The sequence below is a fragment of the Hevea brasiliensis genome, chromosome 1 (genome assembly GCF_030052815.1).
Source record: "Hevea brasiliensis isolate MT/VB/25A 57/8 chromosome 1, ASM3005281v1, whole genome shotgun sequence".
NCBI lineage: Eukaryota > Viridiplantae > Streptophyta > Magnoliopsida > Malpighiales > Euphorbiaceae > Hevea > Hevea brasiliensis.
In genome coordinates, this window is record NC_079493.1 from 104,075,526 (window position 1) to 104,136,774 (window position 61,249).

Consider the following 61,249-nt stretch of genomic DNA (forward strand, 5'->3'; position numbering starts at 1 on the left):
TCCTTCTTCATACCATGCCACCAATACTGAAGCTTCAGATCATGATACATTTTTGTACTTCCTGGATGCATAGCATAAACACTAGTATGTGCCTCTTTCAGAATATTGGCTTTCAATTCCCCATTATTTAGTACACACACTCTTCCTTTATAGTACAGACACCCATCTGTTTTTACCCCATAGTCAGTTGTCTTCCCTTCTGAGATTTTATTCAAAATAACCTTTAGCTTCTCATCTGCCTTTTGCCCATCTAAAATCTGCTGTAGCAAGTTTGGCCTCACTTGCAACTCAGCCAAAATAGCTCTATCTCGAGCCAAAGATAGACGAGCATTCAATGATCTCAAAGCTGTGATGGATTTTTTGCTCAAAGCATCAGCAACTACATTTGCCTTACCAGGATGGTAGTCAATCACACAATCATAGTCCTTCAGGAACTCAATCCATCTCCTCTGTCTGAGGTTGAACACCTTCTGGGTTGGCAAGTATTTCAGACTTTTGTGGTTTGTGTAAATGTAGCACTTTACACCATACAAGTAGTACCTCCATATCTTCAATGCGAAGATAATTGCTGCAAGTTCTAGATCATGGGTGGGGTAATTCTGTTCATGTGGCCTTAGCTGCCTGGAAGCATAAGCGACCACCTTCCCCTCTTGCATCAATACACACCCTAACCCATTATGAGAGGCATCACTGTAGACCACAAAGTCCTTTCCCGATACTGGCTGTGTTAACATTGGTGCCTCAGTCAACATAGCCTTCAACTTCTCAAAACTGGTCTGACACTGGTCATTCCAGTCAAATCTGCATTCTTGTGTAACAACTTGGTCATTGGAGCAGCTATTAAAGAAAATGCCTTCACAAATCTTCTGTAATACCGAGCTAGCCCCAAGAAACTTCTGACCTCAGTTGTATTTCTAGGAGGCTTCCATTCCATCACTACTTCTATTTTCTTGGGATCCACTCTAATCCCATCATCTGACACTATGTGTCCAAGGAATGCAATCTCATTCAACCAGAAGTCACACTTGGACAACTTAGCATACAGCTTTTTTTCTCTCAGGGTTTGCAGAACAATCCTTAAATGCTCATCATGTTCTTCCCTGGTCTTGGAATACACCAAAATATCATCAATAAAGACCACTACGAACCGATCTAAGTATGGATGAAAGATACAGTTCATAAGGTCCATAAATATCGCTGGTGCATTTGTTAGGCCAAAGGGCATCACCAGGAACTCATAATGCCCATACCGGCTCCTGAATGCAGTCTTTGGCACATCTTCATCCTTCACCCTCAATTGATGATACCCTGATCTGAGATCAATTTTTGAAAATACTCCAGCTCCCTTCAACTGATCAAACAGATCATCAATTCTAGGCAACGGATATTTGTTCTTCACTGTCACTTTATTCAACTGCCGGTAATCGATGCACAACCTCTAAATCCCATCCTTCTTTTTCACAAATAGCACTGGAGCTCCCCATGGTGACACACTGGGGTGTATGAACCCCTTATCCAGTAACTCCTGTAACTAGATTTTCAGTTCCTTCAAGTCTATGGGTGCCATCCTATAAGGAGCAATAGAGATTGGTGCTGTACCCGGCAGTATCTCAATAGCTTCGACTTCCCTTTCTGGTGGCAAGCCAAGCAATTCTTCAGGAAACACATCAGGGAAGTCTCTTACTGTGGGTATGTCACACAGATTTAGCTTAGCCTGCCTAGTATCCACCACATGTGCTAGGTAGGCTTCACAGCCTTTTCTCATCAGTTTTCTTGCAACTGTGGCTAAGATGACATTAGACAAGAAATTTGTCCTTTCCCCCACAACTGTAATCTCATTAACCTCAGGAGTTTTTAAAGAAATCCTCTTCAGTTTACAATCAACCATTGCTTGATGACATGACAACCAGTCCATTCCCAAAATCACGTCAAACTCATGGAAAAGCAACTCAATCAGGTCTGCCAATAATTCATACCCCTGAATCCTTAACGGGCAACCCTTGTACACTTTGTTGACCACTACACTGTGGCCCAATGGATTAGTGACAGAATGTCTTAGTCACTCTCTCCTACTAGTATCCCCCTTTCTATGGGTAGGTTGATGCAGATGTATGAATGAGTAGATCTTGGATCTACCAATACATGCACAGATATATTATAGAGGGAGAACGTACCCCTGATAACGTCTGGGGCATCTTGCTCCTCTTGAGCTCTCATGGCATAGGCTCTGGCAGGTGGTCTGCCCTAAGGCCTCTCTACTGGCTCAGATGCAGGCCTCTGTGATGGTCCCACTACCTCAGATTTACCAGATTTCCTACCCCTTTGTGGTACAGGAGTAGGTCTGTCTGCTTGTGTTGGAGCAGTTGTAGCAGTTTTGCGTGGATAGTTCCTCAATTGATGCTCTGTCGACCCACACCTTAAATAGGCACCCGTCACTCTCCAACACTCCCCCTTATGCCACTTCAGGCAATGTGGACATGCAAAAGATGCTGGGGCTGGTCCCCTGAACCCCGTTCCTGGAGAGCTGCCCACTGATGGTGTGGACTGACCTCTCCTAGGGGTGAACTGTGGCCTGGGCCCCTAGGACTGACCCTGACCTTGAGGTTGACCTGAAATCTATGCAGGTAGACCTTTGAACTTCTTTCCTGGTGCAGGAGATGAGCTAGACTGACCCGGGCCCCTCTTCTACTGTCTCTCTCTTCTGGTCTGCTCACTTATTCTAACCTTTTCAACTTTTATAGTAGCTTCCACTAACTTGGTGAAGTCTGTGATTTCCAAGGCAGTGATCATGATCTTTATATTATCATTTAATCCCTCTTCAAATCTCTTACACCTTTCAGCCTCATTAGGGACTAGCTCCCTTCCGTAGTGGTTCAGTCTGACAAATTCCTTTTCATACTTTGCCACTGTCAGCTGTCTCTACCTCAGGTTAATAAACCCTCTTCTTCTCTCTTCCAGGTATACATTACCCACATATTTCTTCTTGAATTCTGAGAGGAAGAAGTCCCATTTTATTACTTCTGGCTGGAATTCACTAGACACTGTATCCCGCCATTGATAGGCATCATTTTGCAATAGAGATACAGCAGCTTCTAGATTTTGTTCTGGAGTGCAGTGGAGTTGTTTTAGAACTCTCCCTGTTCTGTTCAACCAATTTTCGACTGCAATAGAATCATCTTCTCTCTTGCCAAAGAAATCCACTACTCCAAATTTTCTCAGTCTTTCCAGGTGTGATTTCTGCTGTGGAGGTGGTGGTGGTGGTGGCATTACCCCAGCCATTTGTCTGAAGAATTTGGCCATTTGTTAGAACATGGCTTACGGAGGCTGAGCAGGCTCTGCTAGAGCAGGTTCTCCCCTACCCCCAGTCTCAACTGCTGCAGGTGGAGCATGACTCTCCACTTCCTCCTCAACTGCCCTCTAAGATGTGGGGTCCATATCCTATTCAAAATAACAAAGACAAACATATCTGCATTAGTGTCACCTCGACTCTTACAAATGCAATGCATGGTATAGACTCGATCTAGGCCCAGAAATGCCTAAACCGTGCTTTGATACCATTAAATATGACACCCCTTACCCGTCTACAGTATAGCCGAGTAAGATATGTCACACAGTGTACCGGAACACCCTATTTTATCTCAATCATTTTATTCTTCCTTAATTTATTTTTATCATAGTTATGAAGTATAATTTGTGAAATATAATTCATTTAAGTCATTTATTGAAATTATAACTTATTTGAGGTTCCGCAAATTTTATAGAAAATTCGGCAGAGTGCCGGCTAAAAATGGAGAAAACAGTTCTTCGGAACCTGAGAAAAACACTTCCAAAAATTCTCACTCAATCCCAAACTCCATTTCATCATCAAAATCTCAATTTTTCTCAAATATACTCCATTTTCTCATTCATTCATTTCATATGAAATTCATATAAAAGTCATAAATAAAAATTCACTTGTTCATTCATAAACACAATTTCCATTATTTACATCAATACCAAAATACATTACATAAGTCTTGATTACACATGAGAAAATAAAAGTTAATTACAAAATACTAAAATAAAACCTAGTGTCCTACCAATGCACTGATGACGGTGAGGTGACACGGATACTATGCAGAGCTGCAGATGATTTCACCCAGTCTGTGGTCTACTGGACTCTCTATCGGTCTCTCCAGAACCTACGTGTGGCAAAAGCAACGCGCTAAGCAATAATGCTTAGTGGTGCCAATAATAGAATAAAAAGAAATAACAGAAAATAAATATGCAGTGCATGTTCTGATGTCTTATGCAAACAATTTTTTGATCATTATTGATAATCTTATTTATTATGTACTTATTATATTCATAATTTCATTAAATTTATTCACCTTCATTTTTTGGTTGCCCAAGTAACCTATACTGGACGACTGGACTGGATAAACGGGTAAACTGGCACTGGGCATCTAGTACCTCGGGCCGTCACACCATTGGTCACATATGCATCTCTCGGTGTGCAACAGTACAGCTAATAAGCTGTAATAACATTAGGCATAAGGCCAAGTATCAACACAATGTCAGAATGGCTAAAAACTATGAAATCACAAAATGACATAATGCCATGTGCAGTACTGCTAACTAAACCCTATTGGCATGCCAACCTATCCAAACCAATCTTGCTAGGTATACTAGGGCATGTTACACTTTTAAATTATACAATTCTTGAAATTTAAGTTTAAGTGTTACTATTTATTTCATTAGTCAACTAAAATGTTGACTTTTGCATAGACAATAGGTACATTGGTTTTAATACTCCCAACATACCACATTTTTCATTCTAAAATTATTGGTATTGGTTGCCAATACCATTTCTAAGCTTAGTGTTAATTATTCAAAATTTTCAGATTTCAAGCCTTATATTTACTGTTCCATTGGTCATTTGTATAATAGGAATTTGGCAAAATTATCTTCATGAAAGTTGTTCCTTATTTTGTCTAGTTATATTTCCTTTTTTGAATTACTCTATTTGGAGTTTTGTAACTCAAGTTATGGCCTAAACACTATAACTGGCCGGATTGGACAGAATCCAAAATTCTAGGCAAAACTGATTCTGCCAGATTTGGTAACCTAAGTTTGGTTGGCAATTTGACTAGGTTATGGTCAGAATTTGGATTTGTGTTCTTCATGAAAGTTGTAGGTATATGTCTCAGCTTTCTGCTGGTAACATTTCAGATCAATTGGACCTTTATACACTAATTTATGACCAAATGAATAAATACTGTTCATTTGTTCATTTTGCCCAGGCAGAATACAAGTCACCCGGATTAGGGCAATTTTAAGGCCAATTTGGTTTGGTTTTCTGGGCAGAGTTTTTCACCAAAGTGGTGCCATTATGTGTCTAGTTTCATGTCCAATTGGCCTTGCACCAATTGACCTCTACAATTCCATTTATAACTGCCCAAACTTGCTGGACTCATGCTCAGTCCTGCAGGTCAGCCAAGGCAGCTCACCCATACACAAATGCCAAGCCTCAACTCACTTCATTTCCTCATCATACACATTCAAATGGTCACAAATTGACCATTACAAGGTTAATGAACCATCACATGAGCAAACCCTAGAATTGTTCAAGTGTCCAATTTTTTTTCATTTCATACATGCACAATTCTTGCATTTCACTTACTTAATTATGTTCAATACCCCATCCACTACCAAAGGCTACTCATAACCATTTTTCTACCAAGAAAAATCATCAAACCCTAGCTAACCCTAGCTGCCAAAAATTGTAAGTTGCACACACACACTTGTTTGCTTTATTTCCTTATATTTCCTACACAATTCATGCCATTGAACATGAATTAAAGCAAAAGGAGTAAGAGTTGGACACTAACCTTGATTTAGCTAATTCCCAAAGCTTGAGAACTCTTCTTTTTCTCTTTCTTTTTGCTGCCCAAGACTTGCTCTAGGTGTAAGGGTAAATATTTGTGAAGGAAAGCTAGGGTTTTGGGGTGATTTGGGTGGTAAACTCAAGCTTGGTGAAGCTTTAATAGTGGAAGGGAGAAGGGAGGGCTACGGATGGAAGAAGAAAGGAAAAAGAAATCTGATTTTTTTTTTCTTTTATTTCTGCCCATTTAACTCATTTTAAGTGAGTTATAGCCATGTGTCACCATGTGATTGGGTGGAGGCACACTAATGACATCATGTGATGTCATAATATCTTATTTAATTCATTTTCTTTTTTTCTACTCAATTTTAATTTAATTTGTAGCGATATTTATTCATATTTTATGTCACATTAATTATTTACTTAACTGGACAAGTTGGCAAAAAATCATCTCTGAAGACAAAATGACCAAAATGCCCTCCGTTTAGCTTATTGAGCCAAAATCATCTGTACCGATTGAAAAATTTTTCTAAGTATTTTCTTGGCATTCTAATACCATAGGAACCTCAATGACCCTTCTCTTGTCACACCCCTGCTTAGGGGGCCCCAGCTCAAGCCCCTCTAGTGAGCCTTCTTGCCAGCGTACCCTTCTAGAGGCCGGACCTGCGACTCACAAGATACTGTCCGCTTTGTGGAATTAAATCCCTTCGCTTCTGCAGAGCTAGGATTCGAACCCTTATCACTCACGGGTTTGCTTCGCCTCTCACCAATTGAGCTACAACTCAATTGGTGAGAGGCGAAGCAAACCCGTGAGTGATAAGGGTTCGAATCCTAGCTCTGCAGAAGCGAAGGGATTTAATTCCACAAAGCGGACAGAGGATTCGAACCCTTATCACTCACGGGTTTGCTTCGCCTCTCACCAATTGAGCTACAGCTCAATTGGTGAGAGGCAGAACTCAAGTGATAAGGGTTCAATCTAACTCGCAGAGCGAAGGGATTTAATTCCACAGCGGAATGCCTTGTGAGTCGCAGTCCGGCCTCTGAAGTACGCTGGCAAGAAGGCTCACTAGAGGCTTGAGTCGCCCTGCCGGGTGTGACAATAAAAGGCGCCTTTATTGTCACACCCGGCAGGGCCCCACTCAAGCCCTCTATGGGTGGCCTTCTTGCGCGCATTCTTCAGAGGCCTGACTGCGACACACAAGGTCCTGTCCGCTTTGTGGAATTAAATCCCTTCGCTTCTGCAGAGCTAGGATTCGAACCCTTATCACTCACGGTTTTGCTTCGCCTCTCACCAATTGAGGACTGACTCACAATTGTCGCTTTGTGGAATTAATCCTGCAGCTAGGATTCGAACCCTTATCACTCACGGTTTTGCTGCTCTCACCAATTGAGGCACCTCAATTGGTGAGAGGCTACAAAACCGTGAGTGATAAGGGTTCGAATCCTAGCTCGCAGGCAAGGGATTTAATTCCACAAAGCGGACAGTACCTTGTGAGTCGCAGGTCCGGCCTCTAGAAGGGTACGCTGGCAAGAAGGCCACCCATAGAGGGGCTTGAGCTGAGGCCCCCTAAGCCGGGGTGTGACATGAGTTCTTTCTTAGCTTCTTACTGCTCAACACAAGAGTATGCTCTAAGCATAGGAAAGGGTAAGGGCATTAGGTCAACAAAGATAAATCATAGGATATTAGTAGATAGAAAAAGTGTAAAAAGGAAGGTTAAAATAGTGGGTCCAAAAGTAACAAGAGAGATAGCCTGAATGTTAGTGGAAGCACTAGTTAGAGTGGTATAAAAACCAATTCTAAGTAACATCGAGGTGTAGATGACTTGGTAGAGACAATAAAAAGATACATTTCCGATATTACAATCAGGTCAAGAAAGAGAATAGAGTTAAAAAGTAAAATGGTCAAAGTTCAAATTTGGGTAAGATAAAAAGGAGTTAGCTCAAAAACAAACTGAAAGGTTCAAATTATAATAAGATTAGGAAGAGTAGAGTCAAGATACAGAGAAGGCAAAATGCAGTTCTAGGAAAGTTAAACAAGGTAAATAAAAAAGTAAGGATAGAGAGCTTAGAAAAGGACAACATTAGGGAAAACCTTTGTCAAGGTATGGAACTCAGAAGTGCATAACTCCTAGCAGGTTATAATTGATGCAATGTTAGGAGCTTGAACCTAGAGCTCAGAGTTGTAGGATTTGGATTAGACTTCATCTGTTTTCTGTCCCTAAAGTAGAATAAGGGGCAATGGGATAAGAACCCTTTAGATTATTGACAATATGAGGAAAGTTAAGTAAAGTATGCAACCAAAGCAAGTAGTAGTTATAGGGTGTGCAATGGTAGCTTGAACTATCCTATTAGGCAGAGAAGTAAAGTCAGTAGGTAGTAAATTGAATAAAAGTCAACCTAATGGATTCAATTATGCCTGATGAGAAAAGAATAAGGGATAATGACACATAGGCTTTAGGTGGACTATTGAGATAATGAGAAGGTTGTTAAAGATTTGTTATGAATGTTAGGGGAATGTCTTTAGTGTGATCAACAGGGTCACTTTTCAATAAAGCAATAATGACAGAACAACAGTAGGGTTAGAAAGGGAAGTGACGGGTATAGGTGGTTGTAAGTCATTAGGAAGTTCAATGATCAAAATAATGATTATAGGTAAGGGTGGAGTTTGTGTTGGAAGGATCTAGTAGTGAGAGATATCTTTCAGAATATAGTAAAAGTTAGGGGCACAATATGAATGATGATAGGTATAAAATATAGATCGAGTATAAGCAAAGTTAATAAATTATAAAATGTTTTTTTAGGTAGGAGGGTGGTACAATAGAGGGCTGGTGCAACTGATACCTTATGGGTAGAGCACAATTTTTGCAATGAGATGATAAAATTTGAAGAAAAAGACCAAGAGACATGGGTTAAACATTATTATATGAAATCATATGTAGTTCACTGTAGGAGGATATTTCTCCTTCTCTTCAAGTTTAGTAAGTGCTTTTGGCTTTAGAGGGTTGTGTAAGGAACAGAGGCTGGGTCGAGGTGACCCAGTTATTTGAGAGTTTGGTAAGCACCAGTTCATACATGATCTCTTGATATAAGAATGACGGTAAGTGCATACCTAATGTTAAGGATGGATGGACGATTAGGGTAATTATCGGAGTTAGACGAAATTAGTTATCAGGGCTTGTAGCCCTTTTGAACTATAAGCTGGAGGGAGTGCTATCTATGGATGAGATTCAATGGATGAAACTTTCACTGATGGATAAATTTAAGGCTAAAATTTGAAAAGTTGTGGGCAATAAATGTGGCTATATCAAGGAGAGTGAACACATGAAATATCTTGTATAGGATTGTAGTACAACACATATTTCCCACTGTCATGTTAGTTTTGATGGAACTTATAGGTTAAGGAGCCCCTAACTAACAATAATGAGTAATTTTCTACAAAGGATAGTAGGGAATAATAATGTTCAAATGGTCAAGTAGGGGAAGGAGGAACAATTGGAACTTTTCATGGTGAATTGCATGTGTTGTAGAGCACAAGTAATAGGTCAACACTACAGTGTTATATAACATGAATGATGTATTTGTAGGAACAAATCGTAGTGCTAAATTTTTAAAAGTAGTGAAGCTAGTAATCATGTTAGACTAAGATATAAATAAAGGCTCAAATTTGATAATGGGACGGACATCTTCAAAGGAAGAGGCACAAAGGTGAAAAAGGAGAACTTATGGAAAATGATAGGTTGAGAGAGTAGTGGAGCCTTAATCTAAGTGCCAATGTGTTGCAAAGTATGTAAAATAGTAAGGAGATTTCAGGTTGAAGTTAAAAAAAAGAAAACTCATTCTAGAGGAATAGAAAATGATAAAGTCATGCTAACTAAGTTATTCTGGAATACATAGACTTTTGTTAGGTTAGAGAAAAGACCCAGTCCACTTTCCAATATTGATAGATTGCATATGGATGTTCGGCATTTGGATGGAGTTCTATGCAGCTGATTACATAAGACAGGCAGGAGTTGGTACATTGACCTCTTTGTAAAAAGTAGACTAGAAGCTCATAATATCACAGAACTAAGAAGTACAGGTGCTTTTATCATGGAGAAAAGTCTTGCTAATACTTCAATGGCCAAATAGGATCAACAATGACTTTCGATAAGGTGCATGTAATGGTAGTTATTTCAGAAGGGCACTTTATGAGGCATTATATAGTAGGAAGTGTAGATCCCCTCTATGTTAGATAAAAGTTGGAGATGTGAGAGTATATGATTTAGATTTGGTGCAGTATACTTCAGATATGGTTCCTTTGATTGGGGAACGTTTAAAGACAGTTTTCAGTAGGCAAAAGAGTTATGCAGATCTAAGGTGGAAAGATGTAGAATTTGCAATGGGTGACTATGTGTTCCTAAAGGTCTCCCTTATGAAGGGAGTCATGAGGTTTCGAAAGAAAGGCAAACTGGCACCCCAATACATAGGGCCTTTTGAGATCACAGACAGAGTAGGAGCAGTTGCCTACTGGCTAGAGTTACCACCGAGCCTTTCTCATGTCCACTCAATGTTCCACATCTCCATGCTTAGAAAGTACATTCCTGATCCTTCTCATGTGCTGTAGCCAAATACGGTGGAGTTGGATGAGGACTTGATGTTCGAGGAGCAACATATTGCCATAGTGGATTATCAGATAAGACAACTTCGATCATAGCAGATCCCTATGGTTAAGGTTCTGTGAAGGAGTCAGTTAGTGGAAGAATGTGAAAGAACGGAAGCGTGAAAAATACAAGTTTATACCATTGAATTCAAAAAATTTTCACCTAGGGTCACATGCATCATGCAAGATTTATTTTTAATTTCAAAATCAAGTAATTTAGTCCTTGAGATTTGACAAATCTACAATTTAGTCCCTGCCATTAGAATTTCAATTAAGTTACTGTTAATTCTAGAAAAAATGATCAAAATACCTGTAACTCTATTTTCAATCTGAAAAAAATTTAGTCCTTAAGATTTTATTTTATTGAAAATTTAATCCCTAAAATTTGGTTAAACGTACAAATTAGTCCCAATAGACCAATCAATTTAGTCCTTGACATTTTAATAAATCTATAAGTTAGTCCCTACCATTACAATTATGGTTAATTCCCCATTAAATTTTGCAAAAATATCAAGATGCTTTTAACACTATTTTTAATCTAAAAACAATTTAGTACTTGAAGATTTATTTTAATAATTGCATCCATATTCATTTTTTTCTTTTATATATATATATATATATATATATATATATATATATATATATATATATATATATATATATATATATAAATTATTAAAATAATAATGACAAATAGAATTTTACAAATTTAATAGGTCTAATTTATAAATAGTTATAATATTTAAGGATAAATTTGTAAGTTATGTGGATGATTTTTCAATTAACCAAAATTTTTAAGAATCTTAAAGTAATTAATTCATATTTTAATAATTTAAGTTTAAAATTTTTTAATTTAATGGGACCCATATTTTAAAAATATAAGGACTAAATTGTTAATAAATTAAAACCTCAAGGACTAAATTATTAAGAAAATAAAACCTTAGAGAATAAATTATTTTCGAATTAAAAATAAAGATAAATGTATTTTGGTTATTTTTGCTAAAACCAAGGGTAACTTTACAGAATTCTATTAGCAAGGATTAAATTATAAGTTTTGTCAAATCTCAAATGCTAAATTGATTAGTTTTTAAAATATAGAGACTAAGTTGTAAGTTTTATCAAATCTCAAAAATTAAATTATTGTTTACTCTATAAAATTTTGTTAATGATAAAATTTTTAATTAATTATATTTTTATTTCAAATGTTAATAAATAGATAGGTTGAATAATATATTATTTTTTAAATGATGAAAAATAAAATAGAAAAAATGTCACGTGATGATATTTGAATTACCGTTATTAAAATTCTTTTATATATATATATATTAAAAAATAATTCACTCTTTTATAATATGACAAAAATTTGGTTGAAAAAATTATTATTAGTAATGTTTTATAATTTTTAAAATTGTAAAAGAATTGTATCTATATCATGAGGTGTGACGAAATTTTTACGCTGGTTGCTTAAACTATAGGGGAATTAAACTCATGAGCCATACTATGAAGTTGTGGGAGAGAGTTGTGGAACATCGACTACGTCATGACACTTCTATCTCTCTCAATCAATTTGGTTTCATGCCAGGTCGTTCAACTATGGAAGCGATCTTTCTCATTAGAAGCTTAATGGAGATATATAAAGATGTGAAAAAAGATCTACACATGGTTTTTATCGATTTGGAGAAGGTTTATGATAGTGTTTCAAGAGATGTCTTATGGTGTAACACCCCAAAATTTTATTATTTATGAGTATTTTTGGTATTTTAATTTTATTTGAATTTTAGGAATTTTTCTTGAGATTTTTCGGATTTTAAAAATCGGGTTCGATTTTCCGAAAATATAAACTTTGATGATTTTTAAAAATCAATTTAAAGACCACGTGGCAAAACTAAAAATATATTTGGAGTCTACGTATTTTTCTGAGTTTTACGGAATTTTTTCAGAATTTTTGGACCTCGTTTTCGGTCCCGAGGCAAAGTAAAAATTCAAAATTTTATATTTGAATCGAACCGGCCGAATCGAACCGGACCGGATCGGACCGGTCGAATCGGACCGGTCTCTTCTCTTTTTCTTCCTCCCGCGCGCGACGCCTCTCTCTCTCTCTCGCTTTCTCTCTCTCCGCCCTAGTCATTCACCAACCAGACAGCGCCGCCTACCAGCCCAAATGGCCGGCCACGCTAAACGGCCGGAACGCCGCGAACGTCCCTCGCTGCGCCGCTTCGACTTCCTCGGCCAAATCCGGCCGATCCGGCCACCAATTGGACCGGGTCTTGTGTCCAAAATCATCTACTCGGCGAGAGCTTTCCATAGACACCAAGAACGCCGAAATCCATCGAGCGGATTGTCCGATTTTTGCTCGGGAAGATTTTAGCCCATTTCGACTTTTGGGCTAGATTTCTCGAAAACCGTGAATCCCACGAGGAAACCGAGGCCACCAGCACGCTCCATTCGTCGAGAGCTTCGCAACGACATAAATTTCAAATTTTTTCGACACCGTTTTTCGGTGGGTCCCACGGAACTTCGCAGTGTATTTTCGAGCATTAAATGAGCTTAGAAAATTCTGAAAAATTTATGTACTAACCCCCGTGTTATGGGCTTCGTGTAGGTATCCTCGATTCGCGGAAATTCGACAGTTGATCGGGTCTGCAAAATTCCGGCCAGACAGACCCGTTACCGGAAAAGTCTCCGAATTGGGCCGAGGTTTTGGCTAGCCCCCCATTGTCAGACGTCCCGAGCGCGTCCCCGAAGTCGGAATCGGCAAAGGTAAACCCGAACCTAGTTTTTACGTAATTTTCTAGTGCTTAAATAGGATTAAAAATCCATAAAATATTTGTGGTAGCTTAGAAAATTACGATTCTTTTTGCAATAGTTTAATAATATTGCTAAGGACCGCAGGGCAAAGTTTTAGAATTTTTAGAGCTTGTTTGGTCGGGCTTTTGCAAAATGATCAATAATAAGGACTAAATTGAAATTTTGCGTATTGTGATGGATGATTGATTTGATGGGCCCAGGAGGGGCTGTGTGATATGATTGAACTGTTGATATATGGATTGTGAATATAGAAGTGCGTTTTTAGCCCTTTTGCAGGTTGGGTAGGTCCTAGGTATAGGGAGACTCACGATTTTCTGCACGACTTAGGACGACTTGATATTTTTCTTTGTTTGTATTGAGTCAAATTTATTAAATAGATGTAATGTAATTGTCGTGAGCCTGACCTTTCTTCCTCCGCCACCACACAGAATTTGTCGTCAAGTTTGTGAGTAGAATATTAATTTTAATTGTAATTTAGATATGTTTATATGTTCAGGATGCCCATGAATCACTTATATGCATTTAATTATGTAGTTATACTCTAGGAACGATTTATGATGAATTGATAAATGTTAAAGTGCCATGTATGTTTTTGTGGTAATTTGGAGCAGTGTACGTGCGTTGGCGTGCGTGTGATGTGGTGTGGACTATGGATAGGACGGGTAGACACGGCTTGAGTTCTTCGCTGGGACCCGGTCCTTCGGGGTAGACACGGCTTGAGTTCTTCACTGGGACCCCGATTTGGTATTTAAGTGGAAGTCCGAAATGAGTTCTTCACGCACAAAGTTGGATTTAAGAGAGTTGTATAGGGATCACCCCATATATTATGATTGATGTTACAGGGTGCGTGAGTGCTCCAAATTACCTTTTTGATGTTATGATGTGAAAATGATGTGGATGTTGCATTTCACTCTACAGGGTGCATTAGTTTTAGATAGTTATAGAGATTATGGTTAAAATTGATATTTTACTCTCTGAGTCGAACGCTCACTCCTGTTCAAAAATTTTTACAGGCCACAGGAGGATATTTTGTTCTGGGTTAACCTGCTTTTCTACTTCGCAGGTTGTTTATTAATATTTGTGTAATTTTAATTACTCCTAGAATTTCCGCATGTGTTAGCAGTAATTATTTGAATTTGGTCTGTAATATTATTATCATGATGGACCTGTAAACTTAATATTCTATGTCTGTTTTGATGGATTGGATGAGGGAGCTGAGCTCCCGTTTATTATTATGTTGATGAGTATGTGGAGGGTGAGCTGAGCTCCCCAATTGACTATATATTGTGTTTACAGGTCGGGTGAGTCGAAAACTCCCCGTTGGAAAGTCCATTTTATGGCCTGACTGGCCCATTTGTTTTCTTGATATTGGGCCCAAATGGGCCTTAGAGTTGGGTTAATGAACAGTTAGGCTTACTACGGGCCTCGGGGGCTTTAAGCTGGCCCAGGTCCTAGTGCCGGTCCGGCCCATAGGTTGGGTCGTGACAAATGTGGTATCAGAGCTTAGGCTCCAGATTCCTAGGGAAAAGTTGTCTAAGTGTTGGGAAGAGTCTACTAGGAGTCACATGCGGAAAAATAGGGTTCACCTTCGTCTTGCATTGTCGTCTTTGCTTCTAGTTTCTGCTTCATATATTGTGTGTAAATATGAGTCTATAGAGCTGTGTAATGTACAGTTTTGAATTTTGTGGGCTAATGTCATGAATTTCGTGAAAATGCGTAGAAGGTGAGAGCCGCCATCGCACTGTAACTGCATGTGCCCGACGAGGTGTCGGCACAGATGAGGCGCCGCCCAGGAGGCGGGTAGGAGGCCTAGAGTCGCTCAAGTAGAGGAGCACCAACCCCAAAGACAGAATGGGCCTTTATGGCACAGGGTCCCATGGACCCAATGGCAGCTACTCTAGCTGGTCTGCAGAGAACCATCGACATGATGGCTCAGTATATGGTCCATCCTCCACAGCAGCAGCAGTCCACCGCACCAAGAGAGGAATCTTACAAACAGATCATAAATTTCAAGAAGTTGGTGCCTGGTACCTATGATGTGTCAGACGATGCATATCGGTTTTTGGATTCCTGCAGACAGGCAGGAACAGAATTACAGTTGACTGATAGAAGATTGATAGAGTGTATGCAGCACGTCATGGGGCCCATGCCTAGACAATGGATGAATGACTACGTGTTACCCCGGATGGAGGGTTTGACATGGGCTCAGTTTGTGGAACTGTTCATCAATCGGTTTGTGCCAGAAAGCTTCAGAGATCAGAAACAGTGGGCCTTTGAGGCCCTAAGACAGAATGGCAGGTCTGTAGATGAATATGCTACAGAATTTCTGGAATTGAGCAGATATGCCCCTACAGCAGTAGCTACAGAAACTATGAAGGTGAAGAGGTTCCTAAAGGGGCTTGACAGGAGATATGCAAACCTGGCCATGATGTCTGATCAGTCTTTTGATGTGGTGGTTGATCGAGCCAGACAGATTGAGATTAGCTATGCTGTGGATGACAGCGGGAGAGCAAAGAAAAACAGAGCAGAGGGTTCTTCAGGTGTTCCCCACATGGGTACTACGGATAGTGGTGGCCAAACTACTTACAGAGGAAGAAGCAGGAATAAGAGGAGTGGTTTTAGACACAAATCCCGAGGGTTCAGACCAGGGTACGGATCCAGCAGTGGTAACAGTTCAGGGTACGGCAGTTCTGGCTCTGGTTCAGGATCCTCTTTAGCACCGTGTGCACAGTGTGGAAGAGCACATTCAGGACCTTGTTTGATGGGGTCAGGAGTATGCTTCAGGTGTGGCCAACCAGGTCACTTTGCTAGAGAATGCCCCGTTTTCAGTGAGCCACAGATGGGGTCACAGGGTTCTGTTGCTAATGTTCCTCGCCAGTTGTATCCGGGTACTTCCAACATGGCAGGCAGTCAGTTCAGTGGCCAACAGGGCCGAGGATAAGGGGGACGTGGATTTGGAGGCAGATCAGGAGGTAGAAGTCAGTATCAAGGTTCTGCCACTCAGGGTAGGGGTCAAGCTCGGGTTTTCACCCTGACCCACCAGGATGCTCAGGCTTCCAATGCAGTTGTGGCAGGTATTCTTCTGGTCTGTTCTTATGAGGCTCGTGTTTTGATAGATCCGGGTGCTACGCACTCATTTGTCTCCCCTGTGTTTGCCATGAGGTTGGGTAGAAACCCTACAACTTTAGTGCCCTTTGTCAGTAGCTACCCCACTTAGTGACAACATAGATGTAGACATGGTATTTCCGGGTAGCCCAGTGGTAGTGGATGGAAAGATCCTCCCAGCAGACTTGGTTCCTCTACCAGTAATGGATTTCGATGTAATCTTGGGGATGGATTGGTTGGCAACTCATTATGCCACCTTAGACTGCAGGAACAAAAAGGTATACTTCCACATACCTGGTGTGGAAGAGTTTAGCTTTGATGGTGACAGGAGCGTGGCTCCATATAATTTGGTGTCAGCAATTAGTGCCAGAAAAATGTTGAGGCGTGGATGCCAAGGGTATTTGGCATTGGTGAGAGATACATCTGTAGAAGGTGTCAGCATGGAAAACGTTCCTGTTGTCAGAGAATTCATGGATGTCTTCTCGAGGAGCTTCGGGGTTGCCACCAGGAAGGGAAATAGAGTTTTGCATTGATGTTGTGCCGGGTACAAACCCCATATCGATGCCACCTTACAGGATGGCACCAGCAGAATTGAAAGAGCTGAAGGAGCAACTACAGGAGCTTTTGGACAAGGGTTTCGTACGTCCGAGCACTTCACCCTGGGGTTTTCCTGTTCTATTTGTGAGAAAGAAGGATGGGTCATTGAGGTTGTGTATCGACTACAGACAGCTGAACAAGGTGACTGTGAAGAACAAGTATCCACTTCCTCGGATCGATGATCTGTTTGATCAGCTCCAAGGAGCTAGATTCTTTTCCAAGATAGACCTGCGGTCAGGCTACCATCAATTGAGAATCAGGAATGAGGACGTGTCCAAAACGGCTTTCAGAACAAGATATGGTCATTATGAGTTCTTGGTGATGTCTTTTGGACTCACTAATGCACCAGCAGCCTTCATGGACTTGATGAACAGGGTGTTCAAGCCATTTTTGGACCGTTTTGTCATCGTATTCATAGATGACATTCTGGTATACTCTCGGACCGAGGAAGAACACGTGTGGCACTTGAGGATGGTGTTGCAGACCTTGAGGGAGCACCAGCTATACGCCAAATTTTCGAAATGTGAATTTTGGCTAGAAAGCATCTCATTCTTGGGACACGTGGTTTCTAGTGACGGTATTCAAGTGGATCCCAAGAAAATTGAAGCTGTAACTGATTGGCTTAGGCCTACAACAGTCACAGAGGTGCGAAGTTTTCTAGGTTTAGCTGGCTACTATAGGCGTTTTGTGCAAGATTTCTCTAGGATAGCGGCTCCCCTAACTAAGTTGACCAGGAAGAATGTTCCATTCATTTGGACAGATGACTGTGAGGTGAGTTTCCAGAAGCTTAAGGAGTGTCTAACCACTGCCCCTGTGTTGACACTACCTGTGAGTGGTGAAGGATACACCGTGTATTGTGACGCCTCTAGAGTTGGCCTAGGGTGTGTTTTGATGCAGAATGGAAAGGTAGTGGCTTATGCTTCAAGGCAGCTGAAGAGGCATGAGCAGAACTACCCCACCCATGATTTGGAAATGGCGGCTGTAGTCTTTGCACTAAAAATCTGGAGACACTACCTGTATGGTGAAGTGTGCGAGATATACACCGACCACAAGAGTTTAAAGTACATCTTCCAACAGAGGGACTTGAACTTGAGACAGAGAAGATGGATGGAGCTTCTGAAAGACTATGATTGCACCATCCAGTACCACCCTGGAAAGGCCAATGTTGTGGCAGATGCCTTGAGCAGAAAATCTTCCGCGCTTGGCGCACATTTCAAAGAGAGAATAGACCATTGATTCAGAGGTACATGAGCCGATGGATCAAGGTTTAATCCTAGATCTTTCGGATGAGGGAGTATTGTTGGCTCACTTTTCGTGAGGCCGACTTGAGGGACAGAGTTAGAGTTTCCCAGCACAGAGACCAACAAATGAAGAAGATTATAGAAAGATTACAGCAATATGAAGGTGGTGAGTTTGGATTTGCCAATGATGACGCCCTAGTGCAAGGTTCTAGGATATGTGTGCCGATGTGGACAACCTCAGGAATGAAATCATGCGAGAGGCACACTACACACTGTACAGTGTCCATACAGTTTCCACCAAGATGTACCATGATGTGAAAGATAGCTAGTGGTGGAATGGCATGAAGAGGGACATCGCAGACTTTGTGTCCATGTGCTTGACTTGTCAGAAGGTGAAGTTTGAACACTGAGACCGTCGTGAAGCTGCAAGAGCTCCCTATCCCGTAATGGAAGTGGGAAATGATCACTATGGATTTTGTGGTGGGTTGCCTCGTACCACTTGAGGATATGATTCGATATGGGTAATTGTAGACCGCTTGACCAAATCGGCTCACTTCTTACTCAGAAGACTACATACTGTGGCACAGTATGCCGGCTCTACATTCGAGAAATAGTCGATTGCATGGAGTTCCGCCCATAATATCCGATGAGGGCCCCATTCACTTCTCGGTTTTGGAGAAAGTTGCAGGAGGCACTTGGCACACAATTGAACTTCAAGATGCCTTTCCACCCTCGCATGCATTGACGATGCGAAAGGACAATCAAACATCGAAGACATGCTTCGCATGAGTGTCTTGGATTTTGGAGGTCAATGGGATGAGCAGCTAGCTTTGGTGGAGTTTGCCTATAACAACAGTTATCACTCCAGCATAGGGATGGCACCCTATGAGGCATTATATGGAAGAAAGTGTAGGTCTCCTCTGTGTTGGACAGAAATGGGGGAAGCAAGGGTGCATGATGTAGACCTAGTGCAGTACACTTCAGAGGTAGTTCCTTTAATCGAGAACGATCGAGGCGGCTTTCGAGAGATAGAAGAGTTACGCAGACCCCAGACGGAGGGATGTGGAGTTTGCAGTGGGCGACTATGTATTCCTGAAGGTATCTCCAATGAAGGGAGTCATGAGATTCGAAAAGAAGGGCAAGTTGGCACCTCGGTATATTAGACCTTTTGAGGTTACGGATAGAGTTGGAGCAGTTGCCTACCGGTTGGAGCTACCACCCAACCTTTCTCACGTTCATCCCGTGTTTCACATCTCCATGCTCAGGAAATACATTCCCGATCCTTCTCATGTACTGCAGCCGGATGTGATAGAGCTAAAGGAGAATTTAACATTTGAGGAGCAACCTGTAGCCATAGTGGACTACCAAGTAAGACAGCTAAGATCCAAACAGATCCCTATGGTTAAGGTTTTGTGGAGGAGTCAGTCGGTGGAAGAGTGCACCTGGGAATCAGAACGGGACATGCGTAGCAAGTACCCTTACTTGTTCAATGTATAATCATGTACTTTATTCTGCCTTGTGTAAAAATTCGAGGACGAATTTTCTGTAAGGGGGGAAGAATGTAACACCCCAAAATTTTATTATTTATGAGTATTTTTGGTATTTTAATTTTATTTGAATTTTAGGAATTTTTCTTGAGATTTTTCGGATTTTAAAAATCGGGTTCGATTTTCCGAAAACATAAACTTTGATGATTTTTAAAAATCAATTTAAAGACCACGTGGCAAAACTAAAAATATATTTGGAGTCTACGTATTTTTCTGAGTTTTACGAAATTTTTTCGGAATTTTTGGACCTCGTTTTCGGTCCCGAGGCAGAGTAAAAATTCAAAATTTTGTATTTCGAATCGAACCGGCCGAATCGAACCGGACCGGATCGGACCGGTCGAACCAGACCGGTCTCTTCTCTTTTTCTTCCTCCCGCGCGCGACGCCCTCTCCTCTCTTCTCTCTCGTTTCTCTCTCCTCTCCACCTAGCGCCCGCCAATGCAGCCAATGACCAGCGGCCACGCGCCAATGGCGGCCACGCCACCCAACGGCGGAAACGCCCGCGAACGCCCTCACGCGCGCGCTGCGACTTCGGCAACCTCGGCCGATCCGGCCACCAATTGGACCGGGTCTTGTGTCCAAAATCATCTACTCGGCGAGAGCTTTCCATAGACACCAAGAACGCCGAAATCCATCGAGCGGATTGTCCAATTTTTGCTCGGGAAGATTTTAGCCCATTTCGACTTTTGGGCTAGATTTCTCGAAAACCGTGAATCCCACGAGGAAACTGAGGCCACCAGCACGCTCCATTCGTCGAGAGCTTCGCAACGACATAAATTTCGAATTTTTTCGACACCGTTTTTCGGTGGGTCCCACGGAACTTCGCAGTGTATTTTCGAGCATTAAATGAGCTTAGAAAATTCTGAAAAATTTATGTACTAACCCCCGTGTTATGGGCTTCGTGTAGGTATCCTCGATTCGCGGAAATTCGGCGATTGATCGGTGCAAAATTTCGGCGAGCACTGGACGTTCTGGAAAAGTCTCCGAATTGGGCCGAGGTTTTGGCTAGCCCCCCATTGTCAGACGTCCCGAGCGCGTCCCCGAAGTCGGAATCGGCAAAGGTAAACCCGAACCTAGTTTTTACGTAATTTTCTAGTGCTTAAATAGGATTAAAAATCCATAAAATATTCGTGGTAGCTTAGAAAATTACGATTCTTTTTGCAATAGCTTAGTAATATTGCTAAGGACCGCGGGGCAAAGTTTTATAATTTTTAGAGCTTGTTTGGGCAGTTTTTGCAAAAATGATCAATAATAAGGACTAAATTGAAATTTTGCGTATTGTGATGGATGATTGATTTGATGGGCCCAGGAGGGGCTGTGTGATATGATTGAACTGTTGATATATGGATTGTGAATATAGAAGTGCGTTTTTAGCCCTTTTGCAGGTTGGGTAGGTCCTAGGAATAGGGGAGACTCTGCCGGATTTTCGGCACGACTTAGGACGTACTTGATATTTTTCTTTGTTTGTATTGAGTCAAATTTATTAAATAGATGTAATGTAATTGTCAGGTGAGCAGATGACCTTCTTCCTCCGCCACCGCCACAGTAATTTGTCGTCAAGTTTGTGAGTAGAATATTAATTTTAATTGTAATTTCGATATTATTATATGTTCAGCATGCCCATGCATCACTTATATGCATATATTTATGTAGTTAAACTCTAGGCACAATTTTTGATGCATTGATAAATGTTAAAGTGCCATGTATGTTTTTGTGGTAATTTGGAGCAGTGTGCGTGCGTTGGAGTGCGTGTGATGTGGTGTGGACTATGGATAGGACGGGTAGACACGGCTTGAGTTCTTCGCTGGGACCCGGTCCTTCGGGGTAGACACGGCTTGAGTTCTTCGCTGGGACCACGATTTGGTATTTAAGTGGAATTCCGAGCTGAGTTCTTGGCACGCACTGGTTGGATTTAAGAGAGTCAGATAGGATCACTCCCATATATTATGATTGATGTTACAGGGTGCGTGAGTGCTCCAAATTACCTTTTTGATGTTATGATATGAAAATGATGTGGATGTTGCATTTCACTCTACAGGGTACATTAGTTTTAGATAGTTATAGAGATTATGGTTAAAATTGATATTTTACTCTCTGAGTCGAACGCTCACTCCTGTTCAAAAATTTTTACAGGCCACAGGAGGATATTTTGTTCTGGGTTAACCTGCTTTTCTACTTCGCAGGTTGTTTATTAATATTTGTGTAATTTTAATTACTCCTAGAATTTCCGCATGTGTTAGCAGTAATTATTTGAATTTGGTCTGTAATATTATTATCATGATGGACCTGTAAACTTAATATTCTATGTCTGTTTTGATGGATTGGATGAGGGAGCTGAGCTCCCGTTTATTATTATGTTGATGAGTATGTGGAGGGTGAGCTGAGCTCCCCAATTGACTATATATTGTGTTTACAGGTCGGGTGAGTCGAAAACTCCCCGTTGGAAAGTCCATTTTATGGCCGGACTCTGTCCGTTTGTTTTCTTGATATTGGGCCCAAATGGGCCTTAGAGTTGGGTTAATGAACAGTTAGGCTTACTACGGGCCTCGGGGGCTTTAAGCTGGCCCAGGTCCTAGTGCCGGTCCGGCCCATAGGTTGGGTCGTGACATATGGAGAGTGTTAGAACAAAAAAATGTATCTATTAGGTACATACAAGTGTTGACAGATATGTATGAAGGAGCAACTACTATTGTGCGTACAGTGGGAGGGGACACAAGAGATTTTCCTATCTCAATTGGATTACTCCAAGGTTCAGCTATAAGCCCTTACTTTTTACATTAATTTTAGATGAATTAACAAAACATATACAAGAGAGTATCCCTTGGTGCATTATGTTTACAGATTATATAGTTCTGATTGATGAGACGCGAGAAGGAATCAATAGAAAGTTAGAGCTTTGGAGAAGTACTCTAGAGTCAAGGGATTTTAAGTTTAGTAGAATGAAGACAAAATACATGCATTGCAAGTTCAGTGAAGGCCGAACTGGTGATAGGGAAGGAGTTAGTTTGGATGGAGTGGTACTACCCCAAAGTAATCACTTTAAATATCTCGACTCAATCCTTCAACTAGATGAGGGATGTGAGGAGGAAGTTAGTCATTGGATTAAAGCCGGATGGTTGAAGTGGAGAAGTGCCACAGAAGTTTTATGTGACCACAAAATTCTCAATAAGTTGAAAGTAAAATTTTACTGTACAGCCATACGACCGGCCATGTTATATAGTAGTGAGTGTTGAGCACTGAAGGAGTTGTATGTGTCTAAGATAAGAGTTGCGAAGATGAGAATGTTAAGGTGGATGAGTGGTCATACTAGACTAGATAAAGTCCGTAATGAAAGTATTAGAGAAAAGGTAGGAGTGGTGCCAATTGAGGATAAGTTGAGAGTAGGAAGATTGAGGTGGTTTGGTCATGTGAAGCGTAGACATACGGAGGCTTCAGTTAGACAAGTATAACACATTAGGTTAGAGGATTAAAAAAAAAAGGGTAGACATAAATTGACTTGGAGGATAGTAGTACAATATGATCCAGAAGCATTACACATTTCCAAGAATTTAACCCAAAATCGTTTAGAATGGAGAAAGAGAATCTATATACCCGACCCCAAATGAATTTTAGATAATTATTTTTTTAGAAATAATATTTTAGTAGTTAAAATTTAAAAATATTTAAATAAAAAATTAATATTTAATATAAGAAGTTAATTTTTTATAAAAAAAATAAATATAAAAAATAAGTTATATCATGTGGTACTTCTTTTCGCACTCTATTAAGAGAGGTGGCATATTTTTGTAAAGTTATTTTTTTTCCTCAATAAAAAATAAAAATTGAATTAAATTATTATATAATCACATCACATTTATTTTGTTTTTTAAGTTTTTTAAAATAATTTTTTTAGCTAAATATTCACTAACTATATTTACAACATGAGAATATAAAAAAATTAAATTAAATTCATGCAAATTTATATTTTCTAATACATAAGAGTTGCGTCCTTTTGATTTTGACGTATTGTTTAGACCAAAGAGTTTCACTTAATCAACTTTTTTTTTTCTTATTGTAATTTTAATATACAAATTTTTTTTAATACAATTGAAATTAATATTTAGTTAATGATCCTAAATAAATACATATTTTCTTCAGATTTTTATTTTTTATATATATAATATTTTTATTATTTTTCATAAAATCGAATAAACAATTTCACACCTGAATTTTCTTAAAAACATTTTATGACATCCTCAATTTTTAAAATATCTCTTAACATGCCTCAATTTCTATAAAGTGAAATTAAAATACCCTTAAAATGAGTATAAATTCCATTCACGCTTATATCGTAATTTGCTGACTGAAAATGTAAGGGGAATTTTAATTTCATTTTTACACATGAAAACATTTACATTAAACGTTTTAAAAATTTAAAATATAATCAAAATTTTTAGAAAAATTTAAAAATGAACTTATTTATTCAACCTTTTTCATATTAAACTTAGGATATCATGTTCTAATTTAAAAAAATAACTGCATATTATGTTCCAATTTGAAAAATAATTGTATCAATTAATCTTATTTTTTGCTATTAACTAAGTTTTAACTATCCTAACATTGGAAAGTTTTAGAGAATGCTTATAGTTCTCATGTATAATCAAATTTGTTGATTTGATATTATTAATATTAAATTTAATATCCAACTAATAAATTAGAATTCAATTAACAAGAAACAGAGGAAATTTAGTTTAAAAAATATTTTCTTAAAATGAGTTATTTAATCAGAAATTCATAACAAATATTAAATGATATACGCAAGAATACTTCTACATAAATAATCGATAAGGTGATAGATAAGAAATTACTCTAATGGGCAACCTTGGTGATTTCGCTATATCTGCAACTATTCTATTCTAACTTTTAGTTTCAGCATCTCACGATAATCTTTAACTTTTGTAATTCTGCTCATGGTTGAGGGGAAAAAAATGGCAGTCGGGCAACAACCAGCTCTCATTCGACTTTAAACAATAACAGCTTACAATACATCCCATTTGTCAGCCACAGCCTCACAAATCCTTGAGATACACCAGGCAGCGCTCAGCGGATATCCAGAAACTGGTGGGAAAAAAATTAAGCCAGAAATGAACTGGTCGGAATGCAAATAATATATATATATATATATATATATATATATATATATATATATATATATATATATGGATGGTACAATCTTAAGTGAAGTTGATGCTATCAGATAAATATCCCCATGACATGAAAAGCAAATTTCTAATGAAAATAATGAAATCACTGCCCAAATCCCATGCATATTAGTGAACATACCAAACCATGTTAATTAATGGATTCTCAACATGAATTGTATGCCAACATCCAGGACAACTTTGTATAATTGTGCTCCAAAAAGCTACAAAAGATTGTGATGTAGGAAAAGAAAAATAAGCTCAGTTAGTTTTCCTATTTTAAGTTGGTTGGTTTTGGTTTTGGTTTTTTGGTTTCTTATTTTAAAAAGGATTCTTATTCCTCTTAGTTATTTTTTTGTTTAGGGTCTTCACTTCCTTTTCTCAGCAGATTTAGGATTCCACATGAAATATAAAAGCATGTCTTTCTGTTATTTTGTATCAGACTTCAAAATTTTACTAAGAACAGAGAATCAATACCCAGTTTCAGAGTTCCTTATGTTTAGAAAATCAGTGTTTGCTAATTTTCTTTAGCAATTCACTGCATATGTTGGCATCAGAGCAGGAATATCTGATGTGGCAGACGAAGTAGGACACAACCAGCCTATTGCTCAAGAACAAGGGCTGTCACAGCTGCAGGCTATGGAACAGAGATTCAAAGTGACAAATGGAGGAAATCTGCAACAGGCTGGATGCAATTAGGATGGGTGATAATGAGTGCAGAAGATGGAGGAAGAGGAGAACAAGAATATGCTCACAACCCATCTGCTGCTCAACGTAATCCAGCAGGCTGTAGACCAACTGTTAGCAATGATGAATTTGATCAAGAAAATGGTGGCTACGCTCAGGTTGTTGGAACTCGTGGTAATAAGAGACAAAAGACTTGGCGAGAACATGGAGAGAATAGACAAAATCAGTGGGAACCTTAAGAATTCCGTTTGAAAGTTTATATCCCAACTTTTAACGGAAACTTTATCATTGAGCAGTGTTATTGAGGTGAGAGGCAACAAGAAACCGTATGGCCTTAGCTGGGGTCTACAAGAATTTATTGATGATTTTGTAGCTCGCACGGCTCAAGGATCTCCAACCAGTACTATATGGGGTACTTTCTCAACGGATTATGAGAGGACATCCAAGTAAGAATCCGTTCGCATGAAATGGACATCCCAGATGGATGTGGCAATGGACATCCCAGATGGATGTGGCAAGGAAAATAGAACGGGAGCTGAAGCTTCAATCAACAGAGATGTTCTTAACCAGAAACGAGGAAGGAGGAATCATGGTTTTAAATAGCGGACATTACATAACAACCATTATGTAAAGGAAAATTGCCCTGCCATTACTGTTATCGTTGTTAAATAACGGGATTTTAAAATTTGGTGCATAACAGCCGTTACTAAAAGGTAAAGGCTATCACCGACTATTACTTAAAGGCCGTAACAGCCTTTATTCTTGTAAGGCAAGTTTTGATATTCACAATACATACATTGCATTAGGTTGATTAGACATCTTGAATGTGGATCAAGTTCATGAATATTCACAATATCTCTTGGTGCACGATGTTTGCAGATAACATAGTTTTGATAGATGAGACACGAGAAGGAGTCAATAGAAAGCTAGAGCTTTGGAAAAGTACTCTAGAGTCAAAGGGCTTTAAATTAAGTAGAACGAAGACAGAATATATACATTGCAAGTTCAGTGAAGGCCGAATTGATGATAGGGAAGGAGTTCATTTGGATAGAGTGGTACTGTCCCAAAGTAATCACTTTAAATATCTCGGCTCAGTCCTTCAAGTAGATGGGGGATGTGAGAAGAATGTTAAGTCATAGGATTAAAGCTGGATGGTTGAAGTTGAGACATGCCACAAGAGTTTTATGTGATCGCAAAATTCCCAATAAGTTGAAAGGAAAATTTTACCGTACAGCCATACGACTGGCCATGTTATATGGTAGAGAGTGTTGGACACTGAAGGAATCGTATATATGTAAAATGAGAGTTGCGAAGATGAGAATGTTAAGGTCAATGAATTGCCATACTAGACTAAATAAAGTCCGTAATGATTATGAGAGAATTAGAGAAAAGGTAGGAGTGGTGCCAATTGAGGATAAGTTGAGAGAAGAGAGATTGAGGTGGCTTGGTCATGTGAAGCATAGACACACGGAGGCTCTTGTTAGACAAGTAGAGCACATTAGGTTAGAGGATAGAAAGAAAAGAAGGAATAAACCTAAATTGACTTGCAGAAGAGTAATACAACATGACCTAGAAGCATTACACATTTCGGAGGATTTAATCCAAAATCATTTAAAGTGGAGAAAGAGAATCTATGTAGCCGACCCCAAATTTTTGGGATAAAAGCTTAATTGAGTTGAATTGAGTTGTAGTGAACTGTTATGCTAAGACAGATAAGAACCAATCATAATGCATAGGGCTATTAAAAATTTCCCCATCTATGGCCAAGAAATCCTGCAACCTTCTCTCCAATAGATTAAAAGTAAGAATAGTACTAATTGTCCCCTAAAATCAATCTACTTGTTTTGGTAATCCAATTGCTAACATTATCCAATTAGGTTTCCATTGCCCATCTTAGCGATAATCTGCACTTGTTGGAAATGGATTGAAACCATAAAATAGAAGAAAAGCTGAATATAATTCAGAAAGCCAACCAAATTAACTCAAATCTAAGTATAACCAGACTTACGAGTCTAAATTCCAGAAATAAGCAAAAGTATTGACAAGAAGACAGGCATGCATGCTATACATTACTTTTCTTGTTAATCAGATATAAAAGCAAGAAAATACTTGATAAGAAAGTGTTACAATTGCATTAAGTCAGCTTTTGATCCATAGCCTTCAACACAGCCAGATCTTGATGGATAAGACTTGGATCTTTACATGAACTAAAAATTGTGAGCCATCAGCTTATGAGATTTAGACTAAGGAACAGGAAAAGTGGGGAGGGAAAAAGCTATCACAAAAGCACGGGCAAAACAAGAATTTTTTGTTTTAATATAAAATGGAAAAATTCACATGCACAATAAGAAAATGCAAATTTTAATAGAAATATAATTACATAAAAGGAAGTAAGTGATCTAGGAAGAACTTACTTGCTATGAAATCATCTATATAATCACAATCAATTTTTCCATGGGCCATTGCACCAACCTGGAATTATAAGGTGAGAGATCAGGCTACAAGTCTCAATGAGAAAGCAAGTGGTATAAAAGCATTTGTTAGTTTTGAACATACCACAAAAACAATATCCACATCATCACTGACTGCAGCTACATACTTGTTCATTTTAACCAGTTTTTCTGAACTATATGAGAACCCTGATGCAAAATCCAGAAAATCTATCATTGCTAGCAAGTAGTAATTGTCCATTAAAGGGAACAGCCGAAAAACTTGAAGCTTACCTATTTTACGAGAGTTGACAGGCAGGTACTGGGTCACAGGATTCTTGATTACACGCAAAAGCTTCTCACGCTTACCAACAGCAGTTATACTCAGTTGCTGAAGCAGCTGCACTGCAAGATTTAATAAGGTAGTAAACAGTAAGAGCACCTCAAAGCAAACAAAAGATCATGACAATCAGCATTATATTTAAGTGACTGGATCAGATTAGCTTAACTTACACATAATTCCAGCAAATCGTTTATATGTCCTTGGTATACGCACATGTGGTTTAACTTCAAAAAGAACACCCTTATCTGTTTTCACATACACAGCTCGCAACCTCCCAGCCTTATTTACTGGACTATCTAATATTGATAGGAGAGCCTGGCATCATCATCAACAATCATAACATAAGAAACAAAATTAATTTGAAATGAGGTTTTAACATGGCAAAAAAAATTTCCTTGTCATCCCTATTCCAAAATGATTTCTTCCTTTCAGAAATAACATATCATTAACTTTAGCCTCCACCTGGTTTGTTTGCGCTTTCTAAAATGCACTTTTTACTGATTTTGATTTTGCTTAAAAACAAATGTAAGAATAAGAAAGTATAACACTTCATAAGAGAGAGAGAGAGAGAGAGAGAGAGAGAGAATTATTGATTTATATTTCAATAAATTGTTTGCTTTTATTGCATGTTTAACAAATTTCGCTTTTTGGATTTTGCTCAGAAAAAGAAAAGCAAGCTAACCAAAAGAAGCCTCAGTTATTAAGGCAACTCACATCATTGACCAACATTTATACTGTGTCTATAACCAAATAAAACCGAGACCAATAATGGTTCTAAACTGGGACTTAAAGAAAAATCATTGGCGGCAAACAATAGCAATGAATCCTAAAATGCACTAACCTGATAAACAATATCAGGCCTATAATCAGCTGGATTTTTGTTATTTTTCCGCAAGAAATTTGCATGATCGTCAGAATTCAAAATCTGGTAACTCTGCACGAAGAGAACTAATTAGATAGAGTAGAAATCTTGGACAAAAATCTACAATCTTAAGAGCCTAAAGCCATAATTCGACTCCAATTAATGCAATTTACAGTCACACAACTCTAAACATCTATATTCATTTATGCAAAACTTTCATCGACCCAAAAGCATCTATAAGAAAAAAGGACCCCAATGAGCATTACACACCTTTCCAACTTTAGCAACTTCCAAAGAGGCCCTCTCAAGCACAAATATAAGCCCAGGCTTTTTTGTTTTTAAATCACTTGGAACAATTGGGATGCCTGCCATTTCATGTGTTTGCCCTTCTAATTCTTCTTCTTCCTTCCCGCTGGTTTCCATAGCCATTTCTTTTTCTTCAACCATAGCTCTTTTCGCTCTTTCTATGGATTGCTCTTCGGCTTCCACTTCATCTTCCTCTTTATCATATCTCTCCTCTCTCTTCTTCCGCTTCTGCCCCTTTATCCCACATGGCCGTAACATTTCTTCACTTCCCAATAAATTAGCCTTCAACTAGAAAACAAAAAATAATAAATTCAAAGAAATGGGGGAGACCGAGACTACAAGTTCATGAAAACAAATTTTGTGTTCTTTTCTTTTCTTTCTTTGAGTCTCCATCTTGGTATTAAAATTGCAGCAAAATTCACAAGACCAACAAATTAAAACCTCTGTTACTCGCACACAATCTTATGCAAACATAAAGAGAGAGAGAGAGAGAGAGAGAGAGAGAGAGAGAGAATAACCAGATAAGTATGGAGGTTGAACCAAATAGTACAATGGGTAGGGTACCCAGGAATTTCAATTTATCTGAACCCAAACCCGTGAAGAATATAACTACCCATGCCTGTCTCAAACCCAAATGAAATATATATTTCATTACCCCAACCCACACCAAATCCGATAACTAGTAACAGCATACTTCCCTAACCGGCCCAAACCCATTATTTTATTATCCTTTTTGCTGGCAAATAAGGGGGGAAAAAGATAGGAAACCTGAACCTGAAACTATAGAGAAACTTCAATAAAGTGTTGCAAAAGAAAAACTTTTAGAAACAATTAAACATATCACATTAAATATTCACCAAAGTTTATATAATTTAAACAAACATAATACATAAAACATGATAAAAATATTAATCATAGTATATAAATTGTATCAAATATGTCAAATAACAACATATTAAATCACGAATTATAAAACAACAAGTTCATAAATACAACACTAATCTTTTGAAATATTCATGGAAACGTAATCTTTACAACTCTCAGATCGCCGAGAAACAGAGGCAGCCTCACTGTTACCTAATGTTGACATCTCAAAATACCCTAAATTGCAGAAGCCAATGTTAAGCAATTATTACGGAAAAAAATGTTAAGCAATTATAATTATAAGATTATAACTTAAAGAATAAGAAATGGTACTAAATGTTGACATAAATTATCAGCAGCAACCAGCAAGTTCTCAACTTGAAGAAATGATTTGAAGGTGATAGCATCAATCAAGAACAAATGAAATAAAATAAAAAATGGCCTAGCAGAAGAAATGGGTAAAAAAAAAAGTTAGGGAAATAAAAAAGAAAAAATAAACATATTCACAAAAGCAGTATAATTTATAGTTAATAATTTTGAGAAAAATAAAAATGGTTTTTGACAATATAGAACAAAACACATCCCATTTCCGAAATCAATAACCATAGCCTTTGAAGAAAAAAATTTCAATTTCAGGTTTATCTATAAGGTGACTCAAACCCCATGAATCTTGTAATGACCAGAATAACTCAAAATCAGACATGTTTAGACAATATTTAGCAGAAGATATGGAAGATGAACTTACCTCAGCTGAAGAGCAGGGAGGAGCTTGAGATAAGAGGGAGGAGTCGAAGGGACGAGCGGCAAGAAGCAAAGATTTCTGAGCTGCGGCGAGCTTGAGGGTCGTGGGATGGACGAGCTTGATGGGTGAGGAATGACTCGACGAGATTGCGGGGCGATGACAGTGAGGGTATAACCATAGCCTTTGAAGAAAAAAATTTCAATTTCAGGTTTATCTATAAGGTGACTCAAAATTACAAGATTCATGGGGTTCGGAAATGGGATGTGTTTTGTTCTATATTGTCAAAAACCATTTTTATTTTTCTCAAAATTATTAACTATGAATTATACTGCTTTTGTAAATATGTTTATTTTTTCTTTTTTATTTCCCTAACTTTTTTTTTTACCCATTTCTTCTGCTAGGCCATTTTTTATTTTATTTCATTTGTTCTTGATTGGCCGCATGAAGGGACAAAAAAAAAATCTGAGGATTTAGGTTTAGATTTTTTTTGTGAAACGACGTTCTAACGAATGTAGGTTAATTTTTTTTTTTTTTATAATGATTAATATTAATATAGTTTAATTATTTTAATTAATTAAAAAGTTAAATTTTAAATATTTTTTAATTAAATAAAATTAATAATTATAACTTAAATCTATGATATTCTTCCTTAAGCATTTTTCATAATATTAGTTTTATTTTAATTTATTATATATACCTGTAATTTATTTATATATATATAATTTTAAAAAATTTAAATATTAATCAATTAATAAATTTTAAAATATTTATTATTTTGTGTTTTAAGAATATATATTATATAAAAAATTAAAATGACTCTTATAAATTAGTGAAAACTATAAAATGAAGTCATTTATATAATATCAATTTTAGATTGATACTATAAATCTATAATTTATTTATTCTATAATATAATTTTTTTATTTTATTTTTATGTTTTTATATATAAATGTGTGAATGAGTGAATGAATTTTCAAACTAACAAAAAATACCCTTAATCTATATTATTGACATTATTAAAAAAAAATAGGTATTTGTGTGCTGTGAGCGTGTCAGTTTTAGAGAGAAACGAGTATGTCTTCAAATATGGTTTGTGACTAGGTAGGCGGTGGCTGCATGTTGAAGGGACAAAAAAAAATCTGAGGGTTTAGGTTTAGATTTTTCTTGTGAAACGACGTTGTTTTAATGAATGCAGGTCAATTTTATTTTTTTTTTATTTTTATAATGGTTAATATTAATATAGTTTAATTATTTTAATTAATTAAAAAGCTAAATTTTAAATATTTTTTAATTAAACAAAATTAATAATTATAACTTAAATCTATGATATTCTTCATTAAGCATTTTTCATAATATTAGTTTTATTTTAATTTATTGTATATACCCGTAATTTATTTTTATATATATAATTTTAAAAAATTTAAATATTAATCAATTAATAAATTTTAAAATATTTATTATTTTGTGTTTTAAGAATATATATTATATAAAAAATTAAAATGACTCTTATAAATTAGTGAAAACTATAAAATGAAGTCATTTATATAATATCAATTTTAGATTGATACTATAAATCTATAATTTATTTATTCTATAATATAATTTTTTTATATATAAATGTGTGAATGAGTGAATGAATTTTCAAACTAACAAAAAATACCCTTAATCTATATTATTTACATTATTAAAAAAAAATATCAATTACGTTCATATATTTACAAAGACCAATAAATGATAAAATTATATATATAAATTCTAATTAAATGAAATTATGTTTATATAAATAATCAATTTACTAGATCGCAATAAGTTTCTCATTCCTATTACTATAATATCTTCTTTGTTCCGGTCCATGAGTAGAAGAGATCTTTTTTCTTCCATTCCATCTGAATCTTTAACCATCAAGAGTTTGATATATTAGATTCTGATATTGTTAAAATTGAAAATCAATTATATAATTGGAACATCCCAAAAAGAGATTATGCAACCCACACAAATTATTCTACAATTAAAAAAGAAGTTTTATCTATTGTTTTATATATTACAAAATTTCAAGATGATTTAGTAAACAAAAAATTTTTATTATGCATTGATTGTTCAGTTGCTGAAGATGTTTTACAAAAATATGTTAGAAATTTGATTTCGAAATAAGTTTTTGCAAGATGACAAACTCTTTTAGGATGTTTTGATTTTATAATTGAATATATCAAAGGATCTTCTAGCTCTTTACTTGATTTTCTTACACATGAATTTTTACAGGGAAAAGCTTAAGATCAAAATTAATGAGCACTCCTATTAAAAAGAAAATTACAGTTGACGATTATATAAAAAATACTTATGTACCATTACAGCCTTCACCTCCTCCAATTAATTCAAGATTAATTAGACCCACTTCTCCTTCCAATACATCTCTTAAAGAATCCTTTACATTAGTACACAAAGCCTCCAGCTCTAAAGCCTCTTCCTCCTCCCCACAAACAAAATTTGCCTCTAATTACACTGAAGCATTATTAAAAAGCCTAACCTTTAACCCAACCAAGTTTTATACTAAACCTATTGCAAAACACATTACAATCCTAGAACTCAAAATTTTTAATGGAAACTTTAATAACCCAAATTATCCAAACATCATCCAAAACTTATTTCAACCAAACCATTATTTTATCCAAGAAAACCCTTACAAAAATAGAAAATTTTATGAATTAATACTTGTAGATTCCTGCTCTATCAAACCCTTACAAAAGGGCCCATTTTCCCTTTTTCTTCCTCCCTCCTGTGTCGCACTAGGCACCTCCCCTTCCCTCTTCATTTTCTCTCTCCTCTCTCCTCCCCACCACCGACCACTACCTCCCCCTCCTCCCCAGCTCACCGGAACACCACCAGCAACCATCCCCACCGCTGGCTGCAGCCCTAGGAAGCCGAAAAATCGAGTTGAAGTCCCTCCTATGAGCAGCACGACTCTTCAACTTGTAAGGTCGATTATGGTCGATCTGGTCACCAATCGGATTGGGTCCAGTCCCAATCAACCTCTACACTTTGAGAGCTTTCCAAAGACACTAAGAACATAAATTTTTGTCAAGTTATTTGTCCAATTCAAGCCTGGAAAGTTTTAGCCTATTTCCACTTTTGGGCTAGATTTCTCCTAGACTAGGAACTCCACGGAGATTCTGAGATCACCGGCGTGCTCTACTTGGCAAGAGCTTTGCGGTGATATAAATTTCAAAATTTTCTGACATAAAAAATTTGATGGGTCCCATCAACTTCGTAGTATTTTTTTCGAGCCTTTAATAAGTATTATGAGGGTGAGCTGAGCTCCCCAAATGGATATATTTTGTGATTACAGGTCGAGTGAGTCAAGAACTCCTAGTTGGATAATCCAGGTTAAGGTCAGACTCTGTCCGGTTAGTTTCTTGAATTGAGACTTAGAATATGGGCTTCATGGTTGGGCTAAAATAGTTAGGCTTACTATGGGCTTTGGGGGCCTTATACTGACCCAAGTCCTAATGCTGGTCCAACCCATAATTTAGGTCGTGACAAAGTTGGTATCAGAGCTTAGGCTTTAGATTCATGGGAAAGTGTGTAACTAGAGTTGTCATATGTAGAGTATGGGATTCTATTTCGTCTTTTTTTATAATTCCTTGTTTTTAGATTTTGCATTATTCCTTGGAGAGTGTAAGAGTGCTTTAGTTTAGTGGTTCAATTTTTGTGGAGTACATGGTGATGTGAGTTAAAGTTAGCAAATGCGTTAAAGTTTGCCTTAGGAATATGTACTCCAAAAAAATGTTGCGTTTCTATCATAGTAGGGCTAAATGATGTGCCGATCTAATGCAAGGAATGAGTACATAAAGGCGAGCTATGGTAGTATAGTTGCCTTAAATAGGGGTGAGGCTATCACTACTGGCAGTCATCAGTGGATAGCCCCGTCACATTAAGTTTATGCTATTAGTGAGTTTAAGAGAGACAAGAGATTAGGAAACCTAGTCTGTTGAAATGCACCGTAGTAACTATGTAATGTTCTCAATGTTTGTGTTGTAAGCTGCAGATTACAGTATTGACATAGGATTATTGTATAGAACTACGTAGCATCCCTAATGTGTTTCCTAAGGGTGTTTGCAGACAGCCTCTATTTTGATACAGTTATGCCAGAACAGAGTTCTAATTCTACAAAGGAGTTTGGAACTCCTAAATAGGGGTTTAAAACCCTTCAGCTAGAATGTTAAAAGATTATAGTTGGATGGTAACCAGAGTTAATGACTCGGTCACTCTCACATGAGCTAGAGTTATATGAGGAGTTGCTTTAAGATTAGAGGTTTCAGTATAGTCATAAAGTAAAGGTAGCATTCACAGAGTGGGACCATTTGGTCTCAGGTATGGGATCTTAGTTTTGTCATTACAGTGTACTTTTACCTAGAGTTTGATAAAGATAGTACTCTTTGTGTGACAGTGAAATGTAGAGTGTGGTTCTAATTCCTAAAGTAGATTGAAGGTTACGAATACTGTTATAGCCTATGAAAAGATGTTTTAGAAAAGTCTATAGTATAATAAGAAAGCTGATAGCCTTATGTAGTTGTGGCAATGTAGTAGATATGGTACCTCTTTTACCATCAGTTGTGCTGCAGAGTATGGTAATATCCTTCAAGAGAGATAGCAGATTACTACCAATGTTGGTGACCTACAGAATGGCATCCTAGGTGGGATTATAGTATGTGATAGAGAGTTGTTGGCTCTAATGTCCTAGAGGGGTACAAGTTTCACTGTAGGAAACATAAATCATCAAATCATGATGGACATAAAGTCTTTGAATTTAATGATGGGTTTAGGTACCCAGTATCTTAAGTTTTGGCTAATTGAGTGGAAATGGGAAAATAGTATCTTTGTAGATCTCCTCCTCGAGGTAGTAGAGCGTAGCCTGTAGTCTAATAGACAAGAACAAAGATTGCGTAGTGAATGTGTGACTACTAATCCCTAAGTTCTTTCTTAGCTTCTTACTGCTCAACACAAGAGTATGCTCTAAGCATAGGAAAGGGTAAGGGCATTTGGTCAACAAATATAAATCATAGGATATTAGTAGATAGAAAAAGTGTAAAAAGGAAGGTTAAAATAGTGGGTCCAAATGTAACAGGAGAGATAGCCTGAATGTTAGTGGAAGCACTAGTTAGAGTGGTAAAAAAACCAATTCTAAGTAACATCGAGGTGTAGATGACTTGGTAGAGACAATAAAAAGATACATTTCCAATATTACAATCAGGTCAAGAAAGAGAATAGAGTTAAAAAGTAAAATGGTCAAAGTTCAAATTTGGGTAAGATAAAAAGGAGTTAGCTCAAAAACAAACTGAAAGGTTCAAATTATAATAAGATTAGGAAGAGTAGAGTCAAGATACAAAGGAGGCAAAATGCAGTTCTAGGAAAGTTAAACAAGGTAAACAAAAAAGTAAGGATAGAGAGCTTAGAAAAGGACAACATTAGGGAAAACCTTTGTCAAGGTATGGAACCCAGAAGTGCATAACTCCTAGCAGGTTATAATTGATGCAATGTTAGGAGCTTGAACCTAGAGCTCAGAGTTGTAGGATTTGGATTAGACTTCATCTGTTTTCTGTCCCTAAAGTAGAATAAGGGGCAATGGGATAAGAACCCTTTAGATTATTGACAATATGAGGAAAGTTAAGTAAAGTATGCAACCAAAGCAAGTAGTAGTTATAGGGTGTGCAATGGTAGCTTGAACTATCCTATTAGGCAGAGAAGTAAAGTCAGTAGGTAGTAAATTGAATAAAAGTCAACCTAATGGATTCAATTATGCCTGATGAGAAAAGAATAAGGGATAATGACACATAGGCTTTAGGTAGACTATTGAGATAATGAGAAGGTTGTTAAAGATTTGTTATGAATGTTAGGGGAATGTCTTTAGTGTGATCAACAGGGTCACTTTTCAATAAAGCAATAATGACAGAACAACAGTAGGGTTAGAAAGGGAAGTGACGGGTATAGGTGGTTGTAAGTCATTAGGAAGTTCAATGATCAAAATAATGATTATAGGTAAGGGTGGAGTTTGTATTGGAAGGATCTAGTAGTGAGAGATATCTTTCAGAATATAGTAAAAGTTAGGGGCACGATATGAATGATGATAGGTATAAAATATAGATCGAGTATAAGCAAAGTTAATAAATTATAAAATGTTTTTTCAGGTAGGAGGGTGGTACAATAGATGGCTGGTGCAACTGATACCTTATGGGTAGAGCACAATTTTTGCAATGAGATGATAAAATTTGAAGAAAAAGACCAAGAGACATGGGTTAAACATTATTATATGAAATCATATGTAGTTCACTGTAGGAGGATATTTCTCCTTCTCTTCAAGTTTAGTAAGTGCTTTTGGCTTTAGAGGGTTGTGTAAGGAACAGAGGCTGGGTCGAGGTGACCCAGTTATTTGAGAGTTTGGTAAGCACCAGTTCATACACAATCTCTTGATATAAGAATGACGGTAAGTGCATACCTAATGTTAAGGATGGATGGACGATTAGGGTAATTATCGGAGTTAGATGAAATTAGTTACCAGGGCTTGTAGCCCTTTTGAACTATAAGCTGGAGGGAGTGCTATCTATGGATGAGATTCAATGGATGAAACTTTCACTGATGGATAAATTTAAGGCTAAAATTTGAAAAGCTGTGGGCAATAAATGTGGCTATATCAAGGAGAGTGAACACGTGAAATATCTTGTATAGGATTGTAGTACAACACATATTTCCCACTGCCATGTTAGTTTTGATGGAACTTATAGGTTAAGGAGCCCCTAACTAACAATAATGAGTAATTTTCTACAAAGGATAGTAGGGAATAATAATGTTCAAATGGTCAAGTAGGGGAAGGAGGAACAATTGGAACTTTTCATGGTGAATTGCATGTGTTGTAGAGCACAAGTAGTAGGTCAACACTACAGTGTTATATAACATGAATGATGTATTTGTAGGAACAAATCGTAGTGCTAAAATTTTAAAAGTAGTGAAGCTAGTAATCATGTTAGACTAAGATATAAATAAAGGCTCAAATTTGATAATGGGACGGACATCTTCAAAGGAAGAGGCACAAAGGTGAAAAAGGAGAACTTATGGAAAATGATAGGTTAAGAGAGTAGTGGAGCCTTAATCTAAGTGCCAATGTGTTGAAAAGTATGTCAAATAGTAAGGAGATTTCAGGTTGAAGTTAAAAAAAAGAAAACTCATTCTAGAGGAATAGAAAATGATAAAGTCATGCTAACTAAGTTATTCTGGAATACATAGACTTTTGTTAGGTTAGAGAAAAGACCCAGTCCACTTTCCAATATTGATAGATTGCATATGGATGTTCGGCATTTGGATGGAGTTCTATGCAGCTGATTACATAAGACAGGCAGGAGTTGGTACATTGACCTCTTTGTAAAAAGTAGACTAGAAGCTCATAATATCACAGAACTAAGAAGTACAGGTGCTTTTATCATGGAGAAAAGTCTTGCTAATACTTCAATGGCCAAATAGGATCAACAATGACTTTCGATAAGGTGCATGTAATGGTAGTTATTTCAGAAGGGCACTTTATGAGGCATTATATAGTAGGAAGTGTAGATCCCCTCTATGTTAGATAAAAGTTGGAGATGTGAGAGTATATGATTTAGATTTGGTGCAGTCTACTTCAGATATGGTTCCTTTGATTGGGGAACGTTTAAAGACAGTTTTCAGTAGGCAAAAGAGTTATGCAGATCCAAGGTGGAAAGATGTAGAATTTGCAATGGGTGACTATGTGTTCCTAAATGTCTCCCTTATGAAGGGAGTCATGAGGTTTCGAAAGAAAGGCAAACTGGCATCCTAATACATAAGGCCTTTTGAGATCACAGACAGAGTAGGAGCAGTTGCCTACTGGCTAGAGTTACCACCAAGCCTTTCTCATGTCCACTCAATGTTCCACATCTCCATGCTTAGAAAGTACATTCCTGATCCTTCTCATGTGCTGTAGCCAGATACGGTGGAGTTGATGAGGACTTGATGTTCGAGGAGCAACATATTGCCATAGTGGATTATCAGATAAGACAACTTCGATCAAAGCAGATCCCTATGGTTAAGGTTCTGTGAAGGAGTCAGTTAGTGGAAGAATGTGAAAGAACGGAAGCGTGAAAAACACAAGTTTATACCATTGAATTCAAAAATTTTTCACCTAGGGTCACATGCATCATGCAAGATTTATTTTTATCTATTTGATTTCAATGATAAACAACATATTAAAACTCTTTTAATATGTTTTTGGATCTGTATTTGCCATTTAAGATTTTAAAATTAATCAGATTAATTTTAGAACTCTAGATTAAATCAAGAACAAACACACTAACCTCTTGATGCACTGCAGTGTGTTTGCGCCTTTGAGATTCGTCTTCAGGACACCAAATGTTATCCCTCTAGCTTGTCCACACCAAGAACACCTATGGCAGCCCTTGAATAGCTTCTAAAGCTTTTTTTATGAATTAGAAAATCAAGTTCTGCCTTTTAAGAGATTAAAGATGTAAACAGGACACTAGAAACAATTTCTAGCATTTTTAATTCAAGAGATTGATGGCTAATCCGAATTTGGTCATTTTTCAAGTTACCTTACAAGCAGAATTTTGATAAGCTTCCTTCATGAAAGTTGGCACATTTTGTGCCTAGTTTCACCTCCAATTGGTCTCATACCAATTAGAGCCGCACACTTAAGGTTTTAAGCCCAAAACACAAACTGCCCTATTGTATTTTGTTCATACTCATCAAAGGTCACCTTTAACACTTACCAAACTTCACATTCATGCCCATTCTGGTTTGTACCATAATCTAAACATATTTTACCACATATTGTTGATCGTTTTGGAAGCTTACAATCACATTCAACATACACCAATAAGTGCAGAATTTGTCAAACTCAATTACAACAATTTAATCATCTATTCATGCTCATTTACATGTCCAACCTTACACCACCATACATATACCCAAGCTGCCTTAACAACTACTGCAATTCAACATTAATATTCCATAAACCAAACATGAAACAACATCCTTATGGTTCACCAAACCAGGCTGCCGATTCATGCATTTACATTCTATTAATTTCCAAGCTTCAAATTTCAAATACACATTCACATATACTAAGTATACATTACCCAAATAATTTCCTACACACATAAACATTTAATCAATCCTTTAATCTACCATTTACAAGCAAAATAAACTGTCCTCAAAGAATTTCCATGGCTGCCAAAAATAAACATCTCCCCTAGAACATCAAACTCCAAAATTCTTTCTACAATTCAAGTACCCATAACCTCCTTACTAACTTTAATGAAGCACTAACCAAAAACACAAACTTACCACTTTGGAAACTCTTCAAAATCTCTCCAAAACTTGGTATTCTTGCTGCCAATCTACTGCCCAAGGTGTATGGACAACTTTTAGTGAAGAAAGGTGCCAAAAACGAAGCTTAAATCAAGCTTGCATGAAGCTTTCAAGTGGACGACTATGGTGGATCTTCTTTTCACCATTTTCGGCTGAATTTGGGAGCTTGAAGATGAAGTTCAATCTGCTGTCTAAAGGGTGAGTTAGTGGTCCACTTAAATGAGTTAGTGGAGCACTATGTCAAAATTAACTATTAGTTTAATCTTAACTTTCATTTTCCCACATTTAACTCTCCATTTTTACTATTTACATTAGGTACCACTAATTTAATTTTTCATTATATTTTCCAAGTGTAATATCATGTATTTTTAATGGACATTTAGGTCAAAAGACAACTCAGGATGTCAAATGACCACAATGCCCCTGTTCGGGTTGCATTCCCGATTTTTCGGTAACACCGGGTTTTGTCCGTTTTTCGATTTCTCACTTTTCTTTGTACTAATTAATTAATTTTTATTTGATATTTCTAATAGTATTTATACTTCAATAGGTGTTTATTTAAGTCCTAAAAATATTTTTCAGGGTTCGTCGCGGTTCAGGGCTAGTCAACGGTCCACGCCGTGACTTCCCGGTGCGGTCACCCATCGCTAGGGTTCTCGGCTCGTTTAACTTGGTTACATTTCATTGCTATTATTTTTCCTTTATTTTTCTTGTCTTTCCTTTTCTTGTATTTCATTATTCTATGTCTCCTCATCCATATCTAAGTGTAGTTCTAGGCATCCTAGCTGTCCGGACAACACTGGTCACTGGAACAGTAGAACGCACTACCGAACATAGGGGTGTTACAATTCTGACCTCTATTTTAGAAACCTGGTGGCGGTGGCCTATATCCCTGCTATTTATTTATTGGATGATTTTGCAGATTTTGTGAATTGGACCATGAAAATGGGGGTGGTTCCTTCATCCAGGGTTATAAGTATTTAAATAAGGGTTATTGACCTGTCTCTAGTTGAAGTTCCCTCTATTGTTCACATAGTTCAGCTGCTCTATTGAAGGCTCATTGTAATGACTACATTCTAAAGTTGCATAACCTCCCCCACAGCTTTTGCAGTATTGATTGCTTGATCCCACTACGTTGGCCTACATCCTATCAAGTCTTTTGTGAAATTTGGTCAAACTAGGCATTAATCATCTTTGAAGGCATCCAATTCTAGGATCCCTGCTATCTTTCTTACATCTCCCCTCTCGTTTAACCACTTGAAGTTATGGTATGCAACCTTTCCAGTAATTCTAAAGCTTTAGTCATTGTTTTCTCCATGAGGTCCCCTCCTACTGCTGAGTCGACTGAACTCCTTGTGGATGGTAGCGATCCATTATAGAAATTTTGAACAATGAGCCAATCTTTTAGGCCATGGTGTGGACATTCCCTTTGAAGGTCTTTGTATCTCTCCCATGCATCATAGAGTGACTCTCCTTCCTTTTATCTGAAAGTGTTCAGTTCTAGCCTCAATTTTACAGTATTCGCAGGTGGGAAATACCTTGCTACGAAGGCTTGTGAAAGATCCTCCCAAGTGGTGAATGTTCCAGCTGATTGAGAAAGTAGCCACTTTCTTGCCTTATCTTGAAGTGAGAATGGGAATGCTCAGAGTCTAATAGCTTGATCAGTGACCCCATTCATTTTCAAAGTGTCACACAAAGTGAGAAAGCACTGTAGGTGATAATGTGGATCTTCCATGGGTAAGCCTCCAAATTTAGTTTGCTGAATCATTTAAAGCAATGCTAGTTTGAGTTCAAAATTGTTGGCCTCAACTGTAGGCCTAGTAACACTAGATTGGAATCCTTAGATAGTCAGAACTCCATAGTGCCTCAAGGGTCTTGGTCTATTGTTGTTGTTAGCCATGACTAGAGTTTCAAGAATTTCAGGTTCTGGTGCTGGCTCTTGGTTTCTCTTTTCTCTCCTGATGGTTCTTAAAGTTTTGTCTATTTTAGGATCCAATTCAAGCAATTCTTCTTTAGGTTTAGTTGTTCTGGTCATAAATTGAATTTAACAACTTGAAAAAGAAACAAAAGATAAAATCAAATTAACTAATCTAAAATAATGAAAATAAATGTTTAAATCAGCCAAATTGCCTATCGCTTAATATTACTAAATTTCCTAACAACGGTGCCAAAAACATATTTGCTGGTTATACAACCCCACAAGTGCACGAATCGCTAATAAGTAATAAAGTGATAAGTATAGTATCATTTTCATGAGGAATTTATAAGCATAAGTACTAAGCTAGATAGCAATTTTGACTGTTTAAACTATCAAAAGTTATGAGGGAATGAAATTTAAACTAGTGCTGAATAACTATTAGAAACAAAGGAAAATAAATCCGAGAACTTAAAGAGAATTCTTCTTGGGTAGACAATTCCAGAATTAAGATTTCACACCTTAACCCTGTTATGATTTTAACTTTGTTTTATCAATGGAATGAGTGTTGTTACTTTGATGGAAATTAATCCTAAAGTATCCTAGATCCTCTCTCAAGGTATCTAAGGTGTATTTTAATTAATCTGATCAGTCCTAATTAGAATCCCTTAAGGTCTGTGATTAATTATGGAGATTCACAAAGGTCATCGGCCTATCTCTAGATCAGATTTCATAGGTTCAAAATCTTGATTTTCTGATATTAATCTTCTCCTTTTAATTCTTCAATTAATATATTAGATCATAGCTAAGTGGGTACCAACACATAGCATGCATTAAGAACATAAGAAATTGAATCAAAGCTCAAAACTCAATTCCATAAAACTCAATATATATCCATAATAAAAATTAAGAATGCTACTCTCCTAATTCCAGAATTAAAGGAACTACTCACTCATGGTGAGTTTAACAAACATAATGTAATGAAAATAAGAGAGCACAAAACCAATATGAAGAATTAGAACAAAAGAACCGAGAGAAAGATTCTACAACTTTGAACTTGTGGAACTTTGGCTAAAAAATCTCTTCCTTGGTGCGGATGCAATCCTCCTTCAAGACGGCTTGGGAACTAGGGTTTTCTGGAAGTCTTCTCTTAAAGGTTTTCCCTTTTCTCTTTTTTCCTCTCTTCCTTTTCAAAAGAAAATTAATCCCCCCCCCCCCCCTCCTCTCTTATGCTCTTTACTTGCTCTTATTTATATTAGGTGTCCTAGGGTTAAGTTTTAAAATCCTAAGGGCAGTAGAAGTCTGAATGGCATGCCAAAATAAGAGCTAGAATCGAATTAGGAAGCTAGCTACTGCATAGTATATGGCCTGTGTGTCACTACACGGCCTAGGGTATGTAAGTTTCTGGAGTGACTTTGGCTTTTTTTCAAATGGGAGGCAAAAGGTTACATGGGGTATGTGACTTTACACGGGTTAAAGTACATGATCCGTGTACTATCTCCTTCCCTTTAGTTCTTCAAGCTTCGTTAATCAGAAGGTTGCATGGGTCCTTGGATGGTACACGGGGTGATTTACATGACCCGTGTACCGAAGCTTTCTTATGATTTCTTCAATTCTCCCCTGGCAGAAGGTTACACAGGGTCATGGTTGTGTTTACACGACTCGTGTAAATTATATCAGTAACTTACCTTGCTTTCAAGTCCTTCCAAGCTTTTCTTCTTCACTCTTATGCCTTGGATTTCTTTTAGAACACCTGAAAAGGTGTAGAAAATATGAAATTTAGTGAAGATTAGCTAAATTATCAAAAACTAATGAATCTAACAAATATGTATGCAATTATCTACCTAAATGCCATGCAATATAGTACAATTGTGCCCAAAAACATCTATATAATACAAGTGTATCATCTCAATGCATAAAGCTTCTCAATACATGCATTCACCGTCTAAGAAATATTGGGTAGTTGTCAAAAGGATTCTTCATTATCTTCAGGCTATAAAAACTCATGGTTTGCTTATCTGTCCTTCCAGTAACTTCGAACTCCATGCCCATTCAGATGCTGATTTGGCATCCAATGTTGATGATAGAAAGTCTACCAATGGGTATGTGATAAATATGGGCACCATCTTAGTCTTGTGGCTATCTAAAAAGCAAAATACCACAGCAAAGTCCCCTATAGAGTCTGAATGTCATGCCATTAGCACAACCACTACTGAAGTCACTTGGATTCAATCATTAATAAAAGATGTCGGCATATTACCGCCCCAAAACTCTAACACTATATTGTGATAATATTGGCACAACATATCTCACTACTAAGCCCTTTTTCACTCTTTCATGAAACACATTGAAGTAGACTATCACTGTGTTCAAGATCAAGTCACACAAGGCCAACTACAAATCCACAAAGGATCAGCTTGTCGACATTCTAACCAAACCTCTGCCTCATCCACGTCATGAGATTCTATGAGCTAAATTAACAATTATACCCATCCCTGGTTAGAATTGCAAGAGGGTGATCAGGTTTATCATTGTATAATAGTTTTTGTATTTGTATATCTGATTATGTAATAAACGTTAGCTGTTGTATCTTGTAAATATCCTTATGAGTTTAAGTATATCTCAAGCACTGTCAACTATATGCACATAAGTCTATCTTTAGTAATACAAAAACTATCTTTAGATCCATGTCATCACAAAACTCATCAAAATAATTACAATAAGAATAGCCACACTCACGAGTAATTATATGGTAAATCCATGATTCTATGCAGACAGTTTACATGGAATAACAAACCAATTAGATATTGACAAATATTTAAAACGGTTGAGTAATTATTTTTTTTGAAAATACACCATCTGATAGTTTTATTTGATGGGACCCCTTTATATACACTTGTCTATATTCTATTGGCTTGCCATTCCATGTAGAGCATCCTACGTGGAATCACTATTTTATTTTATAATTTCTCCACACTCACACATATAACATACTGATCATAGTAAATATTATAGCTAAAAAATAGAATTTAAGAAAGGTGAATTGAGCTATTTTTTTAATTTTTTGTCCATTGCTTACATGAAAAATCAAGGTTAGACAATCTAAAGTCTATGTAACAAAGATGATTTATGTGCAGCAAATGATCATAGCATTTAGTTCAAATGAGTGTCGCAGTAACAAAGCAATGTCCTCTGTTTTGGCTCTTAAATATAGTAGAATATAATTCTTAAATGCATAGCCAAAGAAATAGAAAATCAAGCTATTTGAAGTATAAAATCAATAAACCAACCATATAAAATATTCACATATCATAATTGCGCATTCCTTAACACAAAGTCTACATTTAACTCAAGGTAAAAGTGTTGAAAATAAAAATGCAAGGGAAGAGAATATCAAACACTTGGATTTATGGATTTATGATGGTTCCATGTCCATTCCTTAAAGATACACTTCAAGAGTTCCTCTCCACTATTCAAATTCTTTTCATGAGTAAGAGTCAAGCTAAATACATTCATAACCTTTCCCTTCGTACTTATCAATAATAAAAAGAATAGTCATTCACTCTTAAGTTTCACTATCGATACTTGACAACCTTTATAAGAACAATTTATATGTTTTGGTTGGTGTTTGAGATATCTCTCATATATTAGAGATCCAAGGAGCACAAAATGCATTGGGAGAATCCTTATTGATAGACCTTGTGAAAGAACCACATTGATACACTTGACACTACATCCAACCAAAAACCTTAAGGTAATAGGTGTATGGGTTATTTCTATTTATATGTTCTCTACTCATCTCATCTCATCTCTTTTTCAAAGGAGGAATTATAACTCACTCACACTTACATTTTTCCCAAAAAATTTCTTCCTTAAATGTAGTCTCTTTTACACTAGGCTTGCTCCCCTTGAAAAGAAGCCTTTTTCTTAAACTAAGTATTTGAGGCATCACAAATAACTCAATTTCTCCACCAAGCCCATCAAGAGCTAGCCATGCTACTATCACTTATGTAAGCATGCGCCTAATAGCCACTTTAAAGCCATCATGTGTACCGAAACCAAAAGTCTTCAATCCATCAATATGCACTTCTCTAGGAGAGTGTCTTACTGCTCAACTAGCCTTCCTTTTACCAAGAGTCAGCAGTTTATAGACTTAACAAAAGTATCCTTTCAACAGTAACCTTTTTATTTTCTCTGATCTTGTGCATCCTTTTGAATTTTTGCACAACCAAGGGATTGACTTACTTTTCTTTATCATGACCCAACCCAATGGGTCGTGACCAGCACTAAGAATTGGATAGGCTTAAGGCCATCAAACAGTAAACTTTAATGTATCCAAAGCCGATAACTAAGCCTAATATAAGGCCTACATAAGCATAAAATACTACAATATAAACTAAGGCAGTCTAGCTCCGCACATACACATATTCATAACCAAATATATAAATGAAGTTGCTAAATCGTTGCTAATTAAATTGTGCTATTTTTTTTTATTGCTAAAATTAGCAATGAAATTATGTCCATTACTAAACTCCATTGTTATTATGTTACTAAATTGTGCGCTAACCATTTACCATAAAAATTAGCAATGAAATTTGTTTATTACTAATCCATTACTAATTTTAATATATGAATTTTATTTCTATTCCGTTACTAATTAGCGATAGATTAAGTTCGTTATTAATTTTTGTTACTAAATTGTATATTTAAATAATAACTTTTATTTAAATATTCTCAAATATCAACTACTAAAATCTTATAAAAAAAAGGTTAATTGCCAAAAAAAAAGTTTGTTAATTTTACAATTAAAACCTAAAGTTTGCATAATTGCCAATTAAACCATCTTGTTTGATTGATTTCTCAAATTGACTCGACCATCAATAAACCGTTAGTATGTAGTGCTTGGGAGGTAATTGTAATAGCTTTTATTTTGACTATTTTAGTTAGGGGCTACACTTTATAAGCTTGTTAATAACTGATATTAATGGACAATTATTAAGGAGAATCATTGTACTTTGTTCCAGTGGTTTAATCCACTGTCCGGAGAATGAGCTACTGATACATTTGCTTAAACAAAGAAATATTCTTCAGGAGAAAGTTATAGAATTAGCAACAAAATTATTGAAAAAGATGCAACTCAGTGAATATTGTGATTAAAATGATACATTAATTAATGATTTGCAGAGCAAAGTTAAATTATTAATAAAGACAAAAAAAAAATATAACAGAATTTGATTTATAATTTCTTATTTGTTGAAATATACTAATAGTTTATTGACAGTTAAGTCAATTTGAGACATTAATCAAACATAAGAGAGTAACAATTATACAAATTTTAAGATTTAATTACAAAAATTGAAAAACTTTTTTTTTTTGCAGTTAACCCTTTTTTTTGTAAGATTTTAGTAGTTTAAATTTAAGATTATTTAAATAAAAGTTATTATTTAATATTAATTTTTATATGAAAAATATAAAAATAAACATAAAAAAGTGGCGTGCCACAAGTAAACTTTTTAAACCCTCTCATTATACTAATTGGAACACTCTTACAAAACTATTTTTAATGCTTAGCTTTAATATGCGAATGTATTATATTTTATATATCATATTTTCATAATCATATTACAAAATTGGATAAAGTACAATTTAGCCACTGAGATCTAATAAAACTTACAACTTAGTCCATTTAATTTCAAAATCAAGTAATTTAGTCCTTGAGATTTGACAAATCTACAATTTAGTCCCTGCCATTAGAATTTCAATTAAGTTACTGTTAATTCTAGAAAAAATGATCAAAATACCTATAACTCTATTTTCAATCTGAAAAAAATTTAGTCCTTAAGATTTTATTTTATTGAAAATTTAATCCCTAAAATTTGGTTAAACGTACAAATTAGTCCCAATAGACCAATCAATTTAGTCCTTGACATTTTAATAAATCTATAAGTTAGTCCCTACCATTACAATTATGGTTAATTCCCCATTAAATTTTGCAAAAATATCAAGATGCTTTTAACACTATTTTTAATCTAAAAACAATTTAGTACTTGAAGATTTATTTTAATAATTGCATCCATATTCATTTTTTTCTTTTATATATATATATATATATATATATATATATATATATATATATATATATATATATATATATTATTAAAATAATAATGACAAATAGAATTTTACAAATTTAATAGGTCTAATTTATTAATAGTTATAATATTTAAGGATAAATTTGTAAGTTATGTGGATAATTTTTCAATTAACCAAAATTTTTAAGAATCTTAAAGTAATTAATTCATATTTTAATAATTTAAATTTAAAATTTTTTAATTTAATGGGACCCATATTTTAAAAATATAAGGACTAAATTGTTAATAAATTAAAACCTCAAGGACTAAATTATTAAGAAAATAAAACCTTAGAGAATAAATTATTTTCGAATTAAAAATAAAGATAAATGTATTTTGGTTATTTTTGCTAAAACCAAGGGTAACTTTACAGAATTCTATTAGCAAGGATTAAATTATAAGTTTTGTCAAATCTCAAATGCTAAATTGATTAGTTTTTAAAATATAGAGACTAAGTTGTAAGTTTTATCAAATCTCAAGAATTAAATTATTGTTTACTCTATAAAATTTTGTTAATGATAAAATTTTTAATTAATTATATTTTTATTTCAAATGTTAATAAATAGATAGGTTGAATAATATATTATTTTTTAAATGATGAAAAATAAAATAGAAAAAATGTCACGTGATGATATTTGAATTACTGTTATTAAAATTCTTTTATATATATATATATATATTAAAAAATAATTCACTCTTTTATAATATGACAAAAATTTGGTTGAAAAAATTATTATTAGTAATGTTTTATAATTTTTAAAATTGTAAAAGAATTGTATCTATATCATAAGGTGTGACGAAATTTTTACGCTGGTTGCTTAAACTATAGGGGAATTAAACTCATGAGCCATACTATGAAGTTGTGGGAGAGAGTTGTGGAACATCGACTACGTCATGACACTTCTATCTCTCTCAATCAATTTGGTTTCATGCCAGGTCGTTCAACTATGGAAGCGATCTTTCTCATTAGAAGCTTAATGGAGAAATATAAAGATGTGAAGAAAGATCTACACATGGTTTTTATCGATTTGGAGAAGGTTTATGATAGTGTTTCAAGAGATGTCTTATGGAGAGTGTTAGAACAAAAAAATGTATCTATTAGGTACATACAAGTGTTTAAAGATATGTATGAAGGAGCAACTACTATTGTGCGTACAGTGGGAGGGGACACAAGAGATTTTCCTATCTCAATTGGATTACTCCAAGGTTCAGCTATAAGCCCTTACTTTTTACATTAATTTTAGATGAATTAACAAAACATATACAAGAGAGTATCCCTTGGTGCATTATGTTTACAGATTATATAGTTCCGATAGATGAGACGCGAGAATGAGTCAATAGAAAGTTAGAGCCTTAGAGAAGTACTCTAGAGTCAAAGGATTTTAAGTTAAGTAGAATGAAGACAGAATACATGAATTGCAAGTTCAGTGAAGGCCGAACTGGTGATAGGGAAGGAGTTAGTTTGGATGGAGTGGTACTGCCCCAAAGTAATCACTTTAAATATCTCGATTCAATCCTTCAACTAGATGAGGGATGTGAGGAGGAAGTTAGTCATAGGATTAAAGCCGGATGGTTGAAGTGGAGAAGTGCCACAGAAGTTTTATGTGACCACAAAATTCTCAATAAGTTGAAAGTAAAATTTTACTGTACAGCCATACGACCGGCCATGTTATATGGTAGTGAGTGTTGAGCACTGAAGGAGTCGTATGTGTCTAAGATAAGAGTTGCGAAGATGAGAATGTTAAGGTGGATGAGTGGTCATACTAGACTAGATAAAGTCCGTAATGAAAGTATTAAAGAAAAGGTAGGAGTGGTGCCAATTGAGGATAAGTTGAGAGTAGGAAGATTGAGGTGGTTTGGTCATGTGAAGCGTAGACATACGGAGGCTTCAGTTAGACAAGTATAACACATTAGGTTAGAGGATTAAAAAAAAAAGGGTAGACCTAAATTGACTTGGAGGATAGTAGTACAATATGACCCAGAAGCATTACACATTTCCAAGAATTTAACCCAAAATCATTTAGAATGGAGAAAGAGAATCTACATACCCGACCCCAAATGAATTTTAGATAATTATTTTTTTAGAAATAATATTTTAGTAGTTAAAATTTAAAAATATTTAAATAAAAAATTAATATTTAATATAAGAAGTTAATTTTTTATAAAAAAAATAAATATAAAAAATAAGTTATATCATGTGGTACTTCTTTTCGCACTCTATTAAGAGAGGTGGCATATTTTTGTAAAGTTATTTTTATGCCTCAGTAAAAAATAAAAATTGAATTGAATTATTATATAATCACATTACTTTTATTTTGTTTTTTAAGTTTTTTAAAATAATTTTTTTAGCTAAATATTCACTAACTATATTTACAACATGGGAATATAAAAAAAATTAAATTAAATTCATGCAAATTTATATTTTCTAATACATAAGAGTTCCGTCCTTTTGATTTTGGCATATTGTTTAGACCAAAGAGTTTCACTTAATCAACTTTTTTTTTTCTTATTGTAATTTTAATATACAAATTTTTTTTAATACAATTGAAATTAATATTTAGTTAATGATCCTAAATAAATACATATTTTCTTCAGATTTTTATTTTTTATATATAAATATTTTTATTATTTTTCATAAGATCGAATACACAATTTCACACCTGAATTTTCATAAAAAAATTTTATGACATCCTCAATTTTTAAAATATCTCTTAACATGCCTCAATTTCTATAAAGTGAAATTAAAATACCCTTAAAATGAGTATAAATTCCATTCACGCTTATATCATAATTTGCTGACTGAAAATGTAAAGGAAATTTTAATTTCATTTTTATACATGAAAACATTTACATTAAACGTTTTAAAAATTTAAAATATAACCAAAATTTTTAGTAAAATTTAAAAATGAACTTATTTATTCAACCTTTTTCATATTAAACTTAGGATATCATGTTCTAATTTAAAAAAATAACTGCATAATATGTTCCAATTTGAAAAATAATTGTATCAATTAATCTTATTTTTTGCTATTAACTAAGTTTTAACTATCCTAACATGGGAAAGTTTTAGAGAATGCTTATAGTTCTCATGTATAATCAAATTTGTTGATTTGATATTATTGATATTAAATTTAATATCCAACTAATAAATTAGAATTCAATTAACAAGAAACAGAGGAAATTTAGTTTAAAAAATATTTTCTTAAAATGAGTTATTTAATCAGAAATTCATAACAAATATTAAATGATATACGCAAGAATACTTCTACATAAATAATCGATAAGGTGATAGATAAGAAATTACTCTAATGGGCAACCTTGGTGATTTCGCTATATCTGCAACTATTCTATTCTAACTTTTAGTTTCAGCATCTCACGATAATCTTCAACTTTTGTAATTCTGCTCATGGTTGAGGGGAAAAAAATGGCAGCTCTCATTCGACTTTAAACAATAACAGCTTACAATACATCCCATTTGTCAGCCACAGCCTCACAAATCCTTGAGATACACCAGGCAGCGCTCAGCGGATATCCAGAAACTGGTGGGAAAAAAATTAAGCCAGAAATGAACTGGTCAGAATGCAAATAATATATATATATATGGATGGTACAATCTTAAGTGAAGTTGATGCTATCAGATAAATATCCCCATGACATGAAAAGCAAATTTCTAATGAAAATAATGAAATCACTGCCCAAATCCCATGCATATTAGTGAACATACCAAACCATGTTAATTAATGGATTCTCAACATGAATTGTATGCCAACATCCAGGACAACTTTGTATAATTGTGCTCCAAAAAGCTACAAAAGATTGTGATGTAGGAAAAGAAAAATAAGCTCAGTTAGTTTTCCTATTTTAAGTTGGTTTTGGTTTTGGTTTTTTGGTTTCTTATTTTAAAAAGGATTCTTATTCCTCTTAGTTATTTTTTTGTTTAGGGTCTTCACTTCCTTTTCTCAGCAGATTTAGGATTCCACATGAAATATAAAAGCATGTCTTTCTGTTATTTTGTATCAGACTTCAAAATTTTACTAAGAACAGAGAATCAATACCCAGTTTCAGAGTTCCTTATGTTTAGAAAATCAGTGTTTGCTAATTTTCTTTAGCAATTCACTGCATATGTTGGCATCAGAGCAGGAATATCTGATGTGGCAGGCAGTAGGACACAACCAGCCTATTGCTCAAGAACAAGGGCTGTCACAGCTGCAGGCTATGGAACAGAGATTCAAAGTGACAAATGGAGGAAATCTGCAACAGGCTGGATGCAATTAGGATGGGTGATAATGAGTGCAGAAGATGGAGGAAGAGGAGAACAAGAATATGCTCACAACCCATCTGCTGCTCAACGTAATCCAGCAGGCTGTAGACCAACTGTTAGCAATGATGAATTTGATCAAGAAAATGGTGGCTACGCTCAGGTTGTTGGAACTCGTGGTAATAAGAGACAAAAGACTTGGCAAGAACATGGAGAGAATAGACAAAATCAGTGGGAACCTTAAGAATTCCGTTTGAAAGTTTATATCCCAACTTTTAACGGAAACTTTATCATTGAGCAGTGTTATTGAGGTGAGAGGCAACAAGAAACCGTATGGCCTTAGCTGGGGTCTACAAGAATTTATTGATGATTTTGTAGCTCATGCGGCTCAAGGATCTCCAACCAGTACCATATGGGGTACTTTCTCAACGGATTATGAGAGGACATCCAAGTAAGAATCCGTTCGCATGAAATGGACATCCCAGATGGATGTGGCAATGGACATCCCAGATGGATGTGGCAAGGAAAATAGAGCGGAGCTTAAGCTTCAATCAACAGAGATGTTCTTAACCAGAAACGAGGAAGGAGGAATCATGGTTTTAAATAGCGGACATTACATAACAACCATTATGTAAAGGAAAATTGCCCTGCCATTACTGTTATCGTTGTTAAATAACGGGATTTTAAAATTTGGTGCATAACAGCCGTTACTAAAAGGTAAAGGCTATCACCGACTATTACTTAAAGGCCGTAACAGCCTTTATTCTTGTAAGGCAAGTTTTGATATTCACAATACATACATTGCATTAGGTTGATTAGACATCTTGAATGTGGATCAAGTTCATGAATATTCACAATATCTCTTGGTGCACGATGTTTGCAGATAACATAGTTTTGATAGATGAGACACGAGAAGGAGTCAATAGAAAGCTAGAGCTTTGGAAAAGTACTCTAGAGTCAAAGGGCTTTAAATTAAGTAGAACGAAGACAGAATATATACATTGCAAGTTCAGTGAAGGCCGAACTGATGATAGGGAAGGAGTTCATTTGGATAGAGTGGTACTGTCCCAAAGTAATCACTTTAAATATCTCGGCTCAGTCCTTCAAGTAGATGGGGGATGTGAGAAGAATGTTAAGTCATAGGATTAAAGCTGGATGGTTGAAGTGGAGACATGCCACAAGAGTTTTATGTGATCGCAAAATTCCCAATAAGTTGAAAGGAAAATTTTACCGTACAGCCATACGACTGGCCATGTTATATGGTAGAGAGTGTTGGACACTGAAGGAATCGTATATATGTAAAATGAGAGTTGCGAAGATGAGAATGTTAAGGTGAATGAATGGCCAAACTAGACTAGATAAAGTCCGTAATGATTATGGGAGAATTAGAGAAAAGGTAGGAGTGGTGCCAATTGAGGATAAGTTGAGAGAAGAGAGATTGAGGTGGTTTGGTCATGTGAAGCATAGACACACGGAGGCTCCAGTTAGACAAGTAGAGCACATTAGGTTAGAGGATAGAAAGAAAAGAAGGAATAAACCTAAATTGACTTGGAGAAGAGTAATACAACATGACCTAGAAGCATTACACATTTCGGAGGATTTAACCCAAAATCATTTAAAGTGGAGAAAGAGAATCTATGTAGCCGACCCCAAATTTTTGGGATAAAAGCTTAATTGAGTTGAATTGAGTTGTAGTGAACTGTTATGCTAAGACAGATAAGAACCAATCATAATGCATAGGGCTATTAAAAATTTCCCCATCTATGGCCAAGAAATCCTGCAACCTTCTCTCCAATAGATTAAAAGTAAGAATAGTACTAATTGTCCCCTAAAATCAATCTACTTGTTTTGGTAATCCAATTGCTAACATTATCCAATTAGGTTTCCATTGCCCATCTTAGCGATAATCTGCACTTGTTGGAAATGGATTCAAACCATAAAATAGAAGAAAAGCTGAATATAATTCAGAAAGCCAACCAAATTAACTCAAATCTAAGTATAACCAGACTTACGAGTCTAAATTCCAGAAATAAGCAAAAGTATTGACAAGAAGACAGGCATGCATGCTATACATTACTTTTCTTGTTAATCAGATATAAACGCAAGAAAATACTTAATAAGAAAGTGTTACAATTGCATTAAGTCAGCTTTTGATCCATAGCCTTCAACACAGCCAGATCTTGATGGATAAGACTTGGATCTTTACATGAACTAAAAATTGTGAGCCATCAGCTTATAAGATTTAGACTAAGGAACAGGAAAAGTGGGGAGGAAAAAGCTATCACAAAAGCACGGGCAAAACAAGAATTTTTTGTTTTAATATAAAATGGAAAAATTCACATGCACAATAAGAAAAATGCAAATTTTAATAGAAATATAATTACATAAAAGGAAGTAAGTGATCTAGGAAGAACTTACTTGCTATGAAATCATCTATATAATCACAATCAATTTTTCCATGGGCCGTTGCACCAACCTGGACTTATAAGGTGAGAGATCAGGCTACAAGTCTCAATGAGAAAGCAAGTGGTATAAAAGCATTTGTTAGTTTTGAACATACCACAAAAACAATATCCACATCATCACTGACTGCAGCTACATACTTGTTCATTTTAACCAGTTTTTCTGAACTATATGAGAACCCTGATGCAAAACCAGAAAATCTATCATTGCTAGCAAGTAGTAATTGTCCATTAAAGGGAACAGCTGAAAAACTTGAAGCTTACCTATTTTACGAGTTGACAGGCAGGTACTGGGTCACAGGATTCTTGATTACACGCAAAAGCTTCTCACGCTTACCAACAGCAGTTATACTCAGTTTCTGAAGCAGCTGCACTGCAAGATTTAATAAGGTAGTAAACAGTAAGAGCACCTCAAAGCAAACAAAAGATCATGACAATCAGCATTATATTTAAGTGACTGGATCAGATTAGCTTAACTTACACATAATTCCAGCAAATCGTTTATATGTCCTTGGTATACGCACATGTGGTTTAACTTCAAAAAGAACACCCTTATCTGTTTTCACATACACAGCTCGCAACCTCCCAGCCTTATTTACTGGACTATCTAATATTGATAGGAGAGCCTGGCATCATCATCAACAATCATAACATAAGAAACAAAATTAATTTGAAATGAGGTTTTAACATGGCAAAAAAAATTTCCATGTCATCCCTATTCCAAAATGATTTCTTCCTTTCAGAAATAACATATCATTAACTTTAGCCTCTACCTGGTTTGTTTGCGCTTTCTAAAATGCACTTTTTACTGATTTTGATTTTGCTTAAAAACAAATGTAAGAATAAGAAAGTATAACACTTCATAAGAGAGAGAGAGAGAGAGAGAATTATTTATTTATATTTCAATAAATTGTTTGCTTTTATTGCATGTTTAACAAATTTCGCTTTTTGATTTTTGCTCAGAAAAAGAAAAGCAAGCTAACCAAAAGAAGCCTCAGTTATTAAGGCAACTCACATCATTGACCAACATTTATACTGTGTCTATAACCAAATAAAACCGAGACCAATAATGGTTCTAAACTGGGACTTAAAGAAAAATAATTGGCGGCAAACAATAGCAATGAATCCTAAAATGCACTAACCTGATAAACAATATCAGGCCTATAATCAGCTGGATTTTTGTTATTTTTCCGCAAGAAATTTGCATGATCGTCAGAATTCAAAATCTGGTAACTCTGCACGAAGAGAACTAATTAGATAGAGTAGAAATCTTGGACAAACTGATAAAACAAAATCTACAATCTTAAGAGCCTAAAGCCATAATTCGACTCCAATTAATGCAATTTACAGTCACACAACTAACATCTATATTCATTTATGCAAAACTTTCATCGACCCAAAAGCATCTATAAGAAAAAAGGACCCCAATGAGCATTACACACCTTTCCAACTTTAGCAACTTCCAAAGAGGCCCTCTCAAGCACAAATATAAGCCCAGGCTTTTTTGTTTTTAAATCACTGGGAACAATTGGGATGCCTGCCATTTCATGTGTTTGCCCTTCTAATTCTTCTTCTTCCTTCCCGCTGGTTTCCATAGCCATTTCTTTTTCTTCAACCATAGCTCTTTTCGCTTTTTCTATGGATTGCTCTTCGGCTTCCACTTCATCTTCCTCTTTATCATATCTCTCCTCTCTCTTCTTCCGCTTCTGCCCCTTTATCCCACATGGCCGTAACATTTCTTCACTTCCCAATAAATTAGCCTTCAACTAGAAAACAAAATATAATAAATTCAAAGAAATGGGGAAGACCGAGACTACAAGTTCATGAAAACAAATTTTGTGTTCTTTTCTTTTCTTTCTTTGAGTCTCCATCTTGGTATTAAAATTGCAGCAAAATTCACAAGACCAACAAATTAAAACCTCTGTTACTCGCACACAATCTTATGCAAACATAAAGAGAGAGAGAGAGAGAGAGAGAGAGAGAGAGAGAGAGAGAATAACCAGATAAGTATAGAGGTTGAACCAAATAGTACAATGGGTAGGGTACCCAGGAATTTCAATTTATCTGAACCCAAACCCGTGAAGAATATAACTACCCATGCCTGTCTCAAACCCAAATGAAATATATATTTCATTACCCCAACCCACACCAAATCCGATAACTAGTAACAGCATACTTCCCTAACCGGCCCAAACCCATTATTTTATTATCCTTTTTGCTGGCAAATAAGGGGGGAAAAAGATAGGAAACCTGAACCTGAAACTATAGAGAAACTTCAATAAAGTGTTGCAAAAGAAAAACTTTTAGAAACAATTAAACATATCACATTAAATATTCACCAAAGTTTATATAATTTAAACAAACATAATACATAAAACATGATAAAAATATTAATCATAGTATATAAATTGTATCAAACATGTCAAATAACAACATATTAAATCACGAATTATAAAACAACAAGTTCATAAATACAACACTAATCTTTTGAAATATTCATGGAAACGTAATCTTTACAACTCTCAGATGGCCGAGAAACAGAGGCAGCCTCACTGTTACCTAATGTTGACATCTCAAAATACCCTAAATTGCAGAAGCCAATGTTAAGCAATTATTACGGAAAAAAATGTTAAGCAATTATAATTATAAGATTATAACTTAAAGAATAAGAAATGGTACTAAATGTTGACATAAATTATCAGCAGCAGCCAGCAAGTTCTCAACTTGAAGAAATGATTTGAAGGTGATAGCATCAATCAAGAACAAATGAAATAAAATAAAAAATGGCCTAGCAGAAGAAATGGGTAAAAAAAAAGTTAGGGAAATAAAAAAGAAAAAATAAACATATTCACAAAAGCAGTATAATTTATAGTTAATAATTTTGAGAAAAATAAAAATGGTTTTTGACAATATAGAACAAAACACATCCCATTTCCGAAATCAATAACCATAGCCTTTGAAGAAAAAAATTTCAATTTCAGGTTTATCTATAAGGTGACTCAAACCCCATGAATCTTGTAATGACCAGAATAACTCAAAATCAGACATGTTTAGACAATATTTAGCAGAAGATATGGAAGATGAACTTACCTCAGCTGAAGAGCAGGGAGGAGCTTGAGATAAGAGGGAGGAGTCGAAGGGACGAGCGGCAAGAAGCAAAGATTTCTGAGCTGCGGCGAGCTTGAGGGTCGTGGGATGGACGGGCTTGATGGGTGAGGAATGACTCTACGAGATTGCGGGGCGATGACAGTGAGGGTCGGCGGCCGGACGTTGAAGGGATAAAAAAAAATCTGGGGGTTTAGGTTTAGATTTTTATTGTGAAAAGGAGTTGTTTTAAGGAATGCAGGTCAATTTTATTTTTTTTTTATTTTTATAATAATTAATATTATTATAGTTTAATTATTTAATTAATTAAAAAGTTATTTTTAAATATTTTTAATTAAATAAAATTAATAATTATAACTTAAATCTATGATATTTTTTATTAAGTATTTTTTATAATATTAGTTTTATTTTAATTTATTGTATATATCTATAATTTATTTTTATATATATAATTTTAAAAAATTTAAATATTAATCAATTAATAAATTTTAAAATATTTATTATTTTGTGTTTTAAGAATATATATTATATAAAAAATTAAAATGACTCTTATAAATTAGTGAAAACTATAAAATGAAGTCATTTATATAATATCAATTTTAGATTGATACTATAAATCTATAATTTATTTATTCTATAATATAATTTTTTTATTTTATTTTTATTTTTTTATATATAAATGTGTGAATGAGTGAATGAATTTTCAAACTAACAAAAAATATCCTTAATCTATATTATTTACGTTATTAAAAAAAAATATCAATTACGTTCATATATTTACAAAGACCAATAAATGATAAAATTATATATATAAATTCTAATTAAATGAAATTTTGTTTATATAAATAATCAATTTACTAGATCGCAATAAGTTTCTCATTCCTATTACTATAATATCTTCGTTGTTTTAATGAATAGAAGAGATCTTTCTTTTTTATTTTTATAATTGTTAATATTAATATAGTTTAATTATTTAATTAATTTAAAAGCTATTTTTAAATATTTTTAATTAAACAAAATTAATAATTATAACTTAAATCTATGATATTCTTCATTAAGCATTTTTTATAATATTAGTTTTATTTTAATTTATTGTATATACCCGTAATTTATTTTTATATATATAATTTTAAAAAATTTAAATATTAATCAATTAATAAATTTTAAAATATTTATTATTTTGTGTTTTAAGAATATATATTATATAAAAAATTAAAATGACTCTTATAAATTAGTGAAAACTATAAAATGAAGTCATTTATATAATATCAATTTTAAATTGATACTATAAATCTATAATTTATTTATTCTATAATATAATTTTTTATTTTATTTTTATTTTTTTATATATAAATGTGTGAATGAGTGAATGAATTTTCAAACTAACAAAAAATACCCTTAATCTATATTATTTACGTTATTAAAAAAAAATATCAATTACGTTCATATATTTACAAAGACCAATAAATGATAAAATTATATATATAAATTCTAATTAAATGAAATTTTGTTTATATAAATAATCAATTTACTAGATCGCAATAAGTTTCTCATTCCTATTACTATAATATCTTCTTTGTTAGGTCCATGAGTAGAAGAGATCTTTCTTCTTCCATTCCATCCGAATCTTTAACCATCAAGAGTTTGATATATTAGATTCGATATTGTTAAATTGAAAATCAATTATATAATTGGAACATCCCAAAAAGAGATTATGCAACCCACACAAATTATTCTACAATTAAAAAAGAAGTTTTATCTATTGTTTTATATATTACAAAATTTCAAGATGATTTAGTAAACAAAAAATTTTTATTACGCATTGATGTTCAGTTGCTGAAGATGTTTTACAAAAATATGTTAGAAATTTGGTTTCGAAATAAGTTTTTGCAAGATGACAAACTCTTTTAGGATGTTTTGATTTTATAATTGAATATATCAAAGGATCTTCTAACTCTTTACTTGATTTTCTTACACATGAATTTTTACAGGGAAAAGCTTAAGATCAAAATTAATGAGCACTCCTATTAAAAAGAAAATTACAGTTGACGATTATATAAAGATAGTACTCTTTGTGTGACAGTGAAATGTAGAGTGTGGTTCTAATTCCTAAAGTAGATTGAAGGTTACAAATACTGTTATAGCCTATGAAAAGATGTTTTAGAAAAGTCTATAGTATAATAAGAAAGTCGATAGCCTTATGTAGTTGTGGCAATGTAGTAGATATGGTACCTCTTTACCATCAGTTGTCTTTGAGTATGGTAATAGCCTTCAAGAGAGATAGCGATTACTACCAATGTTGGTGACCTCTGAATGGCATCCTATGTGGGATTATAGTATGTGATAGAGAGTTGTTGGCTCTAGTGTCCTAGAGGGGTACAAGTTTCATCAGAGGAAACATAAATCATCAAATCATGATGGACATAAAGTCTTTGAATTTAATGATGGGTTTAGGTACCCAGTATCTTAAGTTTTGGCTAATTGAGTGGAAATGGGAAAATAGTATCTTTGTAGATCTCCTCCTCGAGGTAGTAGAGCATAGCCTGTAGTTTAATAGACAAGAACAAAGATTGCGTAGTGAATGTGTGACTACTAATCCCTGAGTTCTTTCTACTGCTCAACACAAGAATATGCTCTAAGCATAGGAAAGGGTAAGGGCATTAGGTCAACAAAGATAAATCATAGGATATTATTAGATAGAAAAAGTGTAAAAAGGAAGGTTAAAATAGTGGGTCCAAATGTAACAGAGATAGCCCGAATGTTAGTGGAAGCACTAGTT

At 35.3% G+C, this 61,249-nt stretch overlaps 2 protein-coding genes and 1 pseudogene across 2 annotated transcripts; 1 reads left to right on the top strand and 2 right to left on the bottom strand.

Annotated features, from left to right (window-relative positions):
• Positions 1-24,523: 24,523 nt before the first annotated feature.
• Positions 24,524-58,583, bottom strand: LOC131179513 (uncharacterized). Its single transcript, XM_058146390.1, has 9 exons — positions 58,456-58,583; positions 31,216-31,393; positions 29,571-29,894; positions 29,280-29,372; positions 28,609-28,753; positions 28,390-28,500; positions 28,223-28,305; positions 28,081-28,138; positions 24,524-24,896 (listed from the first exon to the last, which is right to left on the bottom strand). The coding sequence occupies exons 3-9, from the start codon at positions 29,862-29,864 to the stop codon at positions 24,817-24,819; spliced, it is 864 nt and encodes a 287-aa protein (XP_058002373.1). The 5' UTR covers positions 29,865-29,894; positions 31,216-31,393; positions 58,456-58,583; the 3' UTR covers positions 24,524-24,816.
• Positions 42,006-42,106, top strand: LOC131169915 (small nucleolar RNA R71; annotated as a pseudogene).
• Positions 51,827-58,602, bottom strand: LOC131179517 (uncharacterized). The gene is made up of 8 exons (XM_058146392.1): positions 58,456-58,602; positions 56,808-57,131; positions 56,508-56,600; positions 55,847-55,991; positions 55,639-55,738; positions 55,464-55,566; positions 55,322-55,379; positions 51,827-52,184 (listed from the first exon to the last, which is right to left on the bottom strand). Exons 2-8 carry the CDS (start codon positions 57,099-57,101, stop codon positions 52,105-52,107), a joined length of 873 nt encoding a protein of 290 aa, XP_058002375.1. The 5' UTR covers positions 57,102-57,131; positions 58,456-58,602; the 3' UTR covers positions 51,827-52,104.
• Between the last annotated feature and the right edge of the window lie 2,647 nt (positions 58,603-61,249).

What these genes read in the sequence shown, in the direction of transcription:
- LOC131179517 (XM_058146392.1), bottom strand. Translation starts at nt 57,101, where the DNA reads ATGTTACGGCCATGTGGGATAAAGGGGCAGAAGCGGAAGAAGAGAGAG. An exon ending in AAGTTGCTAAAGTTGGAAAG is followed by an intron (nt 56,601 to 56,807) that starts GTGTGTAATGCT and finishes CTCTTCGTGCAG; the next exon opens with AGTTACCAGATTTTGAATTC. An exon ending in ATGTGGATATTGTTTTTGTG is followed by an intron (nt 55,380 to 55,463) that starts GTATGTTCAAAA and finishes TTATAAGTCCAG; the next exon opens with GTTGGTGCAACGGCCCATGG.
- LOC131179513 (XM_058146390.1), bottom strand. Translation starts at nt 29,864, where the DNA reads ATGTTACGGCCATGTGGGATAAAGGGGCAGAAGCGGAAGAAGAGAGAG. An exon ending in GGCCTGATATTGTTTATCAG is followed by an intron (nt 28,754 to 29,279) that starts GTTAGTGCATTT and finishes TGATGATGCCAG; the next exon opens with GCTCTCCTATCAATATTAGA. An exon ending in TGTCAACTCTCGTAAAATAG is followed by an intron (nt 28,306 to 28,389) that starts GTAAGCTTCAAG and finishes ATTTTGCATCAG; the next exon opens with GGTTCTCATATAGTTCAGAA.